Source organism: Haplochromis burtoni, unplaced genomic scaffold, assembly GCF_018398535.1.
Source record: "Haplochromis burtoni strain Fernald_Lab_line unplaced genomic scaffold, NCSU_Asbu1 Contig_15, whole genome shotgun sequence".
Lineage (NCBI taxonomy): Eukaryota > Metazoa > Chordata > Actinopteri > Cichliformes > Cichlidae > Haplochromis > Haplochromis burtoni.
This window is the reverse complement of record NW_024582376.1, coordinates 3,879,954-3,951,094: the sequence shown is the minus strand read 5'-3', so window position 1 is coordinate 3,951,094 and position 71,141 is coordinate 3,879,954. Positions and strand designations below refer to the sequence as shown.

At 38.5% G+C, this 71,141-nt stretch overlaps 4 protein-coding genes across 10 annotated transcripts in view; 3 read left to right on the top strand and 1 right to left on the bottom strand.

Annotated features, from left to right (window-relative positions):
- The window catches only part of LOC102312366 (probable E3 ubiquitin-protein ligase HERC6), an 8,901-nt gene extending 2,371 nt beyond the window's left edge, over positions 1 to 6,530 (top strand). The window contains exons 6-23 of one of the 2 annotated variants that reach the window (XM_005915949.2): positions 1 to 52; positions 284 to 438; positions 560 to 618; positions 700 to 791; positions 919 to 978; positions 1,084 to 1,180; positions 1,267 to 1,447; positions 2,494 to 2,645; positions 2,874 to 2,993; positions 3,125 to 3,223; positions 3,333 to 3,503; positions 3,743 to 3,883; positions 4,064 to 4,230; positions 4,392 to 4,458; positions 4,539 to 4,609; positions 4,776 to 4,959; positions 5,362 to 5,464; positions 5,619 to 6,530. The exon at positions 1 to 52 is cut by the window's left edge and continues 76 nt beyond it. In XM_005915949.2, coding sequence (XP_005916011.1) covers positions 1 to 52; positions 284 to 438; positions 560 to 618; positions 700 to 791; positions 919 to 978; positions 1,084 to 1,180; positions 1,267 to 1,447; positions 2,494 to 2,645; positions 2,874 to 2,993; positions 3,125 to 3,223; positions 3,333 to 3,503; positions 3,743 to 3,883; positions 4,064 to 4,230; positions 4,392 to 4,458; positions 4,539 to 4,609; positions 4,776 to 4,959; positions 5,362 to 5,464; positions 5,619 to 5,854 — 2,207 coding nt within the window. In that variant the 3' untranslated portion in view covers positions 5,855 to 6,530. The remainder of the gene's footprint in view (positions 53 to 283; positions 439 to 559; positions 619 to 699; positions 792 to 918; positions 979 to 1,083; positions 1,181 to 1,266; positions 1,448 to 2,493; positions 2,646 to 2,873; positions 2,994 to 3,124; positions 3,224 to 3,332; positions 3,504 to 3,742; positions 3,884 to 4,063; positions 4,231 to 4,391; positions 4,459 to 4,538; positions 4,610 to 4,775; positions 4,960 to 5,361; positions 5,465 to 5,618) is intronic. The other variant, XM_005915950.2, reaches the window with a different exon arrangement.
- A 3,052-nt stretch (positions 6,531 to 9,582) lies between these two features.
- On the bottom strand, positions 9,583 to 16,429 carry yif1b (Yip1 interacting factor homolog B (S. cerevisiae)). 3 transcript variants are annotated; one of them, XM_005915945.3, is made up of 8 exons: positions 16,248 to 16,429; positions 14,598 to 14,700; positions 14,231 to 14,360; positions 13,980 to 14,084; positions 13,618 to 13,754; positions 13,202 to 13,357; positions 13,013 to 13,106; positions 9,583 to 10,216 (listed from the first exon to the last, which is right to left on the bottom strand). In XM_005915945.3, exons 1-8 carry the CDS (start codon positions 16,291 to 16,293, stop codon positions 10,061 to 10,063), a joined length of 927 nt encoding a protein of 308 aa, XP_005916007.1. In that variant the 5' UTR covers positions 16,294 to 16,429; the 3' UTR covers positions 9,583 to 10,060. The 3 variants fall into 3 exon arrangements, with proteins under 3 accessions (XP_005916007.1, XP_005916008.1, XP_014186077.1); XM_005915946.3 differs by having other exon boundaries at positions 16,257 to 16,429; XM_014330591.2 differs by having other exon boundaries at positions 16,272 to 16,429.
- A 4,452-nt stretch (positions 16,430 to 20,881) lies between these two features.
- Positions 20,882 to 41,533, top strand: LOC106632446 (uncharacterized protein C14orf132). 3 transcript variants are annotated; one of them, XM_014329962.2, is made up of 2 exons: positions 20,882 to 21,062; positions 40,663 to 41,533. In XM_014329962.2, exons 1-2 carry the CDS (start codon positions 21,036 to 21,038, stop codon positions 40,879 to 40,881), a joined length of 246 nt encoding a protein of 81 aa, XP_014185448.1. In that variant the 5' UTR covers positions 20,882 to 21,035; the 3' UTR covers positions 40,882 to 41,533. The 3 variants fall into 3 exon arrangements, 1 of the variants encoding a protein (XP_014185448.1); XR_001335812.2 differs by lacking the exon at positions 20,882 to 21,062 and adding an exon at positions 35,298 to 36,332; XR_001335811.2 differs by lacking the exon at positions 20,882 to 21,062 and adding an exon at positions 35,298 to 36,336.
- A 15,190-nt stretch (positions 41,534 to 56,723) lies between these two features.
- The window catches only part of si:ch211-136a13.1 (HHIP-like protein 1), an 18,688-nt gene continuing 4,270 nt past the window's right edge, over positions 56,724 to 71,141 (top strand). The window contains exons 1-12 of one of the 2 annotated variants that reach the window (XM_042218139.1): positions 56,724 to 57,046; positions 57,238 to 58,108; positions 65,163 to 65,427; positions 65,934 to 66,213; positions 66,331 to 66,456; positions 66,535 to 66,678; positions 68,186 to 68,298; positions 68,549 to 68,689; positions 68,836 to 68,910; positions 69,229 to 69,355; positions 69,571 to 69,716; positions 70,778 to 70,859. In XM_042218139.1, coding sequence (XP_042074073.1) covers positions 57,803 to 58,108; positions 65,163 to 65,427; positions 65,934 to 66,213; positions 66,331 to 66,456; positions 66,535 to 66,678; positions 68,186 to 68,298; positions 68,549 to 68,689; positions 68,836 to 68,910; positions 69,229 to 69,355; positions 69,571 to 69,716; positions 70,778 to 70,859 — 1,805 coding nt within the window. In that variant the 5' untranslated portion in view covers positions 56,724 to 57,046; positions 57,238 to 57,802. Of the gene's footprint in view, positions 57,106 to 57,237; positions 58,109 to 65,162; positions 65,428 to 65,933; positions 66,214 to 66,330; positions 66,457 to 66,534; positions 66,679 to 68,185; positions 68,299 to 68,548; positions 68,690 to 68,835; positions 68,911 to 69,228; positions 69,356 to 69,570; positions 69,717 to 70,777; positions 70,860 to 71,141 lie in introns of both variants that reach the window. The other variant, XM_005915944.3, reaches the window with a different exon arrangement.

Below are 71,141 nucleotides of genomic sequence, written 5' to 3'. Positions count from 1 at the left end.
CCAAACTGGTTGCAGGTGTGGATGGTCCTGCTTCCCAGATTGCATGTGGCAGGTAAAAACCGGGATGTTTTGTTTTTAATATAAGCACCACCATGGCTACCATCATGATCATTTATAGCGTCTCACAGTCTGTGTGCTAAAGATCCCCGTTGTGTTGTATTGTCAATGTTAGCTAGGACGCACTTAAGCATAGAGAAAAGTGCCTGGGTGGATGAGGTGTGTTTGATGAAGCAGTTTGAGTGCTAATTAATACCCACTCCATGGACTGTTTTTGGTCTGCCAGGCATCACACTCTGGTTTTGGGCTCTTCTGGTCAGCTCTGGGCTTTTGGCAGTGGAGCTAAAGGTCAAACTGGAAATGGGCACAATGGTGGCAGTCTGACTCCCACTCTGGTTCAGTTTCCATGGACCACTGACGATGCAGCAGCCATGCCCAGTGGTATGTATGCGTGTTAGATGTTGCTAGTAGGATTAATAGTTCAGAATCTCGAATGTAAATTAAGTTTATGTGCTTTATAAATTTTGAATATTTAGATGAAATTGTTTGATTTTTGTTTAAGCAGACTTGAAAATAGCTGCTGGGTGGAACACAAACTTTGCTTACTCTTCACCTGCAGAGGTAATCAAACACCTACAGCTTTAACTGCTCACAGAAAACACGTCACTCTGCCTGCTCACTTCTTCTCTCTTTTATTTTAAGAACTCTGTTCACAAACAGATAACTGGACGTCTTGATGAGACAAAACTCCAAGAATGGCTGATGATGGAGCATAGTAATGTGGAGGCAAAAAGGTAATTCATCATCATTCTGGGATTTTTAGATTTATGTGACTGCAGTTTTAATATTAGTTATATTAAATATATGTTCAAGATCTTCACTGTCTCAGTCTCTGCTGATGTTTCTTTCTCTTTGCGACAGAGAAATCGGATCGATGTTTCTAACAAGTTCAAGTCTTGTTGCAAGTTTCACAAAAGCCAAGTAAGTCCTTCACTGATGGTTTTGTCTGGGTCGGGGTTAATCTAGAAATGTAAGATTTAAAGGATTGACTGGTTGGTGCTGCCGCTCACCTCTGTTTGATATCAGTGGGTTTCCACTGGAAGCAGGCGACTTAACCGTGGACCTGGAGGCCGCTAGCCGAGCTTTCGACCAGCTGTTCACAAGACAGTGGATCAAACAATCAGTTAAGAACATTCTTTAAACAATTTGAGATCTGACGACTTTTTTTTAAACTTGTGATCTCATACAGTAGGTCTCCTTTCCATGCAGGTAAACTTGGTCCCTCTGTGCGACTTGCTTTACCTGTCAAGAACTGCATTAAAATCTCCAGAGATCATCCTGATTCTTCTGACCTGCCCGCTTCTTCAAGAGGACTCTAATGTCATGAATACAGTTCTATCTGTGGCCATCACTATAGCAGAGATGTCGGACAAGACTCTGGAAACATTAAGTAAATGACTTTTGTCACAAGATTGGAGAACAAGCTTGTTAGTTAACCACTCGTTGTCAGGTTTATGCTGTAAATGCTTTAAATCAGTGGTCCCCAACCTTTTTTGTGCCACGGACCCGTTTAATGTCAGACAATATTTTCATGGACTGGCCTTTAAGGTGTTGCGGATAAATACAAAATAAAATGATACGGCTGGTACGAGATGGTCCCACCTGGGAGTAATGGGGGGTAATGACACCCGAAGTGTGTTGCTTATGCTCAGTCTGCTCCGCAATTTTGTTTTGGTAGCTGTAACTGCAGAAAACCCTCCTTCACACTGTTCAGTCAGATTAGAAAAAAACTAAAATAATGTAAGTTATTAATTTTTTTTTCTGTGTGGCCTGCTACCCCAAAAAATAAAATTTATTCATAACACATGGGAAAAGACCCAGGGAAACACAGTTAATGATAAAAATGATGAAAACCATAAATTTCACACCCGAGCCTCAACTCTCGCGGCCGGGTACCAAACGACTCACGGGCTGTTAACGGTCCATGGCACAGGGGTTGGGGACCGCCGCTTTAAATTAACACTAATTAACACTATTGATATTTACTCTTTAAACTCTTTAATTAAAACAATTTTTTTAATGTTAAAATGTAAGTATTGTTGTTATCCATGAATTTTCAAATTTAGCATTTAATGAAACAGCATTAGTTGTAGTTTTTTTTTTTTAAATGAGATGCCAAATATAGTTATTTACTTTCATTCCTAGACAGAAAAAATGTTTTAGTAGCTGAATGTTAAATTCGGTTTATATGCATAAAAAGTAACAACATATGACAGGCGGTCTAATAAATTGGTTTAGCCCAGTATAATGATCGAGTTTACTGTGATAACTTTAAAAGTATTTATTCAATGTAAGACACTGTTTTGTTTTAAAATCTCTTCAGTTTGTATAATAAGTTATTTTTTATTGCTAAATAATAGTTTTGGAGATGTTAGAAATCCAATTTATGCAGTGTAAACTTAATATTTCTTTGTATGTTTTTTGTGTGTTCTGCAGAAAAGTGGTGGAGTTCACTGTCCCCCTCGATACTGATGAAGCACATCATGGTCTTCAAAAAGGCTCTCGCCTTCATGCTAAAGAATGGCCTCTTACAAACACACAACCCAGGAGTCAAATTTATCCTGGAAGCCCTCAAGCTGCTATACAAAGTCAGTGCTGTGTGCTTTACTTCTGTTTTTTTTTTTTTTTTAATGACCGTTAGATTTTGGGTATAATTATGAAATATTGGTTTCAATTAACAGATCAACTGGAATCTCTTGTTAGTAAAATATGATCAGTTCTAATAATTGAAAGTCTTGAGGTAGAAAAACTGTTAAAAAAAGTTAACAAATGACAATATTGTTTCTGTTTTCTTGATAATTTTTTTTTTTTTCCAGGCAAACAAAGCTGGAAAGTCCTACAAAGTCCCACTGAGCACCTTTTATGTAGAAGAAATCACAAATGCTGTGCAGCTTGACACTGACATCATGCTTTGGTGGCAATTCTCCAAAGAGGAGGTAAAAACAAACAGTACAGTAAACTCAAGTGCTTCAAATAAACAATGTGTCCATTTGTCCAGTATGGATTTCACTTTCTGTCAGACTGCTTTTTACTGATATTCATTATTAAATGACCGATTGTCTTAAAGGATGACGTGAACACACCTGCCATCTTCTGTCGCTACCCATTCCTTTTGACCCTGCTTCACAAAGTGGCCGTATTTAACTTCTGTGCAGCCACAGTGAAGGTAGAACGTGGATTCAGATTTCACCCTTTTTAACCATCTGCAATTACACAGGAACTGATTTCTATCTTTTAGCAGATTTCCTTCTAATTGGGTTTTTTTGCACTTACAGAATGTGCATCAACTCGCTCATCAAGCAGCTTTGGTGCCCCATCAACCGCACGCCCCAGACTCTCCACCTGCCCCAGTCTTCCAGCTAACCCTGAGGCGATCTCACCTGGTCGAGGACACCTTCAGACAGCTCAGTGCAGCCGACCACTGTGCATTCCAAAGGGAGCTTTTAGTAAATATGAAACTTTACTTTTACTAGATTGCTAGAGCTAGGGTTAGCACTGTTGGCCAGCAGTGTTTCGTTAAAGTGTAAAAGAGGACCCAAGTGTTTAGATGAATGCCCATAAAATTACTTTTGTAATTCGATATCGATAAGCAGAAGAGAATGGACATGGGATTAAATAAACTGCTCTATAAAATCACGAGTTGCAGAAACTAACAGAAACATGATTTTTTTTTTTTCTGTCCTAGGTGCTGTTTGTGGAGGACAGGAAGACAACAAATGTCAACAAAAGGGACTTTTTCCTGCACGTGTTTGATGAGCTGATGGCTCCAGAATCTAAAATGTTCATATATAATGAGAGCCAGACTGTGGCCTGGTTCCCTCCCAAGGTAAGACCAATTATGGAAAAAACCTACATTAATAATCTATGTGCTGCTTAAAAAAATAAAGCAGCAGATTAAAAAAATAAATAAATAAATAAATATAGAGAGATATAGATATATGATCAATTTCAGATTTAAAATTGATTTTTCTGTATCATAATTTCTTTTTATTCACCGACCAAACAGCCAAAAGTAGAGGAGAAGACTTACTTCCTGTTTGGCGTTCTGTGTGGCCTGGCTCTCTACAACCACAACATTATCCACCTGCGCTTCCCACAAGCTCTGTTCAAGAAGCTGCTCAGGGTCAAACCTACGCTGGACGACATGAAGGAGTTTGACCCTGTGCTGGCAGAGTAAGACAGACTTAAAAACACACAAGTGAAACGCGTTCTTTCTCACATGACAAAAGAAGTTTATTGATACATAGATATTTCCCGTGCGTTTAACCTCAAATACACTGAAAATAGTGCTAACAACAGTATCAAAACATTCATCAGTGCTTTTGTGCCTTTAGGTCTTGGAGGATCATCTTAGAGGACTACACCCCTGATGTTGTTCAAACGCTGGACACTACTTTCACTGTAAGTTTACTAAATCATGTGTTTCGTGTCTGTTTTTCTTTCACACTTTCTTCACCTGACAGAGTGATTATCTGTGGTAGGTGTCCTGGGCTGGTGAGACAGTTGAGCTTGATCCAAATGAACCAGGAAAACTTGTCACCGGGTCAAACAGGTGTGTATAAACAGTCTACACAGCACTCCTTCTCTGCCATCTAACAGCTGCATGCACGCTGTGCTCCCTTCTTTATAGTTGCAACATGCCATTACACTGGCTGGGATGTTGCCAACACTATAAATCAGTACTTGTATACTTTTAAATGGTTTTTTTTCATCTATAGGAAAGAATACGTAGCTGCCTTTGTGAACTACGTCTTCAACAAATCAGTGGAGAGAGTGTTTGACGAGTTCAAGAGAGGGTTTTTCAAAGTGTGCAACATGGACGTGGTGGACTTCTTCCAGCCAGAGGAGCTGCAAGCAGTGATGGTGGGCCAAGAAAACTACGACTGGGAGGTGTTCAAGAAGGTAAAGAGATATAAATTTGAAGAGATCCAATATTGATGCTAAGATTTTTATTCATAATCTGATTTTTTTTTTATTTTTTAATTTTTTTATTCACCATTATCTGAATGAGTAATTTTCCTGGCCAATGCAGGATAGTTTAGCACGCTATGCTATGAATTCCCTAAAACACCTGAACCATATGTGTCACTATAGTTCAGTTTGACCAAAAGAATACAAAAGAATAGCTGCTTGTGTGCACACTTGCAACGTAACATAAATCAGGAATTAAATTTAAAGCTTGCACTCTGCTTATGAAATTAGCAGAATGACACCACTGACACCTAGTCTGGTGCCAGTGGGATTAAAAAAATGTAAATGATACACATATTTCATATATGTCCTTATTTTTATGTTCCCAAACAGAACACATTTTATGAAGGCGAATACCATGATGAGCATCCAAACATACTGGTGTTCTGGGAGGTGTTTGAGAGCCTGACAGCAGAGGAAAAGAAAAAGTTCCTTTGTAAGTATTTCATCATTAGGCTTGCTGTCATTTCCATTTACGTCTATCAGTTTTGGCTTACTTGACATGTGTTTCTTGATGTCCTGCCAAAAATTTGTGTAGCATTTCAGATTCCGTTTTTCACTTATCCTCTGTTATTTTCTTTCGTCCTCAGTGTTTCTCACAGGCAGTGATCGCGTACCCTTCCTGGGAATGGAGAGCATCAAGATGAGAGTGGCTGTGCTGCCCGATGCTTCTGAACGCCATTTGCCTGAATCGCTTACCTGCCACTTCCTGTTGTTACTGCCCATCTACAGGAGATACCCAGTCGAGAGGACGATGCGCACAAGGCTTCTCCAGGCTATCAATCACAACAGAGGCTTCCGGAAGAAGCGACACACCACAGAGTGAAGCAGCAGGGGTTTCGTTGTAAAGAGCCCATCTTAGCATCGGTTATTTTTCGGCTCTTCTTGCTTTACAATCTGTGCTATTAATTTTGAGTGATATTTTTTTATTGTTATTACATTTTTTTTTTTTTGTGCTTTTAAAATGAACACAAGCTTAAATCTTCAATAAATACAGTGCTTAGCAAATTTCTTACACCGCCCAGTTTATGGATTAAACCACAGTATTGGTAATTAATAAAATAAAGTTTTAATGGTTCTGTAGTGGTTAATCCACCACTGTGCACAAGCTCTCAAAATTCTGATTTGTAATGCTACAAAATAACCATTGTTATCTGTGAATTTTCAGATTCAGTTTTGCAAATAAGCGTGTCAGATTTGTTATTTTATTTATTTTATTTAGTTTCAGGGGTTGAATTGTATCCTCAGAGAAGTCCTGTGTGCCCGCTCAAATGTGGGTAAAAAACATGAGCCCACTTTGTTGTCTGCCTAAGAAATAACAGTATAACGTTTAGTTGTAAACAAGTTTTTGACAGATTTCTATAATATTTGTGTAAGAAATTTGTTAAACACTTCATGTCATACCTACTTAGAACATACTTAGATTAGGAAATCACCTTTTCTTGCATTTGTACCTAGTAAATCATCTTAATAAATTCTCTGCTATGCTGCCTAGTATTTTATTATTTTTGTATTATTACCACTTCTCTGGAGATGAGCTACACTCTGACACAACTCAGGACACTACCTCTGCTCAATAATGAGACACAATAACAGTACCTTCATTACAGTCAATATATATGGTTACAATAATAAAACTGAAAATGATAAATTACTTGACTCCTTGGAGGAAAGAATTATCTTCTGGCTCTCCAAATACACAAACTCAATCCTCTTCATTGGTGGAGACTTTAACATCGCTTTAGGTAATATGGTTGATAGATGGCCTCCAGGGCAGCAGTCTTCATACAGTACAAACTTTACAAATTTCATGGCAAAATGTAATGTTGTGGATATTTGGAGAGAAAAATTTCCAGATGATAGACTCTTTACTTGGAGCAATGAGACAGGATCCAGGCAATCACGTATTGACTTCTGGCTTGTTTCTAATTGTATTGATAAAGATAATATTACTGTTAATATACTTGCCACCCCTCTCACTGATCATAGAGCAATTCACATTAACATCCAAATGCTTACTCTGGATAATATACCTTACAAATTCTCCTATTTGAAGTTAAATAATTCCTTACTAAAGGATTCTTGAGAAGATATGGGAGTCAAATGACTAAATTCAGGAAGAAGTGATCAGCAAACTGGCCTCTCATTACCAGAAGTCCTCAGAAAAAACCTCGGAGGAAGATTTTACTAGACCTTCAAAATAGATTGGACGGTTTATACCGACGCAAGGCTGAGGGTGCTTTTGTAAGATCCAGGAAGAGGTGGCTGGAGGAGGGAAAACAAAATTCTGCTTCCTTTTTCAGGCTTGAAAAATACAGATCAAAAACAAACTCTATTCATCAACTAAATATTAATGGCATTGTCTCCTAGGCAAATTTTTGTGCCAAATTCTATGCTAAACTGTACAACTCAAAATATAATGAGGACGTTTCAACACTATTTCTCAATAATATTAAAAACCTAAAAACTATTGATGTGGACGATAGGAGTCATTGTGACAGCCCTCTGATGGTGGAGGAAGTTTCTAATTCCATTTCTGCACTTAAGGCCAATAAATCTCCCGGCACAGAGGGTTTAACTGCAGAGTTTTACAAATCATTTTCTAATCTCCTGGCTCCGTTCTTACTACAGGTTTTCAAAGAAAGTATAGAGAATAACACCCTCCCTCCTACTCTTACTCAAGGTCTCATAACACTTATTCCAAAAGACTCACTTTTTATTGATAATTGGACCCATCTGTCTGCTCAATAATGACAATATGGCTTTAGTACTTGTTAACAGAATTTAAAGAGTTCTTGAGACACAGTCAGGCTTTATGAGAAATAAGCATATTTCTAATAACATTAGACTAGTTTTGGATTTACTTGATTACTCTGATTTGGTACCAAATCAGATTTCCATGTATGTCAACTGCAGGTGTCCAGAGTGAGGACAGACTGAGGGACCCACTGCTGCACATTATCTGTGAGGCTTTGCACCCCTGATGATCCACCAGGACAAACTCAGCAGTGTGTGAGGAGGAGGAAGAGCCAGCAGCATCTGACAGATGGAGAGAATAGACAGACTTTAATGTTCAGAAACCTAAAGTATGTATCAGCAGCAGAATGGAGCTAAAAATAAATGTCCATGTTTTTTTTTTCAGTTCTATGAAGCTTGGAGTATTTTGGATTAGTAGCACTGCTGTGTTTGTTGCATCATATTGCTGTAATTGTTTGTATGCTTTATATATTTTGAGGTAAGTTGATCTATAGTGTTACATCATATTCTATAAGGATGTTATGTGTTTGGATACTTTCTGCCCAGTTTGACCCATTTAGCAGAAGTCAGCCTGTTTAAGGCTCTGATATCTATTCTGTAGGTATGACTTTCTCACCCAATAAAGGAATATGCAATATATCAGCCAACTCTTCATTTTATCACAAACAGTTATCACATTTTAATTATTAAATAATGGTACAGAAATAAGGCCTCATTCTGTATAAGAAAAATTACCAGTACCGGGACTGTACGAGGGAAATTTCTTTTGCAGTTCATCTGATACGATAAAATTACTTATTATATTTTCCAGTGTTATTGTTTGTTTTTTGCTAGGGAGAAGAGTATTTATTTTTGTTATGAGAATCAAACTGGTTAACATTCATAGGTGTTCTCAATAAGCTGAATACATCTAATTTCTGAAAAATGCAGATAGCTATCATTTCAATGCGATTCTGAAGTGTAATACATGTTTTGCTAGGGAAAAGTGTGCATTCAGTGACTGGTTGGTGAGTGGTTTCGGGAGGCTAGTGGCACTCTCAAGGTGAAATTAATCGCAAAGACCGAAAACCTTTGGGTGCTTGACTCCAAGCAGATTGCCATTGTTGCCCACAGTTTGTATGACACCTAATGGCTGCAAACAGTAACAAAGTACTTGTGGAGTATTAGCGAAAATGTGAAAAGTAGAAAGCAAACCGGAAACACTTTCTTAGGTTTACTTTGTAAGCAAACATTATCCGCTTGTTTGTGTTGCACACTTTCAAGTTTTATTGCCTCTCCACTAGTAGGTGGCAAGTGTTCGCAGGTAAGTCACCATCTTTCATGCAAACTACAGGTAACCATGGAAATCTGGTAGCAACAGCATAGATGTCAAGTTAGACACTGAAATAAAAAGGGCTTTAGGTGAATGCACTACACAACAACCCCTAATCTTTAAACTTAACCACATTTGTCGCCTCTGACGTTCAATCTTTCACTCTTCTCCTGTAGAGACGTCCTGCAGGGGGGCAGAGGGAGGGAACAGCGCAGACGTCACCGACTCGGCATTCGTTAAGAGTTTCACGACCGCTATCAATAGCAGTGTGAATTATGCAACATATATATTTTCAGAATCAATACAGAGTGTGTGAACAATGGGGGTTAGGCATTATATGACATTTCTAGACGAGTTGGGTAACCCTGGTTTCCAGATAGATGTTTTTACTCATGTTGCTGGACAATTACAGCCATTAAAAAAAAAAAAGAAACATTAGAAGGGGAAAAGCTTTCATCGTCCAAACGTTCAAGCAGAGCCAGTTGATCATTTTCAAACCCAGATTTGAGTTCTTTTTATTAAGTGGACGGTCTGTCTGAGGTTACCGCTTTTTCTTGGCTCAGAGATATCACTCATGAAACATTTGCAATAATACTCTTGCTGTACACAAACAAACATACATACATAAATACTCCTAAAACCCCCCCCCAAAAAACATAATTAAGCAGTAATTACACAGTAGAAAAAAAGAAACTTAAAGCCAATTGCTCTTGCTACAAAATTGCGAAGACTTAAAAAAGGCAATGCTAATGAAATGGCTGTGCTGTGAAACGGCGGTAACGCCTCGCATCTTCTCTAAGTCGTCTTGTAGCGTGTTGTTCAGCTCCACATGTACGTGGAGTCTTCATGTCGCTGTGTGTTTCATCCAAGTCCAGCTTCTTTGATATGTATGTTGTGTTTATTTTCTTTTTTCAAATTTTAGTCAGGTGAGATGACGAGTTCTATGTGCAAGTGCTGGAGTTTTTATCTGACGAGGTGGAAAGTGAGCCAGTACATGAAAATGGGCTGTGCTGCTGCTATAGCCATGGTGAGGTACATCCTCAGTTGGTTTCTGGCTCCTCTCACTAGCTTCCCTTCTGCTGCTGCTTCTGACAACAGCTTCAGACGCAGAGTGCGTATCTGAGGAGAGACAAGCAAAAGATATTTGAAAACGTTTTATTTGCAGCTCTAGATTTTTTAACCTGAGCATCCACCAAAGTAGCTTTGCAAAAAGACAAATTTATATTATACTGTCTTAAACTGGTGGGTTATACAGTACAACCCCCTCAGTTCAACTGTCGGACACAAACTCTTTTAATGCCGCTTTCTTTAACACCCATCTCCCTAAATTGTCTTTTTCTTCTGACTGGCTGCTCCTTGACTCATCAATGCAAACAGCACAACACATTAGGAAATTTGTGCTAAACAGATGTCGGGGTGGAACAAGAGTACAGGAAAAACAAATGATACAAAAAAACTTGAAGGCTAAACGTCCGGCTCAAAAGGATTATTGCAGTCTCTGAAACTTCGGCCATGTTTAACAACAGCACCCCCAAGTGGAAAAAACGTAAGTCTGCAAATTACCTGACCTGTCTAACTTTTTATCTTTAAATATGACTACCCCAAGTTTCAGGAAGTTATGATAAAAAAAAAAATCACAAGGAATTTATTGTGTGGATGCCCTCAAAGGCATCCACACTATTGAGTTCCTGTTTCTCTTTATTCTTTATTCTACTTTATTCTAGTTGCTTCCGTACGTTTTTTGCCGCTTAACTACTCCCTCAGTTTTTGTGCTATTTGCACCGTTCAAGTCTTAAAAAATTCTGCTCTTTCTGGCTATATCTTTTGGTGCTCATAACTTCTATACTTTTTGAGATATTGAATTTTTTTTTGCAATATTTTTTGCCTATTTCTGCATATTATCAGTGGCCTCACAGATTTTCCTTGCCGGCTTGACCTGTTGATGCTAAGATTTTTATTCATAATCTGATTTTTTTTTGATTTTTTGATTTTTTTATTCACCATTATCTGAATGAGTAATTTTCCTGGCCAATGCAGGATAGTTTAGCACGCTATGCTATGAATTCCCTAAAACACCTGAACCATATGTGTCACCATAGTTCAGTTTGACCAAAAGAATACAAAAGAATAGCTGCTTGTGTGCACACTTGCAACGTAACATAAATCAGGAATTAAATTTAAAGCTTGCACTCTGCTTATGAAATTAGCAGAATGACACCACTGACACCTAGTCTGGTGCCAGTGGGATTAAAAAAATGTAAATGATACACATATTTCATATATGTCCTTATTTTTATGTTCCCAAACAGAACACATTTTATGAAGGCGAATACCATGATGAGCATCCAAACATACTGGTGTTCTGGGAGGTGTTTGAGAGCCTGACAGCAGAGGAAAAGAAAAAGTTCCTTTGTAAGTATTTCATCATTAGGCTTGCTGTCATTTCCATTTACGTCTATCAGTTTTGGCTTACTTGACATGTGTTTCTTGATGTCCTGCCAAAAATTTGTGTAGCATTTCAGATTCCGTTTTTCACTTATCCTCTGTTATTTTCTTTCGTCCTCAGTGTTTCTCACAGGCAGTGATCGCGTACCCTTCCTGGGAATGGAGAGCATCAAGATGAGAGTGGCTGTGCTGCCCGATGCTTCTGAACGCCATTTGCCTGAATCGCTTACCTGCCACTTCCTGTTGTTACTGCCCATCTACAGGAGATACCCAGTCGAGAGGACGATGCGCACAAGGCTTCTCCAGGCTATTTTTTGCCTATTTCTGCATATTATCAGTGGCCTCACAGATTTTCCTTGCCGGCTTGACCTGTGTTTTAGCTCAGTGAGATGAGCGTCCGTTCTCAGACTGGGAGGCTGGGGTTCAAATCCCGCTTATGGCAACATTTCTTTCAGTCAACAGTTAAACTTTTTTAACTCTTTTCAACACAAATTTAAGCTTTTTCACCCCTTTCAGCACATTTTTCAGTTTTTTCACCACTTTTCAGCACAAATACCAGCTTTTTCAGCTGTTTTCAGCAAAAACCTCTTTCAGCAAAATTCTGCTGATTGAACTCTTTTCAGAAGAAATTCTGCTGATTGAACTCTTTTCAGCAAAATATTCAGAGTTTTCACCTCTTTTCTGCCCAAATTCTGCTTATTCACCTCTTCTGTAAAATTTTCAACCTTTCCACCTCTTATCAGCACAATTCTCAGCAGCTTCTATGTCATCTCTTGTGTTGGAGTGCCCTCTAGTGGCGCCTTTGGGGTAGTGCCTTATCAGCACAATACTCAGCCTCTTCTGCTCATTTCAGCACAATTGTCAGTCTCTCCACCTCTTCGTTGTGAGAAAGAGTGTGGCGCAGTGCGTTATTTACCTGCCTTGAGTACCGGAAGGGCCAGGTTCGAATCCTGCTCAGGGCAACATTTTTTTTTTCCAACTTTTTCAGCTTTTTTCAGCAGACATCTTCAGCGTGAAGGCATCCACACAGCATTTTCGCAGGAAATGCAAATTTTTCTAGTTATTATTATTATTGTTGCGATTATGTACTAAAAAATACAGAAGGATGCATTTGCACAGTTTGACGTTAGATCTATGAACCTTTAAGGCTTTCTGACATGTGTTCAAGCCTATAACCATCTTCAATAATTTTTCAAAAATAAAATCTGTACATCCATCCATCCGCTTATCCTTTTCAGGGTCGCAGGGGGCGCTGGAGCCTATCCCAGCTGTCATAGGGCGAGAGGCGGGGTACAGCCTGGACAGGTCGCCAGTCTGTCGCAGGGCCAACAAACTCCACACAGAAAGACCTGATGGTGGAATTGAACTCAGGACCTTCTTGCTGTGCAGCAACAGTGCTAACCACCGTGCCACCCTAAAATCTGTACACTAAAACAAAATTACTAAACGTAAGTAAATAATTTTACTCACCATGAAGACAAAGATGGCAGCACAGCACCACAGCAGAGACAGATAATATGCCGGCTTCCCAAACAAAAGGCCCGCCACTAAGCCTACAATCATCCTACAGAAACAAAAGGAGAGATATACACATTTAAGGCATGACACTGACAGATTCAGAGTAATAAAAGGCAAACAATGACACCAATCGGTACATACCCAACATATTTATAGCCAGCAAAGGCCAGCAGGTCTATAGTGGTGAGGTCTGTGTTTACAGTGACAAGGTAGAGCGACAGGAGGACCACCAGGACTTCCATGATTAACCACACCAAAGCTGAGCTTGCCTGAACTCCCAGCAGCTCTGGTGAAAACCTGAGGAAGTCCATAGAAATAACAGAGTCCATAGAAATATAACAGAGAATACTCTAAATCCTTTATTATGAACCTGTGGTGATGTTCTCCATTTTTGGCTTTAAGGTTTGAAAAGAACAGCCTTTAAGAAAATGAAATGGCTTAAACCAGAAACACATAAAACTACAAGTCTCCAAAAAGTGTTTAAGATGGTCATAACCGGAGCTTAGGGTCATACTCAAATGTGCATCACTCTGATAAAAACATGGATGCAGATGTACCTGCTCTGTGTGCCGAGGGCCAGTCCGGCCACCAGGATGTATGTGATGAAGCCCATGGTAGGAATATAAAGATCGGGAGCGTTCACATCAAAGCGCGGAGCCACAGGAGTGTCCTGCTGGTAGCTCACCTCCCAGTTCTGCAACATACATGATCACACACTTACTTTCAAACATGTAAGACCCAAAATAAACATGTTTTTAAATATTTGCGTCTATGTGAAGATATTTGAGACACATTACTTTTCAAGACAGACCTAGAAGCAGGTTTCTTCTTTTATCTTAAATATTTATGGAAAACCACAAGCAATCTCTACACATATCCACCAGAATGATTGACATTTAGCAGGTGTAAAGAGACTCACTTCGTGCATATATGGGAAAACTAGAAGGCCCAGCTTCTTCCCGACGTACACTGTGTCCACAGCAAAGTAGTACTTTAGCTTGGAAATTGGGATGAATCTATCCAGCTGAAACAAGCAAGCATGCGGACATGAATACGAGGCTCTGACTAACAAGGGCAATCACTGGATTTATTCTACCATTATTATGAGATTAAACATGAGCAGGATTTTACTGGACTCATTCCTGTTAAAAATTGGTGAGCTGCTCTTACGTTCTTGTCAACCATTTCTCTCCCCTGGGATGCCAGCGAGCTGCCATATGCCATGGCCAGATTGGACATGGGCTCTGACAGGAGGGTCTGACCAGGAAATCCTGCAGTTTGAGGGCCGGCCTGCTGGTTTCTGCCAATGTGACACAAGACAGGGGATCAGCTCAGTAAACATGATGATCTAATCAGCAAAAGCAATATTTACAACACATGCAAGCAGAAGACAAAAGACATGAGCTCGATAAAGTAAAACATGAGGTGTGGAATGTTGTCGCCCCCTTCTGGCACTGAGAGTATTTGTAAAAACACAGTCAAAGGCTTCTTCTTGAGAAGGAAAAAACAGCTTCATCCTCATTGGCAGGAGTCCCACCTGTATCCTGCCTGTGGTCCAGGCCCAGCTCTGCTTGTATCCTCAAACAGCTGACTGCCATCTGGACTGTCCCCTGGACTATTCCTTAGACGCATACTGGGCTCTGTGTAAAAAGACAGAGTTTGGAGAAGGAGAAAACACTCATGATGGATATCCGGGTAATCAATCTGTCCAGTTAGGAAACATGAACTATTGTGAACCCATTTCACCTGTTTTGGTGAATACAGGTGCAGTGGAGAGACATCGATAAGAGAGCCCCTAAAAAAGGTGTTTTAAAGAAAATTCTGCATTTAACTGGGGCCAGTGAAGTGACTTCAGTGCAGGGGTAATATGCTCAAATTTCAATATTAGTGTAAAGACACTGGTTGCTGTAATTGGGCCAAAATGAATCCGTCTTTCTGATGATTTGGATAATCTTGTAAATAAAGCGTTACAGATGCATGGACTAATTTCTCAGAGCCAGTTTGAGATCTGGATTTTCTAACTTTTACTATTCGTTAAGTGGTAGAAAAATTATTTAACTGTTCTCAGAAGGGGATTTTAATTATGAGAAAAAAAATCTGTCTCTAAGTTTTTGGACTCACAAACAAATATTTCCATCCCGTTTCAGTTCAGTTCTTAAAAGTTTCGAGACATCCAGCAATTATGAAGAGGTGTTAGATCAGAGGAAAAAGACAGGTATAACTTTGTATCATCTGCATAACAACAGTAAAGTACATTATTATTATTATTATTATTATTATTATTATTATTATTATGTATGATAGCAACAACTGGGATCGTGTAAAAGTTAACAAGTAATTGACTAAGAACACCCAAAGTTTTTAGACCACAGTGTGCTGTTGAAGATGCTGGTCTGAATTAGCTATGAAGAGAACTGTTAAGGAAAGTACACGTCTATTTACACAAAATAAATTCATAGTATGAAATCTCAGTACAGAAGACAGTCTTTTAAGTCATTTCCCTGAAGTATTATTCATATAATCAGACACTTGTCACAAGACCTGATTACTGCATCCTCAGGCGCCTACTGCTTGTTTAGACCTTGTTTTCCTCTCCCGTGTAAAGAGCAGCACACGGAAAAGAGAAGTCTTAAGAATGAAATAAAGAAGCTAAAAAAGTGAAATAAATATGTAAATATTACAAAACTGTTCTACTTTAAGCAAGAAAGCAAGCTTCTTCAAGAGGGCCCCCTCTGCAGTGGCTTGACACATTTTTTAAAAGCACAAAAATAACACTGTACATTCATTACTAATCATTAAACTGATCAGAGTTCAAATAAGCACTGTTTACTGCAAGCTCTGGCTCCTAAACAAACAAAGCTCAGCATAGAGGGAGCAAAAAAAGACTCCGAATAAGTAACGTCATCAGAGGGGACCGTTAGCCAGCCCAGCCCGTGCAACGGGAGACGAATTAGCTAGTTAGCATTGTCAACACATATTGTCGGCGCCTATTATATAATTAAAGCTCTTTAATTAAAGTTGAAAGTTAAGCTTAAATTCACCGTTTAACTGTCCGTGTTTACACAAGTTGTTTAACGTCAGCAGGTAGTCTCAACCGGCTGATAAGAGCGAGCTAACAGTAGCCAGCATCAAATGTGTGCATGCACCCGGCAAACGTATGAACTGAGCTAATGAGAAAATTACGTACGTAACTTACGCTGTCTGAACCCACTTTGAGTTGCAGTATAATCCATTTTAGAACAAGCAGGCGGTAGCGGCAGCTGTCAAACAAGCGACACTACTCGAAGTTGGTACTAGTTAGCGAGCTACACTGGGGAAGCTGTGGTCATTCATGAAATTTTACACGGAAGTGAATACGCTCTTCTTCTTCTTCTCTTGTAAATGTAGCGATGAACGGACGTGAGAGGTGAACACCGCCGTCTGCTGTGTCGAGGTTTCTTCACGTCTATGCCCACGATAACGTTTCTATTGGTTTTTGCTTTGCTGCATTAATCATGGGCGACTGTGACTGTGTTAATAACCTTCTACACATAATAGCAGATATTTATCCAGTATGTTTATTTTAACAGTTTTAACAGTGAGAAACAGGTAATTATTTTGACCATAGTCTTATGAAGTAATTATTTTATACATTTTTATTGTGTAGTTTTCAACAAAAACAAAACAAAACACAATGTTCCTGTAAGCTATGGAAGATGTATTAGTAATCTGTACAGAAACAGACACCCCCTATTACACGCGCACCTCATGGTTATTTTTATGGGTTGATAAAATTCGGTTCATATAACAGGGCTGATCTTTAATAGTAACTGGTGATTGTTTTATGATCTAGTATGGATAATAAGGATATGACATAAAATATAATATCAGTAGGAGTAATGTTATGAACACTGACACATTCAGATTTCTTCCTGTCTGGAATTACCTCAAGGCGTGCAATTAGATTAAACACTTAGGCTATTACATAACCAGTTATTGGACAATGGGGGCATTTATAGACAGAGCTGGAAGTTATATTAAGCTAATAAGTTGGCTCATTAATTTAGTATGTGTAGTGAATGTGACGACCTCTCTCTTCTGAGCCGTTTGAACTTCCCTGCATACTGCCCATCTGTAATGTTGCTATAGAAAAGACCGAATGCAGAGACTCACAGTGGTATATAATAACAGTATGATTCTCCTCTGAAAGCACCAGGAGGCTACAGAGTTACCAAGATGTTTGTGTATTTTGGTGCCTGAACATTTACACACATCTAGTTTGCAAACCAACTAAAGTTCACTCCATTAACTAACAACAACAAAACATCAGTGATTTTTTTAAACTCTGTGACTCTGGACATTATAGTGCTTATCAGACTGTCAGTCAGCTTCATTGAACTGGAAAAACTTACTGTACGTTACCGTAGCAATCACTGCTTACATCAAAATTGTCTGTAGAAAACCTTAGACACATATCTGACTATAATCAGTCATTTGTCATGTTGTAATTGGTCACACTGATCTAAAAATACCTATCCACGTTGGGATCTTGGAGATTAAAGGTGATGATATGTATTTAAGTGAAAGTGAGACTGAAATAAATTTAATAAGACTCTAAAACTGTACTAAATGTATCTTAAAGTGACTTTTTAAAAATGGACTAGTACTTAAAAAAACATTTTCTACTCAATTATTCACACAAGTACACTCTGAACCAACATTTACTTTTTTTGTTGCTTTTCTGTGTTCTGACTTACTGTAAAATAGACAAGACTTGGAATGTGATCACACTTGACTGCTTGGCTGCCCATGAACCATCACCCGTAATGCCTTGTTTTTGAGCGGCCCGACAGGAAAGTGTGACAGAGTATTAAGGCCACATTAAAAAAAATAAATATATTATTGATCATTTTGAGAATAAACACGAAATTTTGATATAAAAGTTGCTGTTTCAAGACAAACTGCTACATTTGCAACATCATCTGAGTTAGTGAAAGCAAGCGAAGAAGCATGCATGAAGTCATTTAAATCCACACCATTTAGTAACTCGTTGTTTTGACTGAAGACTAGATGGTTAAAAATAATGAGAATCTGGGGCTGTGAGCCTAGTCAGAGATGTGCCACTGACTTCCAAATATTAAGCAAGAAAATCAAACAAGATGTATAAAAGTGTGAATTTCGTGTTACTATTGCTGGCTTTATAAATAACTCATGAAGTTACGTTGAAACCAAGCACACCATTGTTTTTCTTGTGACATTACCAATAAGTTTGATGTGTCACATGGCCCTCTTCTTATTGAAAAAACAAAGTTGTATCCAAGATGGCCGACTTCTAAATGGCCACCATGGTCACCACCCATCTTGAGGAGTTTTCCCCCTCACATATACTAATGTGCCCCAAACAGGACTTTAATATCACCAACCATTCCCATTTTATTACGGTGTATCCATATAAATGGCCCACCCTGTATACATGGTACACATACACACACGCCTACATATAGCTATATGCTTGACTTTTCCGGCATGGCTCGGATTTGTTATATAACTAATGAATACCACAATAACTTTCAAGTTTTGCGATTGTTTTTCGCAGATTTCTGAAATATTTGTGCAACCTGAGTCTGTGAACAAGTTTATTTTAGCTAGTTTCAGATTTTAGTTTTGGTTTTATGACCTGTTACTAAATATTTTAGCTTTAGTGTGTGTAGCTTGTTCTCATATATACATAATATCCTATCTGCCCAACACCGTATGAGATTTCATCAGCTGTATCAGTAATTTTATGGGTGTTTTTTGTACACACCTCTTCTCGCTTGATCGACACTTGATGGACATGTCACTATGCATTATCACAAAAGATGACTTTCCTTTTTTTCCTTTCCTAGAACACCCAGCTATGTCTGACTGGAATAATACTTTTTCGTGGGCTAATCAGTGCTTTTTTTTACGTTACATACATCATTCAGCAAATGTGTTCTTCAGAATGTTTGACGACAAAAGAAAAATCTGTCTTTTATTCACTTTTATTCAGATAAATACGATTAGTTTAAAAGCATTTGGGGAGTTTCCAGACACAGCATTGGAGATGATTTACATAAAATAGCTTGGCCTTTACAGGAATCAAGAACAGCCAACACCCAGCCCCCAGAATGCGTTCCGTGGCTGCTTACACGACAGTGAACAAAAGATGCGGGGGTCACACCATCAGAGACTGTGCAGCGACTCTACTGCCCCCAAGTGGCAAAGAAAATAAATAAATAAATAAATCAAGTGACGCACATTTAATGCATCACCCTTAAAGCGCTAATTTCGCTCACTTTGTGCAGTCTATGAAAAACGATTATGCACGTATTAAAAAGATTAAAAGAAATGTAAATAACTTACTCTCTATATTAGGGGTTTCACAGGGTTTATTATATATATAGCACTTTTAATTCATTCATTCATCCATTCACACAACAGCCTTATTAAAAAAAACAATATGTGAAAAAATTTGTGGCTATGATGTCTTTTTTATTGTATTTGTTAAAGTTGTGTTTTACAGTGATTGGACGTGGAAGTGTGATAAAGAAATGCACCCAGTAAAACCACATTTCTTCCTGTGGGTTTTAACTGATAAACATGATGTGAGCACACAAACTAATTTTGGCAGCGAACTGATTCAATCTGTGGATCTGCTTCCTCTCTCTCTAATCGTACACATTTCACTTGTCACTCTTTTGTTTAAGTTGACTTTGTGTCTCACTCTCTCCACTGACAGCTGGAGTCACCAGCCCTCAGGCACCGTGACAAACTCTGTACTGCACAACGAAGCTCTGAAACAGCCCGGCCTACACATGGACATGCAGGGCACATAGATGTGGAGTAATTTTCTCACGCTAAATTATGACACACACACACACACACACACACACACACACACACACACACACACACACACACACACACACACACGGGTTAGAGCAGGGACTATTTTGTCATGCATTTGAAAATCACTGCAAAGGGCACAAAGTACTATAGAGGTCTACAGTCATTAGAGGCAATTTGTATCATCATCAAAAAGTATCTCTTTGTACGGCATACAGAGTCCCAGGTAGTGTAATTATTGTTGTTGCACTCTGGTACATTTGGATGTGAAAACATTATTGCTGAAATAATCATGGGGTATATAAAGCAGGAAACAATTAGCTGTTTCTGGATGGTCATCAGTACTTAGTGTTTGAAAATAAGAACTGAATAACAGGAAAGTTATTGCATTTTGTTTTTCAGAAATTTTTAATGATAGATTTAAATTAATCTTTAAGATATTGTTACCCTACCTAAATCAATATAAAACATAAAGAGGAAATCCTCCAAGAGACTATTTTAAACTTTGTTTTAGGACCTTTCTAAAGATGTAAATGCATATTTAAATGTGTGCTGCATTTCAAAAGATACTAAACACAAACCAGAAATGGAAACTTTTGTTTATAGTCAAAGGTTTCCCTCACCCAAAGAGCCAAAGAGCCAAAAATACATTTTTAAGAGACACTATAACAAAATAATAACCTATAACACATAGGGGAAATATTTATTATCTACATGATTTAATCACAGCCTGTGACTCCTTTATAATGGGGTTAAAAAAAACATGCACGCAATACATTCATAATTCAAGGATCCACCTTTGGGATTATGGGGTTCAATCCAAAGTAAGTTGTAAGAGGAAGACGTGGAGTTTAGTGCCAAAGCCATATCAGCATGCTTTATGTGCAACATGCACATCCACAAAGGCAGAGAGGGGGAGAGAGAGACATGTATTGAGAGAAGAAACTCTTCTGTGAAGCATGAAAAGCATTCACAAGTACACTGAGTGAAGCACAGCAGTGCCGTTTTGAAGCCCTCATACTCGTTTTTCTTCTCCTTTTATTTTCTTTGCTGTCAGCTGTCTGACTTCTACTTTAAAGACCGCCTTCTTTAGACGCTCTAGCTGGCAACCTTTGACCCCGGGACAATGGAATTATCACTGATGTCTGCACAGGTAAGGAAACAGAAATATGGTTATCCATATAAGCTCTCACTTTATGACTTTTAGAAGGATATTTAAAAAGTTTTTTTTTTTTACTAAAGAGGAGATAACGAGATACTGGATCATGGTAGAAACTGATTGAGACAATGTGATTTTAGAAGAGAGCACTCCCATCAGGATAAAAATGTGTCATCATAAGACAAAGAGGTAACACTGTTATAATACTTACTTCCCCTGTAATAAAATGGAATTTCACTGTATTTTGTTTGAAATTAATATGTATTTATATTTACCTAGAAGTACTTAAAGGATGATTTGCTACCCTAGAATAGGGTACACAAATTATACTGTAAGAAATTTGAAGTACTGTATAAATTCTGGGCAATTTTGCTTAAAACAAACAATATTTCCCAGTCTTTCGTCATAAGTACACTGTACGATATGGAGTGGCTTAACCTTGGCTTCCATGTGTTTTACAAGCATGAAGAAACCTCTGTCTGAAAGTTAAATTTAAACCACAACAGTGGAAGAAAAGAAAAAAACGAGTTAGAATCAGCTCCATCATTATAAAGTCACGTAGACCAAATTTTTACAGGTATTTCTTTTCTTGTAAGCTGAAAAACAAGAATAGTCCTTATCACATTTTAATTAGTAAAATAAAAGTACAGAGACGAATAGAAAAACCCATCATACACAACAACCTAATGAATCTAAAGGTGTAAAAAGGCAAAGTGAATCCACTCCATAGTACAGTGTACTTTTGATGTCAGATGGGGAAATATTACCATTAAACTGCACACTATTACTGTAATAAATTTTTAAATATTTAAATTTCCTTATAGTATTGATTCGTTTAAAGTAAAAACCTGATATGTGACCCCCTTACTCTTACCTTTAAGAATTTGTAGGTAAATATAATGAAATTGTAATTTAAAATTAACAGTGGAATTCCATTTAATTACAGGGGACTTATGCCTTGCGATGACCTTTATTAAAAACTGGTTATCATTTAGAACAACTTTGCACTCATTTACAGTGACCATGCCACCAACTTCTGCTACATCCACTGGATTCCCTGGCTGTAGTGGTCAAATGTTCATATGTTGTCCAGTATCAACGCTTTAAAAGCCCACAGCCTGATCTCATAGTAATCAAGGTTTTCCAGACATAGTGTGTTGTAGTGAAATTATTATAAAAGTAGACAAAGTACAGATCCCACACTGTCTACTTTTATCAGCCTTTATTATTACTTGGGAATTGTAGCTACAGTGTGTAGACTGAGTCACTGAATCATTAGAAAACTTTTTGTACACTGAAGAGTACAAAATTGCACATTATTTGTACAATTTTAGACAGAGCACATATACAGATATGAGTCAGAAGCAGTCTGTGCAGTAGCTTCTCCCAAAGTAGACACGCGAGCAAGGACTCACGCTTGATTTAAACAACTGAGTCACATCAGCGCTGCTTTTTTCTCGTCTTTCTGCCAATTCTTAACAAAGTGGAGTGAAGTATCCATGAGGCATACACTCACATGGACTGAAATACAGTTGAGAACAATTTGGGGTACAGCTTTGTTCACAAAGACATCGTTGTCCATGAGGGTACTGCTCACATGACTCAAACTGAATGCATATTCCTTTGCTGTATGTTGATTTGCCTTCAAGTGTTATAATTTAAAAAATCACATCACTGTCAGATAGAGGGCTTTCCATTTTCAGGATGCATGAATGAAGCAGTTTTTGCACATCAGCAACTCAACATTTTACTTTTTATCCAGTGAAGCTTTCCAGTCCACTAAGTTCATTTAAAAGTCTTTCATTAAAATAGCATCCAAAGAACAACATGCTTACAAAAATAAGAACTTGGACTTTTTTCTTTAAAGGTTAACACAGCAGCCTCTATCCTGTTACTCTGAATCATGAAAGAATATTCTTCTCTCATTTTTTCCCAGCCTCTGAATTATGATCTTGAGCTTTAGCTATAACCTGAGGGCAATGTTTTATGTTGCAGTAGTGACCCGTTTGGGTATTGGAGGGCTATAAAGCCTACAGATGTGTTTTGCAATATGTCCACAGGCTTTTAAGTGCAAGCACATTAAAACTCCTATTATCACTGAATGTGCTCTTTGAGGAACTGAGTCACTTTTACTGTAGTGCTTTATTTGCAATAGGAAGCATCTATAGTGCATCTCCAAAGATGATTTTTTACTTTTTCTCATAAGAAAATATTTGAGTAACTAGGCTGTCTATTAGCTTGTCTTTTTTTTTTTTTAAATCATAATTATTTAATGGCAAGTATAAAATAGATACATCTTTCTTTATGTGGAAAGGATAAATGAACTTACAGATATGACGGATCATTTTTAAAGGATTTTTTTAAGGACTAAATAGTGTTATTGACAGTTAGAAACCATTTTTTTTACATGTCTTTGGACAAAATGTAAAAAAAGATAGTGGTTGTGACAGCATTCATTCATAACAGACACAGTTTAATAGACTCCCGATGAAATATGCCACAGAAGTATTTATTTATCACATCTGAAAACCTGCTGTTTGGGGAAATAAATAATTTTTCCAATTTGGCAAAAAGAGCTTTCATATATCAAACAGTATGATGCAAAGGCACAAAGAGAAGATGTCACTGTATCACACACAGTAGTTTTGGAGATTGGGTACCTATTTCCTGATGGGTACCCTGTTGTGCAAAGTCTCCTGTTACCATCTGCTTATGGGCACTAAATCAACACACCCTCAGTGCAAAGACATGCTCAAGTAATGGCAACAGAAGCTCAAAGCTTTTCCACACAGCTGGTTAGACTTTCTGCATGTGTGCTGTAGGTTAAAATATAAACTCTTTCAACCAATAATAAACAGTTTTATATCCCTCAATTGAGTGGTAGTTCCCTTTAATCCTCTACTCATTGAGCTTCTCTGCTCCAGACGTGAACTCTGTCTGGCTGAAGGAGTTTGATGGAAAGCCTCATCTGATAGCCATCTGTTCTTAGATAGTTCATCAGATGTGCTCAATGTGTGGTCTTTAATCACCCCACACTAACTGTCAGTGTCGCATCATCGTCGCTACCTTAAAACCACGCATCTCCAAAACTTTGTTAAGAAAAGAACGTATTTTCAGGTGAAAGGCTCAAAGGTCACAACTGAGCTGATGAAGGATGTAAATATAATGTTTCCACTACATTAAATATGGCACAAAATATAGTGGCAAAGAAATCAGTTTCATAATCCGCCTAATTCAAGGTTGACCTTTCAGAAGAGTTAAAAGAAAAAGGAAACAAGTGAAATGTTTTTTTCAATATGTATTTGTCAAATCCTGTAGATGCTGCGTGTCCTTGAGCAACAAACCTCCAAGACTGCTCCTCTGTTGACCCTTTTCCTCTCTTTCAATCCCAACCCCCTTTTTTTCTTTCTGGGAGTGACTGTTAGACTGGTCTTAATTAAGCAATGCCAATCAAAGTGTGTGCGATGTAAATATAGGTCAGATTACCATCTGCTAAAGAGTTTATCAGATGCTTCGGAGCGACATCTGCGTATCACACACAGCAAATTGGATCCATCACGAGCAGCTCGTTCTTCCAGTTCATCCAAAACAAAGAAACATGGATCAGATTTTCGTATTGCTTTGTTTAACAAATAAGTTACCCACATCCATACAGTGATCTATACAGAACTACAGGTCTGTAAAGTAAAGCATGTATGTAATACTGAGAACTAAAACTACTAATACGTTTGCTGTTCTGCCTGAATACACATTTATGACCAAAATATGTGATCATACTTTTTTTTTTGTATTTTGTTTTCAGCATTAAGAAGTTCCCTGTTACTGATGTCCAGTTGTCCAGTACTGAGGACAAGTAAAACTACATTAATCTAAGTAGTTTAACTGCAATCATATTTGATATTTTTTAAAATAATGATCAATATAGGACCACAATAGGAAGGGAATTAGTTTTTTTTTTAAGTATCACATCTTCTCTCCTGGAATTGAACCCCACTTTCTTTTCAGGCATGATAATGACTGACTGAATGCATGCCCAGGCAGCACATTAGTCAAACAGCTGCCACCCGTTACTTGACCTCCGTGTAAAGCATATGTCATCAGTATTCAGGGCTCACATCATCCCAAACAACATGGCAAAGAATCACAACGGCCTTAACAAATACGTGACATTGGCAGCATCATCGACTGCACATGTGACTGATGGACACAAACTACAAGCTGAGCTTGCACAAGACATTTTTGTGTTATAGTGAATTTATATATTTACACACACACACACACACACACACACACACACACACACACACACACACACACACACACACACACACACAATATCTATCTATCTATCTATCTATCTATCTATCTATCTATCTATCTATCTATCTATCTATCTATCTATCTATCTATCTATCTATCTATCTATCTATATGTGTGTATATAAACTAAGTAAAGCTTTTTTTTATACATAGCTTAGGTTTACCAAACTACATTTAGCTCCAAGCCATGTTTGGTGTTGTTCATTTCATCCAGTGTGAATTATTTGGTAGTCTGTGCTTTTAAAGTGTTTTCTCAGCCGTGTTTTGTCAGCAAAAATGAGTGAGGAAGTTTGAAAGTGAAGCTGTATATAAACAGTTTCTGTAGCAGTTACACTAGCGAGTCATGCATTTCTTTAATACCCAGACTTATTTATCAGACGCTGAACTGCTGACATGAATCGTTCTGTAATATTTTGCTTTTCCACTAACTTTCTGACCAACTTCTACAACTTCTTGACCCCTACTGTGTAAAGGTTGCAAAGCAGTACTTCATATATTTTATGACAGAGCATGATCATGTACTACAGAGCAGGTTCTGTCTTGACATAAAGATGGAAAAAGCATTAAGCGTTAAAGTAGCATGCACTATAAATATGGAGCGAGCTTCCAGAGAAAACTTCTGTAGTGTCTTATTTTTTGCCTTGGTTCTTTATTTTTACATTTCCTTTAAACTGGGTTCCTTGATTTTAATATACTTTACAAGGTTTTTATGTTTTGCACTTTAAAGGTGTTTTGATTTTTTTATGCAATTATTATGTAATTATGTAAATCCAAACTAGCCATTGTGTATGAAATGTGCCTACAAAGTTTCTTTGTTTCTACTTTGTGTGCTTCACATTGTTTGGGAAGTCTTTTTGTTGATTTCAAAGAATGTCTGTATGTCGTTTAACATTGCATGAAGCACCTCACGTGTTTGTTCCTTCAGCACAGGGTTGAGATAGCCTTGAGAAATAACTGAAGTCATGACAAATAAAGGCACGGAGGGGAGGACACATAAATGCCCTGCGGCGTACTATAACCTCTGTGATGCTTTATTCATTCACAATGGTTGGCATGATAGATTAGTATCACACGTCAGACATGAGACAGGATGGACACAACTGCACATTGCTACATAAATAATTCAACTGTCAACTCACACTTCACCTTAGAAACTTGATAATTAACTTCTGATGAACAGTTCCTATTTCCTATCTTCTATTTAAGTTTAGACTTGATATATGCAATGAACATGTCATTGCCTAAATGTATGCTTTAATATATATATATTAGGGGTGCAACGATACACAAAATTCACGGTTCAGTTCGGTTCAATACTTTGGTGACACGGTTCGATATTTTTTGGATACAAAAAATGTTCATGCTTTTTTAATTTGTCATTTATTAAAATTATAAATATATATTTTAACTCAAAAGTACATTTTTTAAATTTAATGTTGCTGAAACAACAAAATAAAAAAAAATCTATCTGATTGAGGAATCACTCATCTTTGGAAAAGAGAGTTTATTACAGAGAAATGTCTCTTTCCAAAATAAAAGCTATACTATACGCTTCTTCTGGGCTATATTCTCAGCAGCATATTAAACATATCAGGTCCCCATAAGGAGAATCATGTGCTAACGGCTGTCTAAATGACTCGGGTAAAGTTTGTAGCATGCTGCTTGTTGTTTTTGTCTGCTTCCACTTGTCTTTGCACTAGGATGATGTCGGCGTAAATGTGCAGTCATATTCGTTGTGTTCCCACTAGTGCTGTCAGCGTTAATCTCGTTAAAATGACATTAACGCCATAACGCGGCAAATCTCCGTTAACAAGTTACCGCGGATCGCCCCGTGCGTGGGGCTGGACGGCGTCAACACGTTAACAAGCTAACTGCGCTAACGCACTAGTTCCCACAAATTGAGCATTGCGTGGCACATCCGACATACTGTTTTACTTTTGTCCATGACGCGCTTACCATCAGGGTCATGCTTCACATGAAAACCAAGATAGTTCCAAACGCCAGATCTGAATGAGGGTGGGGGAGGTTCAATTTCGGGTAGGTTGAGGGCCAGAAGAAAATTTAAGCCAGATCTGATGTGGGGGTTCAAGCCTGTTGAACGGCTTAGCTTCTGTCTTGCTAGCTTGCGCTGCGCTCAGTGGATCTGCCTCGACAGTGCAGCCTAGGCGGAGTAGTCGAACGCAGATCCACTGAGCTCTCAACACAGACAGCATCGTCAGAAGAAAGTTGATAAAATAAATAAAAAATTTGTATTGTTCGATACATATGCGTACCGAACCGAAAGCACTGTATCGAACGGTTCAATATATGAGTATATATATATATATATATAATATTGATATACTTATTATCCCACGGAATTATATATATATATATATATATATATATATATATATATAGTATAACTGGGGTAATATGAGGGATTAAAGTGGATTTGACAGGTGGGCTGATCATAAAGTAGTGCAAGCTCCTGGAGATTTTTCTTTGTGTACAGGCAGTAATCAGCTGTGCTGTTACTTCATTATTCACTGCTCTTTATGGACTCACCTAACTGATTTTAACAAGATATAAGTAGATGTTTCACAAGATATATGGCTGATTTTCGACCCCTAGACACATGAAATTAATATAAAATTTTTCAAGTTATTTATTATTTATGTAACTCAATATTGACCATGAACACCACAGCCTGCTCTGCACCAATCCAGCACAGTGCATTACTGTAAGCTGTACAACAATACTGCAAACTAAATAGTTTAGCCTGCATTAAACTGTATCAGACTCCCTAAAACTTTCATGCAGCCTTTGAATAACACAAAATTTAGATACTTCAATTTGATATAAAAAAAAAATTAATAATCACAATGTAGAATCAAATATCTTATTTAAAAACTATAAATAAATGAGGGCATCAGATGTAAGATTTAAATTTCCTTACCTTTTTAAAATAAAAATTAATAATAATCTTTCTAACATATCCTCAATCTTCATCTCTCAGTGTTGCACCTCTTTGTCTCCCTGGGAAATTCCGGTTTTGGACATTTTGTGACAAATTGCAAAAATGATTTGGATGTTTGGTGATATTTTTTGAGCTGTCGAAAAGTTTCATTTGAAATTACAGCCCATAAAAATGTTACTCCTTTTATGCTCATTCCTCCTCTGTAGCACTTGCTATTTATTGATGCAGAGCAACCGAAGCTTCATTTACATCTTCACCTGGAACTTTGGATATGGAACAATTGATGTATTAAAGGTGTAAGTGGACCATGTTTTGTCATTATTTTCTTATTCCTGGGCAAGTATCAAGATGCTATCGTGCTGGAAACAACTCCTGGAGCACATGGAAAAAAGCAATCATTCGACAGTGTTGTGCATTAGACCGTCTAACAGTGTTCCGTATCATTCTGGTCTGCGTTTATTCACATTACTGAGGCTTTAAATGTTAATGCAGTGACGTGTTTCATTCATTTTCTATGATATCTTGGCAGTGTAGTATAATCTCCGGTGCAATATTTCAGTGTTTCCTTTTATGTATTACATTATAACTTGGCTTCATACAACCGTCAGAAGCATTCCTGATAAGGTCAGATGACCTATGAGGTAACACATTCAGTAATCCATGTACATGTGATTTTGTTACATGGCAGCGTGACTTGGTTGTTCAAGTGATAACAAGACCAGGATTCACGATGATGGTTGAGCGCAGAGGAGTTCACATGGCGTGCTCCCTGTGAACTCCTCTGCGCTCAAACATCATCATGAATAGGAAAAAGACTAAAATACGAACATAATCAGATTATATAATCAAAGGGAAATGACTGACTAAGGAACAACTGTTTACGGTATAAGGTATATTGCATGATACCTCATACATATATTTTTATGTATGAGGTTGAATTTCATAACTTATTAATAAGACAAAACGAAATGTCCATGTTCAAAAGTGATGAAAATGGTTATTTATAAATCATTGATTAAAGTCGGGGAAAATTGTTTTACAAGAGGCAGCACAAAAAATTTACTGGCATTTTGTTTTTCCTGCTAAAAAGCAAATGGAAGACATGACATAAAACGCAAGTCCCAAGGATTTTATCCTTCTGTAGTACAGAAAATAAATACAAACCAGCCATTTAAAAAGATTTGTATCTACTGTATGACTGAATTTATTTTGGCTTTTTTATTCATTTTTTATTGCCTTTGATGACTGTATGTTGTCCTGACTTTTTCCAACCAGTTAGCAGAGGGATATTGTCATTCACTGTATGGTTAGTTCAAGGCACCAAAATACTTGGTTAGGTTATGGTTTGGATTAAACCACTTTGGTAATTACCAGTGATGAGTACATGCATGTGAGGGAAAACAAAACAATCAGTGCATGGGTGTTACACAGAAGCTGAAAACTAGCAGCTGCCTGTTAAGGTTTACTTGCTGCGTTTGTTGTTGGTTTGTTGACCCATCTGTCAACCCCAACCTCCTCCATACATGGACTTACAGTTGTGGTCAGAAACTTACAGCCATGTTTCACAGGGATGAATATCATAGTAACTTTGGAGTTTTAAGGATTTCTTTGCAATATTGTTTTTCCAGGGTGGAATGATTTTACAGCATATGTCTGTAAAGGTTCTCAGTCATCCAGGTCATCGTACACTGTAAAAAAAAATCCTAAAAAACATTAATATTCCGGCAGCTGGGGTGCCAAAATAATACCATAAAATAACAGAAAATAACTTTCTCATGAAAATACGGTTATTTTCAGTAATGACAATACAGTTTGTTGCCCTAATTTTACATGGGATTTTGCCTTTTTCAAGTGCTTTTAAACATTAAATTAGGAACATTTTAATGTGATTAAACAATGAAATTACCTATAAACAAGGTCAATGAATGCGGCAATATGAATAATAATACTTAAATGTACAGAAATATACAGTTAACAGTTGGTTTAAATAATAATGGATTGCATTCATATAGCGCTTTTTGAGACCCTCAAAGCGCTTTACAATTCCACTTTATAATTCCCCTCTGGCCATCACCAGTAGGTGGTAGGTGAAGTGTCTTGCCCAAGGACACAACGACCGAGAGTGTCCGAGCCGGGGCTCGAACCGGCAACCTTCTGATTACAAGGCGAACTGCCAACTCTTGAGCCACGATCGCCCTAAATAACAATAATAATAATAATTATTTGATGTAAAAAAGTTTATAAGAATCATTCTATATATTTTTCCATAGCATTACATTTGAATTTAACAGTTCAATCTTTCAAATAACGGACAAATATTTGTGAAATTATGATACATTTGTGACTGTATTTTAACAATCTAAATATGCATATGTACAGACAGATACATTTAAAAAACAAGAAAATTATGTTTTATTACATTTACAGTGATTTTACGTTAATTTACATTTGAAATGTAAAATCACAGTCTATTTATGTGAATTTAATTTGTATTTGTATTGTATTTATTTATTTATTGTCATTGTCAGAGAACAATGAAATTGCATTTGGGGCTTCCGTACAACCCGTAAATAAAATAATGAAGAAAATAATAAATACCCCTTAAAACCCAAGTGTAAATATTTAACCCAGTGTGACTCCAGTGCAATAAGACAATCCTTAGCAACAACATGAGAACATGACAAGTAAACATGAGAACCTGACAAGTAAGTTCAGTGCTATTAAGAAGTTGGATATGGTTATTGTCCGTGAGAGGGGGGCAGAGAGTTCAGGAGCCTCACAGCCTGTGGATACAGGCTGTTGGCCAGTCTGGATGTTCTGGCCTGTATAGACCTGTACCTTCTCCCTGAGGGCAGCAGGTGGAAAAGGTGGCGCGCAGGGTGATGTTGGTCCCGCAGAATACTGTGCACCCGTCTCAGACAGCGAGTGGGGAAGATATTACTAATCTCTGGCAGACTTATTCCAATAATTCTGCCAGCTTCTTTCACCACCCGCTGGAGTGCTTGCTGATCGGCCTTGGTGCAGCTGGGGAACCACACTAGAAATCCATACGTCAGAACGCTGCTGATGGCACAGTTGTAGAAGTTCAACATCAGAGATCTGGGAATGTGTGCGCTCCGCAGTCTCCTCAGGTAGTAGAGGCGCTGTTGGGCTTTCCGTGCAACTGAGGTGATATGGTTGCCCCAGGACAGGTCCTCGGTCACAGTTACCCCCAAGAATTTAAAACTGCTCACCCTCTCCACCGCCTCACTGCCGATGAAGAGAGGCAGATGGTTGTTATGACCCTTCCTCCGGAAATCTACAATGATCTCCTTGGTCTTTTTGGTGTTTAAGACCAAGTTATTGTCGTGGCACCATGACTCTAGTTGTTGCACCTCTGTCCTGTAGTTTGTCTCATCGTTGTTGGATATAAGTCCGAGCACTGTGGTGTCATCGGCAAACTTAACAATGAGATTGGACGCGCAGGAGGAAATACAGTCATGGGTGAAGAGAGTGTATAGCAGAGGGCTCAGGACACACCCCTGAGGGGCACCGGTGTTGACCACAAGGGTGGAAGAGGTGTTCTTACCCACTCTGACACTCTGTCTGTGATTAGTGAGGAAGTCCACAATCCAGTTGCACAGAGAGGAGTTCAGTCCCAGTTGGTGGAGTTTGGGACGGAGTTTGTATGGCCGGATGGTTATTATATTCTAGAAGAACAGTACAAAACTGTAAAATACACAGTAAAATACTTTTATATATTTTTTTTTACAGTGTAGTCTAAGGAGCTTAGAAAGAAAAGCTTCTGGACTTTTTTAAGTTGCTTGAAGACGTTTCACCTCTCATCCAAAAAGCTTCTTCATTTCTAGAGTCAAATGGTGGAGAGTCCCAGATTTAAGCCCTGTGGGAGTTTCCCCCCGAGAGAGACAAAAGGACCGCCTAAAGATCCTCTACCTAATCACATGAGCCAAGATGTGAAAACGGGAGTGGGTCACAATCAGCCAAGGTTTCGGGTAAACTCATTGTGAAACCTAACCCCACCCTATCATGTGATTTCCTGCGGTCAGATGTCCCAGGATGTGAGTGGGCATTAAGGCGTTATTCTCTCATGTCAAAATTATACATACAGACACAAATAATCATTGACGAGTGTTTGTAAACTTCTCATCACAACTGTATTTGCTCTAACATTATCATATTTAACTGATAAATTCAGTTAAATCCTTTAATCCTTTTTTAAAATTGAATGCGTAAGTGACATTAAGTTACACTACCTATACTGTATGTGTGTGTGTCTGAAGCACACAATAACTGAGTGAATGCTGCTCTTTGTTTGTCAGTCAGGATTTGAAGCCTCCAGCAAAACTAAGCAAAGATTCAACCAGCCATAAGAGCAGGCTCTTCTGCAGAGTACTCGCACTTGCTCATCACCGAGTGCGGTCATCTCTTTTTTTCTTTCGCTCGTCTTCTTGCTCATTTTGTTTCTTTTTCCCCCTCTCCTCGCACAATTGCTGCTTCAATTCTTATCATGAATTCATTCAGCTAAAGTTCGCCTTAGACATTTCTTCTCATCACATGGCTCATTAACTTATAAATTATGGAAATTATTTTCAGCTGCATACTACATTTTGATTTAGTTTGCTTGGTGTCATTTATTTCAGGGCAAACCATCATGTCTTGGGTGTGATTTAAAATGAACTCAGTTAAACTAGGTTTGTCTCAAAGGCTCTAAGGCGTGTTGCAAGCAGGAGACAATATCAGCAGGTCTGTAAAACTCTACAAATGTAATTTAATGATTTGCATATATTGTACCTTTTTGAGCTTTTATTCTTTTAATCACAGAATAATAACCCAGTACCGTGGCCTCAGAACCATAAGCCACTCAAGCTTGCTTTATTACTCCATTTGATTATTTATTTATTTAAATTATCTTGTGTAGTAAAACTGAGACTTGTGATCAGGTAAAGTTGGGTGTGCTCAGGGTGGTAGCTGGTAGTAGGTGTGAGTGTCAGCATGAGTTGTCAATGTTAGCCCTGATGACCTGTCCAGGTTATACCTCAGCTCTTGACCTGACAACTGGGATAGATTCCAGATTTCCCAAGACACCGAATTAGAACAACATGGATAGATGGCTGGAGAAAGACTGTATCAAAGAACTGGTTCATTTTGAATATTATTTTCTTTTCTATGCATCTCTGACATTTTTTAAAATAAGCATTTCCATCACTGAACAAATATCAGATTTATTATTAAAGAATAACATCATGTAGCCAATAAGTACATTTTTAGGTAGAAATGTTTGCTGGTTCATCAGATATAAATCCTCTATAGATTGCATGTTTAAAATGCTCTGGATCATGCTAACTAACCTGTGCTTATTAGCGAGAGCCTCTTCTGTTACAGAAGTGTTTTGGGGGGAGATTCTACAGATCTAATGTATCGATAACATTATAACATTCCTTATATAATAAAACCATGCAGAAAATGCCTAGTGAGGGTACAGAGCAGTCCAGAGCTAACTGTGCAAACTGTATGAATAAAGAAGTAGCTAAGCATCATTTTCATCTGTATTTTCTTCCTCTTCCTCTGCTTTCACTGCCTGTAATTTTGTGACAGATGTTTCACAAAGAAGATGAACAGCTGGATGCTGTGAGGCTGTTTTTTCAGCCTTTTACTTTTCTCTCTTCTGTCTCTCCTTCTCTCTTCCCCTTTTTCTTCCATCCATGTTTTTCTCTTAAATAAGTACCATATGGACCAAAGATCCCAGTCATGGCAATATCTAACCTGTCAAAGGTGAAATGAAAACATAATCTTCCCATTCTTTAAAGATATTGCATATAAAGCTGAAACACACTTTAAAATAAAGATACACTACGTCTCTGAAGACGAATATCTAATAAAACATCTGTGAGTATGGACCTCTTTATTCTCTCCATCTTTTTTCTCTTCACTTCAATCCCCTCTAATTTTAGATAACTGTGCACTTTCAGTGATTGATGAATGCGTGTTTCTGCAGCATATGTGTGTGCATTCATTTGTGTCTTGTGTGTACATGAGTGTGGGATTACAAAAGGCGCTTTCTCTATCTGCCCTCAGTGTAGAAGCACATTACATAACTTTATAAACCATGCCTGTCCTGGACACATATACATTTACACGTGTATGCAACCACACAGTCACACAGAATAAGCTTTATATCTACATAGGCATGCATTTCCTGCACCTGTTCATTTAGAACAGAGACAAGCAAATGAATGCCAACACATATGCTCATGCAGAAACATAAAGGCTACACATGTGCTTCCTCACTCTAAGCAACAACAGGATGCACATGCAGATGGGCACAGAGAGTAGACTCAAATGCTAACTTATTCTAAACAGATGAACAGAAGAAATCTCTAATTCTAATATATATAGATATATCTCGGCAGTACTACAAGTCCTGCAGCACTATACGCTACATCATCTAGGGAGGGATGATACTACCACGCTTTGAATCAAGAGAGTAAAGTGATGCACAGGGAAACAGGGAGAGATTCATGAAAGGATAGTGGAGGAAAAAATAGCAGGTTAGATGATGTGAGAAGGAAAGCAAAACAGCAATGTGTTAATTTTATGGGTGATATCACTACATTTGAAGAGCGAGAAAGATGTAGAGGAGGTCAAAAGCAGGGCATAAAGATTTGTAGAAGCAGAGGCAGCAGTCTCAGGCAAACATCAGGATGAAGTTAGGAGGATAAAAGTTTACATATTACGGCGTGACGGGTGGGAAGTGAAAAGTTAAGAGGCAGAAGACCTGCTCTGATTCTTGTTTCTTTATTTCTCTGCAAACATCTTCTCTTTCCATTCCTTTACTTGTATGTTTCTGTTTTGGGGCTTGTAACTAATAATATAGTAGTTATTTGTGAATTACTAATTAAGCATTAGTATTAGGGGTGCAGCGGTTAGCAGTTTTGCCTCACAGCAGAAGGTCTTGGGTTCAAATTCACTGACCTTTCTGTGTGGAGTGTGCATGTCCTGTCTGTGCCTGCATGCCTTCTCTGTGGTTACTCTGGTTTCCTCCCACAGTCCAAAGACATGCATGTTAAGTTAACTGGTGAATCTAAAGTGTAAATCGTTGTCTGTCTCTCTGTGTTGGCCCTGCGACAGACTGGTGACCTGACAGCTGTGACATGCTCCAGACCCATCTTAACCCTGAACTGGATGAGCAGGAGGCACTGTTGCTGTGTATGAGTGCAAACACTTGACCAACCCTTTGTTCATGTTTTAACAAAAAGTACGGCGGTCTTAAACAGTGACTGAGACAACTTACATGTTGAGACAGTTGTCTTCTGCATGGATTCACAGAGCATGACGCACACAAGCTGCGAGACATGCTATCTTACACACATGTTCTCTAATTTGTGCATATGGCTTCACTCGTACATGCAGATGAATGCTGTTAATATTTGTACACGAGCTCCCGAAATGCCAACATGCATTTGACTAAGCAAGCTGAGTCGAGTGCCGAGTGCTCACAGTGCCGCTGGTTCAAATCTGTAGGTGGATGCATCTCAAACCTCCGCCCTATTGTTCTTCTCATTTGCGGCTGAACAACATCATTTTTCACTTTTCTCGCCGTCCGTCAGGGCTCTCCTTCACTGATACATAAATAGTCTGTCAGAGTGAGGTTAGAAACCTCCAGCTCAGCTGTTTCGGAGATGAAACCACTCCCACCCTTACCCACGCACATTTTTACATCCATACTCTCACAGTGGGATCTCTATAGCTGTCGCACACACACATGCTCTCACAGTGTACACTCATCTCTCACTTTCACTGGAAAGGATAGCGCTCTCTCTCTGTCTCTCTCTCTCAGTGTATACTGTGTCTCTCTCAGATGCAGTTAGGTCTCTCATTCTCATGAAGCGCAGCTCCTCTCTGTTTCTGGATGCACTCTAAGTCAGAGCGTAGGACAAGACAGACCGCATCCTAAGAACTGGTTTCTTTCTTCGCATACAGCCGGCAGTAGGTACAACTCTCTGTTTTCATACTTTCTTTCTAGCTTGTTTGTCATTATATGGTGTGTTTTAGATACATCGATTTTTGTATAAGGATTCCTGGAATCACTTGGAAACTTTTAATCACTCGTATGATCTTAATGGAGATTGCTCTTGGTATCAAAAGCATGACAAAATGTCCCGTGCATCAGATGCAAGGCATGTTAAACTTGGACAAATTTACAGACACTTACAGAGGATCAAGCATGTGTAAGGTGCATTCTCAAATTCAGTATCCCAGCAGCTTTGCACTTGACTTGTTTTGTTACTTTAGAGCGTTTGAGAGTGAACAAGAAGGTGATCTGTATTTTCAGGACCAGCAACAGGCTGAATATGATTGTCTATTTCTTGAGAGTTAGATATGCATTAAGATTATGTTTATTTATGTATTTTAATTTAGGGTTCTATTTAGCTTTTTTCTTGACTGAAGGTGTGTTTCTATCACTGCTAAATCACTTTCTCACTCTGAGTGTGATTGGTGATTGGTATTTCTTCTAGATGTGTGTGGTCTGTAATTAAATCTCAGTTATCTAGTACTCAGTCTGTGCGGTATCCAGTAAGAAGAGGATTAATCTCACTTATTATATGACTTAATTTGCAACATTTCTATTGCAGTTATATCATACTGATCAAGATACAGTTATATATCAGCGTATTTGTGGAGATGAATTCTGCAGATGAATTTAAAGTTGTTTTTTATGCCATGCCTACTATAGTATAGTGGCTAAAAAATGAAAGCAAAACAATGAGTTAGATAAATCCAATATTTAACAGAAAATTAACTGAAACAATTCTGATATGGTTCACGATATACACTCAATGTCTTTCTTTAGATTTCTTTATTTACAGTTTGCAGTACAAGCTTAGATTTTTCTAGATCTTATAATGCACAATCCAGAAATAAACACAGTCGTTTTTAGCTGGAGACACATACAATTCTGAGATTGGGACACAGTGAAAATGTTGAGCTAAAGTGTGAAAAAACAGCACTTAAAGTAAAACTATGAAGATGCTGTAGCACTGAAAGACGTCACTTCCTTATATAACTTTAATGTGACTGAACAGATTGCTGCCTTTTCACACTGCTCAGTGCAGTGACTGTAAGCTTGTTGTGTGTGAGAGTAGATGTGTGGTTAAGTGTGTGTGGCTGGTTGTATGTAAAAACACTGCTGAAAAGTATTGTATTTGTAGTACAATACTGCAGTGGATGTCTTTGGTTCACATCTAAGAGCACAGCATTTGCTTATGCCGCGGTTCATTAATTCATTAATTTGTAACTCATTTGCCGAATCCTTTCTCGTGTCCCCACAGGCTTTTAATATCAGATTTTCCATCCAAAGACTGAGCTTTTTTTCTCAAATAAACAAATAAAGGTAAAATGAAAAAAAAAAAAGAACTAAAATCAGAAATTAGATCTTAATGTGTTAGCACCCATACAGTACGACCCGACTTCCACTTTCAGTTGACCACGCGGAGTCATAGCGTACAGTATAAGAAACTACTTGAATTCAGACTGTGTCATCCTAAAAACAAACTCATTATATCTTTGGATAATTTGTCCTCCAACCATGTGGTGTAATAACACTTGCTCATGCTCATGCTGCTTTTCTTGATGACCTTTTCCTTTTACTCGCAGAATGAGACACTGCCTCTGGGCACAGACTTTCTAATGAAAAAGTGAGCGATTTCACCACTCCCACTGTTACAGTATGCTTTGCCGCGGTTTGGTTTGATACTTTGGTGACATGGTTCAATATTTTTTCGATACAAAAGAAAAGTTCATGCCTTTTTAATTTGTCATTTATTAAAATTATAAATATATATTTTAACTCAAAAGTACAGTTTTTAAATTTAATGTTGCTGAAACAACAAAATAAAAAACAAAACAAATCTATCTAATCGAGAAATCACTCATCTTTGGAAAAGAGTCGAGCGCAGATCCACTGAGCTCTCAACACAGACAGCATCGTCAGAGGAAAAGTTGATAAAATAAATTAAAAATTTTGTATTGTTCGATACATATGCTACCGAACCGAAAGCACTGTATCGAACGGTTCAGTATCGATACGAGTATCGTTGCACCCCTATTATATATGTATATGGTTAGATTTTCTGTATGATTAGACTGCATGTTGCTTGCTTTATGATAAATTTCTCCAAACCTGCATTCACTTGTGAAAAATCCCAGGAGGCAGTTTTAATTAAATATAGATATTAGATGGCGTCTGTGGGCACTCGCAAAGTTTTCTCATAAATTATGCTGCCACATCTTAATGGTTGCAATGTTTTAAATTCTTCCTTTTTTTCAAGGACGGTATGAAAACATGCAGCTGCTTTTGGATAAGATGAGACAGCTGGGAATGAATGATCGTGTATATTGGAAAACATCATCATACTGTACATACGCTGGATTTAATATGTACACTACAAGCTCTGCGATCTGCTTGGCTGGGACATGTAGCCTAAGCTCTGCTTGATCCCCGTGTGATCAGTGGATTTTTATGCATTGAAATCAAGGATTAGCTGTTTTATACATCATTATGTTCAATATTTGTGCCTGAATCTGGATTTGTTTGGCAGTGTTTTGTCTTTGTGCCCAATAGCTGGTCAAAGAGTGATGAGATACAAAGATAGTTCATGCCAAAAACTAAAATAAAACCAAACACACATTAAATCTTGTGTACTTTATCTGGTGTGAAGACAGAAGAAGTCTTACTAGTTAAAACTAGCAGGCATTTTAACCATGTTCTCATGTCATGCTTCAAATGACTCTTTGCTCATTCCTCAAAATTAGCGTTTAAACTTGACAAAGGTAAAAATATCCGCTCCCTTGTACAGAAAGCATATTCACTAAACTCAGCTAGAGTTCTCTTGTAAATATTCAGTGATAACGAAGTGAGTTCTTAAAAACAAAAAAACAAAAACGTCTGTATGAGTGAAATTTGCCCTGAAGTCACATCTGGAGTTAGGTCGTAGAGAGGGTAGATGGGGACATAAACGCTGCCTGAGAAGCTCTTGGGGTCAAACTGAACCTGATGTTTGAAACATCCCAGAGCCATAGCTGTGTTCACAGTCACAAAGGTCTGACCTCAGCTGCAGTCACAATGACGCAGCGTCAGAAACATTTGTTCATCGGATGAACGTGACATTTGAAGAGCTACATTCAAATCATCCGTCCCCTATTGCAGTGGGGGTGATCGCAGTGATCAGAAATAAATAACAAACTAATGAGTATAGATAAGAAGGAATGTTTAGTTCTTAAAAATATACTATTGATCAAATAAATGAACATTTCCAGACACAGTCAGATCCGACTCACCTTTTTTGGACAGTCAAGTTTGAACATTATGTTGCTCAGCAATCACAGAACGGCTCCTTAACATGCCTAAATACCTACAAGTCCAAGGGTCAAACTCAGCTGAACTTTTCATCTGTCAGGGTGAAAACTAGAATTATTAATGGTCACTGGGCTGTCTGTTTGTATCGCAGACTGTGCAGTCTCTGCTTTAAGAGTATAAGACACCCTGTGTGGTTGTGTTTGGGTGTTCTGGTGAGTTTGTGAGAAACGTTACAGCGGATTATGCCGATGCATCCTGAGTTTCAACCTCGTGTGCGTGTGTGTCACACCTCCGGGATGAATAGTGACAGCAACATAACCTAAGCAAGTGGCTAAAACTTGAGGTGGCTTGGACCTCATGCGTGTAAATGTGTGCGTAGGGCTGGAAGAAGAGCGTAAACATACATGAGCGTGTGCTCGTATTTCTACGAATACTGGCTGCATCTCTTTCCTGTCTGATGGGATAATATGAAAGCCCACAGAGGACAAACACCTCCACCTGAGACTAAAAATGGGATTCATTTTGTGCCTTGTTTGCTTTCTGATTTTCTCTTTCATCCTCTTTGTGTTTGCCTCTGCAGCTTTTAGTAATGTGAAGCATGTGACGGACTGTTAATCCGTCTGAGAATTAATCCCTTTGAGATGCTGCGTTCTCGTCACTGTACGCTAGCTCTCCTGAGACCAGGAGCAGCTGTTTGTTTAACCTGAACAGAAAATATCATTTTCCAGTTGTGCCTTTCATCACTCTATTATTTATGTTGTACTGAAAACGGTGCTCACTTGCAATATTTTTCATTTCTATAGCACCAATTCATCACTACATTGTAGGTTAGAGACCTTAAAATATTGAGTACCAGATTAAAACCCTATTTAATCGCATATTTCAGCTTGTCATTCGTGTTGTTGCACCTGACTTTATTAATCACCCAGTTTTGTTTTTCTTTCTCTACTTACCTGGCAGCAATTCCCGGCTGTGAGTGGGGCCTTCATGGATTCTCCGTACAACGGCAACACGTCCTTGCAGACGTCCACGTCCAACCTCAACGCCGGCTATTCGCGGCCCTCGGAAGCCGAGGATGACGGCAAAGTGTCCAGTGACACCATTTGGCTGTGGATTGCTGTCCTGGCAACAATTGGCAACATAGTGGTGGTGGCTGTGGTTTGTGCCTGTGCCTTCTGACAAAGTAGAAGAGTGGAACAAAAAAATTCTGCTGCTGTCGGACATAGCAACTCTTGTATATTTTGAAAATATACTTTCTCTAGAAATGTTGTAAAATAGCCTTACTTTAAGACTGATCCCATGGATTATTTTTCTTTTAAATATAAGCATCAGTTTGAATTTTGCAGAGGAATTTGCATGGGAGTCTTTATTCCCACAGCCCCGTCACCCCACTCCTTTTTCAAAACGTAAAATCAGCGATCATATTGAAATAATTAGCTCACAGAATCTTTCTGTTCATTTGTACAGTTCAACAACCACAAAAGGAAAGCAACAATTAAGGTTGTGATATATGTTGGTACAGAAGTTCACTTTAACGTAAAATGTGATGAAATGGCTCATTGGCCAAACTCAGATGACGTGCATGTACATCATGTAGTTTGTTACACGATGCAGGAACTTTTCTCTTTTTTTAAAATTTCCAAAGTGAAAACTACATATTACAGTTAAAAACAGACCTTTGTTCCCTTATGCAATGCACAGATTTAAAGACATTTCTGCTGTTACCCTTGTTCTGCCTGTTTCTAGAATGCTTCATTTGAGAGCACTATCATAATTCATTGGTTTCCTTTGTGTGTAACCTGTTTAATATGCATTAAAACCATGGCTATGACTCAGTTTTAATCCTGTGCACTTCTTTGTAAACAATTCTGATTGTTAAAGGCCACAGAAACTTGTCCTCGGGCTCGCCCTTTAAAGCTGAAGGACTAAAAGTGTCACAGCGATGTTTATTTTAGCCTCCGTGAAAACAGTGTATTAGCATTTTCTACTAGGCACTGCTACCTGAGCAAAATAGGAAATTTATTATTTATGAGTTATTTATTTTGGACTCTGGACAGAATAAAAGCTATGGTCCTAAAATTGTAGTAATATGCTTGCACGGGTCAGTTATTACGTAAACGGATTTTGAGCTGGTTACTCTGCAGGCTCAGCAGAGGTCAGCGTCACAACCACAAAGGATTAGATAAGATCAAGAGCCTGATCTCTTACGGGGACCAGAAGCCAGAAGGAGGTCAACTGTTTGAAGCTTCACACTGATGAGTTAATGGTCAGAGGTTTGAGCAACCAGTGCACCGATGAGTTTTTATTTTTATTATCAGCAAACATACTACTGGAAACCTGCACAGTAATATGGTTACTGTGATATGACCCATTCCTCTGTGGATTCACATTTTGATGCCTCAGCTTTCCCTCTTTACATTTAGGTTTTCTCTTGGCTTTCTGGAGTCAAGAGTGTAAAGAGTGTTATTTTTATCTTTATGGATGCGCCTTAATGGGAGAAACTCCATTCATTCATACATTTCCCCCCATGGTGCTGGAGCCTATTCCAGCTGTGATAGGTTAAGAGGCGGGACACACCCTGGAGAGGTCACCAGTCTAATATCTACTAATACCTGCTAAAATAGTTCCAGATTGATAGAAATGAATTCATTCAGTGACTAAAACTGGAGCACAAATGTCTTACATCACTAAAAATGCTCCAAAAGGCACCAGCGAGTCAAGGCCAGTTTAGTGACTAAAATGAACTGAAATGACCCGTAGCAGGGAGCTAGTGGCAGTTTGGGTAACAGCCTATTGCTTAAGAGAGCCAGACTCCTACTGAATCATATTTAGGGACATTTTAGAACTTAAAGAGATCAGTTAATAAAAACAAAATTCTTCACTCTACTTCTTGGAAATTAGATGATATATTGTGCATATTAACATTATGTGTTTACAATGTATAAACATTTGTTTTAGGGTCGGAATATTAACATGTTCAAAATAAGTCTGGGACAACTGGCGTGCCAACTTTATGAGCTACTAATGTGTATATTTTTAGCTTTATAAATATATCTTTCAATCTCTCTCACTACAGCGCCGTGTTTACTGTTTGTCCACACTGAGAAATCCAAAGCATGCTTATACTTACAGCAGAGCTGTAATGAACAATCAATTATGTCAGTTTTAAGCTGCAAGAACAACTATGCCATGACTAAAGTGCTTTTTACATTAGTCAGTGCTCCAGCAAAATCTAGTTGTCCCAGTGTGTTTTCTTTCAAGAAGCTGTGGCACCCTTTAAAAGCCCAGAGGAAAGAAACTCTTTGTAGAAAGAAATGGGGCTCAATGGGATTGAGCAGTGATTTGTTCAAATTTAACAACCAGGAGAGGTCATGCGGAGGCATATCTTTCGGTCAGGGTTACATTTGCCCCATTATGATGAGGGTGGATACATCATTTAAAAAGTGTAGTGCCATTTGCTTTCAGCTTCCTTCCAATCACTGAGATTGTTAGAGGAGGAATTAGCTTTGATAAAGGCAACAGCAAAGAAAGAATGACACAAGAGCAGAGAGAGGACAAAGAGATAAGAAATCAGAGAGATGAGGAAAGATCACAAGAGGTCAGAAGTAATGGAAAGAAAGTTGAGAAAAATCTGAGGTTCGCCTGTTTCCAGGATCTGAGGGAAACTCCAGAGTCTGGTGATAAAATGTCACTTAAAGTGAGTCCATTTACATACAAGTGTTAATGCATTGCACAATTATATAAAAAGTAATTAAGGGCTGTTTTACCCAAAATATAATTGCAACCCACAATTTCTCTTAACCTTAATAATGACATAATTTCAGCTAAAAACAGGAAACCAAGGCTACAATATGCACAGTTTACCAGAATTGGACAACAGAAGATTGGAAAAACATTTCCTGGTCTAATACGTTTTTAGAAGGAAAACGGGATAAAGACATGCTGTGGAAGAGGGACAGAGGTTAATAACAGGTATGATTCAATGCAGAGAAGTGACTGGAAAGGAAAAACTCAATGCATCATGGGAATCCCCCGGCAGCCTATGTCTATTGCAGCATAACTAAGGGAGGATTCAGGGTCACCTGGTCCAGCCCTAACTATATGCTTTAGCAAAAAGGAAAGTTTTAAGCCTAATCTTAAAAGTAGAGATAGTGTCTGTCTCCCGAATCCAAACTGGAAGCTGGTTCCACAGAAGAGGGGCCTGAAAACTGAAGGCTCTCCCTCCCATTCTACTTTTAAATACTCTAGGAACAACAAGTAGGCCTGCAGAGCGAGAGTGAAGTGCTCTAATGGGGTGATATGGTACTACAAGGTCATTAAGATAAGATGGGGCCTGATTATTTAAGACCTTGTATGTGAGGAGCAGGATTTTGAATTCAATTCTGGATCTGGAGCCAATGAAGGGAAGCCAACAGGAGAAATATGCTCTCTCTTTCAGGTCCCTGTCAGGATTCTTGCTGCAGCATTTTGGATTAGCTGAAGGCTTTTCAGCGAGTTTTTTGGACATCCTGATAATAATGAATAACAGTCGTCCAGCCTGGAAGTAATAAACGCATGAACTAGTTTTTCAGCGTCACTCTGAGATATTTCTAATTTTAGAGATGCTGCGCAAATCAGCAGTCTTACATATTTGTTTAATATGTGCGTTGAAGAACATGTCCTGGTCAAAAATGACTCCAAGGTTCCTCACAGTGTTACTGGAGGCCAAGGTAATGCCATCCAGAGTAAGAATCTGGTTCGAAACCATATTTCTAAGATTTTCAGGGCCGAGTACAATAACCTCAATTTAATCTGAATTAAGAAGCAGAAAGTTAGCGGCCATCCAGGTCTTTATGTCTTTAAGACATTCCTGCAGTTTAACTAATTGGTGTGTGTTATCTGAGTACTTAGTTATCAACATGCTGTTGTGCACTATGTAGTTTTAACCCATCAGTTTTTTGTCTTTAATTGCATGTGTTTCTACATATGCATGTGTTTGCATGTGCATCTCAGCATCTCTCTGTTAAAGATTTAGTCTAGAGTGAATTGCGTCATTGTCCTGTCAGTCCTCAGCAGACTAATGAGCTGTAATGTGCCTCTTGAGCTTCCTACTCATTTAAAATAATAACTTTTTCACTTCCTTGCTTGATTATCCTAGAGGGAAGTGTTTCCCCACAGGCTTTAGATCGGCCACAGCAGATCAGCTCTCTGTGGCTAACTTTATTAGAAGATAATTTTGCAGAGAGAGCTGCCAGAGTCCAGAGAGAACAAAAAGAACAGAAATGAGAAAGACTTTGTCATGATAGTCATCAGAGGCAAAAAGGCGATGAGTGACACAAAAAGTAAAAGAGGAATATGTGGATGGGAAAGGGAAGATAATGAAGGTGGAAATGCATCGTGCTCATTTCTTGGCATTAATAAACTGACTTCAGACACCTGACAAGGAAAGAGACACTGGATAGGAGTGAGAGAGGAAATGAGAGGATAAGAGCGATGATGGATTAGAGGAGACAAAGGAAAAATGGGAAGAGGTAGTGTGAGGAGGATGATTTTTGAAAGAGTGGTAGTCATTATCAACTGCTCATGTCATGTCGGGTGGGAATGAGAATAAATTAGTAATAATTAAAACTTTAAGGTGAGATTATGGCAAGAAAAAAATCTAGTGGGGTAAAAAAATAAACGTTATGTTTGTAAAGGAAAGTACCCAATTATATAGCACATAAAGGCCGGCTGGCACATTCATGCTATTCTAATTTTCTTCTTTTGTGTATGACTGCTTTTCATTTTAAAGCTTGGACCTACAGTATTAGCCCAAAAGATATCAGTATGTTCTTACCCAGTGATAACAAGCTTAGCCTGACTCATCTGATTCCACAAAGACATATAAACTTATATATAACGGAAACCCACCAGATAGGAAGGCTCTTTGGCTGTCTTTGTCTACATCTTCATCCTGCTTTCTAATTCCCAGTGCTTAGTAACTCCAATCTCTTAACTACATGAAAATCCTTTAACTACACGTGTTTAATGTAAATGTCAAATATTCTGACGTCACACGTTTTCTCTTGCTGTTATTGTGCTGAGCGATCCCTATACTGTAGATTGCTATAGAAAAAGAGGTAGCATAAATAGGCTCCCTTGCATTGCTCATTTGCAGCAAGTAAAATTAAATACATCCTCCACACTAGACATGAACCCAAGATGGCAGCATAACAAGCTAAATGATCCATAAAACTGAAGCGCAAGAGGAACCGAGCAGCTGGGGTTCATCTCAGCTCCTTGCAGAGTCTGACCCTGAATATATCAGCTCGAGGGTTTTGCCCTGTCAGCAGGGTTAAGTCAGGTTAACTGGCAACCTTTTTCTTACTGTAAGCCTTATTCTTGCCTAGCTCGATTAGTATAGTTTACATATTTCTCTTATCTCCTTTTGAGAGGAGCCTAAAGTGTTATTAACTACTATGATGAGAATTTAAAAAGCTCAATTGGTGTTGCATAATATACACCGTGGTCTATTCCTCCTTTGTGTCACGCTGTACCCTCTGTTCTTCCCCTTTCATCCCTTTCTCTGTCATCTCTCACATCCCTCCTTTCATGCATGCGAGGCACCAGACCGTGAAATCCACATTGTGAAACCCCTCTTTTGTACAAACACACACTCTCACACACACACACACACACACACTGTCCTGACCAGACCCTTGACTCGTAACATTTTTTTCGTCTCGATTTTGTCGTAACTCAGATTTTACTAATTTTGTGACGAAGCTGGTCTCACCGCGATGTGAGGAAAACCTAAATCATACAAACCTTTTAACAAATAAACAATAAAAAACTATAGGGGTCAATTTCCCTTTAAACTTCAACTTTTAACCTTTGGCTGAATATCGTTGGCTCCTGCATGTTCTCTGTATACTAGAGAAGCGCTTAATGAAAGAGTTTGGACAGAAAACAAAAGTGCTGTTTTCATTTAAAAAATTGAAAAACTGGAAAACTACAGAGTAGCTTTGATTCCCTTTACTTTCCTGGATCACGTACCATTTCATGGAAATACATTCATGTCTTGATGACCGACTTCAACATGAAAAAAATGAACACTTTTGCATCATGAATGATTATTACAGTACTATTACTGTTGCAGAGAACACATATCATGCACAATGTGATGGTGTGGGATGCTTAGAGGACGAATGGACAAAAGAATGGTGAAGAATAACAACTGTCTGATTACAGATGTTCAACAAAGGTTATCTTTGCTGAAATGTAAACACTTCTATTCGCAGCTGTGACGAGGACCAAAAACTTGAAAATCCATTTCCTTTCTATTACAATACTGACTAAAATTTTGCTGTCTGGAAAAGACTGTTAAAACATCTGACTCAAATGATGAAGCCATTTATTTGTCACTTGCAATTGCCTGCAGCAAAATTGGACCTCTTCTGACCATACATACAATACACAAACATCACATCAGGTAGACAGGTCAGAACAGGTAGCATAAAGAAAAACAATCAAATGTACAAAACAATAGGGGGATGGAGGAGAGACAAAGAGAACTCTTGTTAGACTGACCTCCTAGTAGGAAATCAGTATGAGAACAGAAAAACCAAAAATGGCAGTAGATGTAGTGGTGTGTGTGTTTTATTTTTAATTAAACCTAGTAGTCCAGTAGTCATGCTACTAAGATTTAAGTTTGAAGACCACTTTGAAATGTGTAAAGTTGAACTGGTAAATTTTGATGTAACTTACAGATCCTTTTTCAAAATATGCCCCAAAACACAAAAATACCCAGCCAACACACACATGTGGGGCCCAAATGGGGAGAAGCAGTGCTAATATTTGGGGCCCACTTGGTAAACCCACCTGGGACCCAGCTAATTTTGTCCTCAGTCCTCAGTTTGTTGGGTCACACCTCTTAATCTTTCAAGCCAGGCGTTTTCAGTCCCAATGCCACAGGTGTATGAAATTAAGAGCCTAGCTCATGGAGTCTGTTAGACCAACTTTATTTCACTGAAACCTTTGTAAAAGAATGGGTTATTCTAAAGACTGAACTCGAGTATGGTAACAGGATGGCACTGAAGCTATAGGTCAGCTCTTGAAGTTTCTTCCATCATTAATAATCCACGATCAACCTTAATTGGAATTATGGCAAAGAGGAAGTGTTTCAGAACCACATCAACTCAGCTACAACTCAGTGTCAGACCAAATAAAGTTACAGAGAGTGGTCGTTGAGTACTGAGGTATATAGTAAGTTGCCAACGCTCTGCTGATTCAATAACTGCAGAACTCCAAACCTACTCTGGCATTAACATCAGCACAAAAACCGTGTGCTGGGGGCTTCATGGTATGGGCTTCAATGGCTGAGCAGCTCCTGTAGGTGTAATGTGTATGTGACCCAGTACTTTTGTCCATATATTATACAAAAATATAGTCCATTATGCAGTAATATAGAGCCTAATGTCCATTTTTACTGTGCTAACACTGTAGTAGTATATAGTAGTGTGAAAAAGGTTTGCCTCCTTCCTGATTTCATATATTTTGTATGTTTTCTCATACTGTTTCAGATCATCAAACAAATTTAAATATTAGGCAATGAAAACACGAGTAAACACAACATGCAGTTTCTAAATGAAGGTGTTTGTTATTAAGGGGTAAAAAATCTGAACCTACATGTCCCTGTGTGAAAAACTGATGTATATAGTTCACAAGATGAATTAACTTTGGTGTACATCTTTGGCAGTGTTGGGAAGGTTACTTCTAAAATGTATTCCACTACAGATTACAGAATACATGCCCCAGAATGTATTTTGTAACGTATTCCTTTACGTTACTCAATGAGAGTAACGTATTCTGAATACTTTGGATTACTTAATATATTATCAAGCTTTTTACAACATGAATGTACTATGGCTGTGTGATTTATTACTATTACTCAGGGTTACTCGCCATACCAATACCAACTACATTTTTAAATCTTAATACAAAATGAGTAACAGTGGGGTGGACATTAGGTAAGGCTGCACTTTTTGCAGCAAACTTGTATAGAAAACAGGTCCGCGGCTCTGAACCGTAGTAACCTCTGGCTAATATGTCAGGTTCGTGTTAGGCTCGTAACCGAAAACTAGCTTTACTTTGTTATCTGGGTCAACTTTGCTAGCGAGAGACAGAGAGAGGCGTTGAAAGGCTGCTCCAACGGAACTTATTGTTTGAGAGGCAAACACGAACACGGTGTACAGTCGAGTCTTAGCAGCTTACTTACAACTGGGCTCGTCAGGCACTCTTTTTGGCTGCAGTGGTTATTATTATATTTACATGCTTCCAGCTCCTGTTTCTGCTCGGTGACAGCTCGTACTTTTCCTTTTTCTCCCTCCCTCGTTCACAGACACATAACGTGTATGGCAGTCCATTCTCGCTGCAGCACGGACTACACTGCCCATGAAGCTACATTCTTTAGGGCTATGACTGTAACACTCTGCCTATTGCCTTCATATTAAATAATTTTTGTGAATAATTTTTTAAAAATATTTCTTCACGTCATTATACAGCCGCAAGTAGGGGTGACATGGGCCGCGAGATTGAGACACAGGCATTAGAGCTTCTTAATGCGTGTTTTGTTTGGGGCGTGGAAACCAAAAATACAGAGAGCATAGCCAAACATATGAAACAGGAAAATACCACCATGTAATACCTTAATTTCAGCAAAGTAACTGTATTCTGAATACCACCTTTTTAAATGGTAACTGTAATGGAATACAGTTACTCATATTTTGTATTTTAAATACGTAACGGCGGTACATGTATTACGTTACTCCCCAACACTGGTCATGTATTGTATGGCTCTTCTAGCACAATCTTTGGTGTGGTATGATCATTAAATAAAGAAGAATTTTAAACTGCCTGCTGTGCCTGAATTGTTTAAAAAAGGCTTCTCAGGTTCAACTTATAGTAAAATCATGTTTTTGCATTTCTTTAGAGAAGTCACTAAACTTTTACTTTAATTATCAAAACCAACAAATTCATATTATTGTTATGCTCCGCTATCTTTTACTATATGCATAGTGTAAATTCCCAATATTATCTCAAAAGATGAACTTAATCTTTCATAATATGCAATAAATTGATCCTAATGAGAAATGATGGTGTTCCAGCTGTGATGGCAACCAATGTAAATGCATGAATGCGCCACAACAATGCTGATTTCAAAGACACTTTCTCTCACTGCAAAGTAAATATTCACTTTACTGTTTGATGAAAATGAAATGATGAGAACTATTAAAGACAGTCCAACCCAAACTGTGGAATGGGTAACCATTAGTGCTAATAACCAGAGATTGGAGACTCTTACACAGATAATTAGTGCTTAGCTTTGGTTGAGTGAAACTTCAAAGTGACCGGTCTTAATATGTACTTATAAATGTGAAATGACAGGCACTTTATCTGCTAAACTGACTAAATGTCAGTTTAGTGCCTGTTCAGAATGGGCCAGCTGCAGCTTTCTCATGAACTGCTTATGCAACAACTTCAAACTTGACTATTTCTTTGGTCTGATATAGTTGCAGGATGTTGCATCCCGCAAGAATAAATACTTCTTTGAACATGTTGCAAATACCTCATGATGATGAAGCTCTTGGGTGCACCAAAACAACCACATAAAGACCCTTTGGAGGAGGTTGTGTCGGTACGGTTTCAAATGAACTCCAGAGCAGTTAGTTTATGGTGTGAACGTGATCCGCACCAACTACCTGGTGTAAGACACAAGTTTGAGCTAAAAAACGTCCCATAGCAACATATGCTTTTCATTTTCAGTGTGGGAAGGTGCTATAGCTGTGTAAAGGTATTTAGGGGCTGCCAACTAGCCGTGAAATCAACGTAAATTCTCTGTTTTCTCACACAGCACCTTCTTCCTGTATTTACTTTTGATTCTCCTATGAAGGACACATCATCTGATGAGTGGACCAGGCATTCTCGTGTGGTTTGTAGTAACGCATTTTGGTTCACCTTAGCTCACTTGGATTTTTTCTTTGTGAAAACAAACTAAAGCATGGGGAAAAACTACAAGTTTACAAGGTAATGAATTATGACCTAAGAGGTATACAGTGCTACACAAAAATCATATCATTGCGAATGGTTTAATAGCGAGTAGATTCCTGCAGTTGCCTGTAATTTGCAAGAAAGATGATGTCTTGTCTGCAAACACTTGGTAGCTGCTCGCTGAGCAGTAGAGAAAGTGTGAAAACTAAAATCAGACAGGAAACAGACATTGCTTTCTTTCAAAGTAAAGGTTGTCCATTTTGGGGGGTTTTAGCAGTAAGACACAACTTCTACTTTGATGGCAAACATTTTCTGTTTGCAGTTTGGACTTTTTAAACGTTCACTACTGCCGGGGTCGCAGTTGGTTAGTGTTTGCTCACAGGTTGGCATCTTCTATGCAAACGTTGGGCAACCACAGCAATTTGCTAGCAACCAAAGCATTTACAACAAGGTTTTTGTAGCAGCAATCCTTTTGTGACTGATTTTACCTAGCGACACCCAGCAACCATCACCAACTGGTCAGGGAATACACATCTTTCCCTAGCAACGGTTACCTACTGGTCTCAAGACTTGTGGAACTGAGACCTGCGAAAACCTTTGAACTTCTCACCATTTTACAATCTTTTGGGTCTCCAGAATTACAATTTCAGTATGAAGGACACCGGATGGACTGTTGTCAAACACCTAAAAATTTTCTTTCCTTATAGTCAAAACTGAAGCTCTATTATACAGGCATTAGAATTCATCATTCTCCTAAAGTAGCATGCATTATCTAAATCTAATATGAAAAAAATCTTCAAAACTTTGTAATAGTACTCATGTATTTTTTATAAGTTCACTTACTCTTAAACTAACATTAAATAAAATTGCACCGAATGCATGCGAAGAAGTTGGAATAATGTGGCCTTAGAAATGCTGATCATAAAATTTTCATTTTATTTTAATGGACTGTTGCATCTCTTTAACCTGTCTAAGGGTATTACTTTAATGTAGCCTTGACAGGCTTCTCTTCCTCCGATAAGTCATATAGAGAACTGAAGGGATGAATTATTTGTTCTCTGACTGAACGATGGCATAGAGTACTTAAGAGACAGAAGTTGTTGCAGAGGTCTTGCTTTTTATATTTCTAATGAATCACAAGAGGTATTGTTCTTCTTCTTCTTTTTTAAAATTAGCCTCCATGTTAAAACATTGTATAAATGTGTTACACTCAGTTTGTGTTTGTATGCATGTATGTGTGTGTGAGTTTGTGCACGTAAGCAATTAAAGCCCTCAAACACAGTCCATCTGTAGTCCTGCCAGGGATGACTGTCTTTGAGGTGTCGAGAGATCCTCAAATACACACCAATGAGTTAATTCATATACACACAAAGACAAAACCTTTCTACAAACAAAAGCCTTCCATATTATTTAACATTTAGTCTCTATTTTGACTTTCTAGTTTCTTCTATCTAATACTCAGTTTGACCTTTTGACCACAGAATTACCTTGAATCTCAAGAAAAACTTCTATAAACAAAAGATGCTGTTTTTGCCGTTGTTTTATTTTGAGGCGAGGATACCTAAGGGAGGACATCTCTTGCCGATAAAATGAAAAACATAACAGTTTGTAGGCTTCATAAGACACAAGGATCGCAAGGAACAAATCTATAAGAAAATTCAAAGCATTTAGTTTCCTGGAAAGAAAACAGAAAGTCACCACAAGACAGGAAATTCTCATATTACTGTTTTTCCTGCCAAAAACAATGATCACTAGATTTTTGGCGGTACATTTAGTTTACAAGGGGGGATGGGCAGGGAAAGGAGAGGAGAACGGATTAATGACTGATAAACACAGATTTAAAGAGCTAGACAGTCGACAGTGTCATGATGACTGTTTGCACTTAGAGATCAGGGCTGCCTAACCTATTCCTAACAGAGAGCTATGCAAGATGTAGATTACAGTATTACTGTTTACATTATGTTATCATTCATGTGTCATTTGACTTTTAAACAATGAAGTTTTCATTTAATACTAGTAGATTCATGACAAGGATTGTTTTAAGTGGATCTGAACTGATTTAAATGAGAAGACACTGTGTCTGTGAAAAAAAAAACAAGTTTCCCAAGCAGATGTACTGGCAACAATGTCTATATTTGGTGTTAGAAGGGCAGAGGAAAACAATGAGGTGAACTTGGTCACAGTTTTCATTGGCAGATTAAAACTAAGACCCTTCAGGCATAAATACAGGCCCCTGCACGAGGACACAACCGGATGTAATGATGCAATGATGTAATGATGTAATGAGGGCAATGCATTACAAGCAGTACAGCAGCGACTTGTCATTTAAATCCTAAGCCATACCAGTCTTTATTCTCCTCTTGAACTTTCATGGGAAAGTATGATTTACAAAATGTATATCAAGTTCACTTCAGTACGACCAGTGACCAGGACCACAAACTCACCATTAAACTATTTACTGAGGTTGCTGTCCAAAGGAGCTGAAGGACTGAGTTTCCACAGATCAGCAGTTCTAAACAATCTTTTTTTTTTTTTTTTAGCAAAAAGAGTCACCCCCTTCTGTCCATTAGGAAGAAGACACCCAGAAGCTGTGACCAGGGGGTAGAGTGATTGTCTACTAATTGTAAGGTTTGATACCCGGCTTCTCCAGTCCACATGTGGGAAACCCAGCCCGGGAGCGAGGCTGGCTCTGGCGGTCAGAAAAAGCTGCAGTCATTGAACAATCTGTAGATTGCAGCAGACAACTCGGGCTCCATTGGTTGTGGGGCGCTCCTGGGGGAAAAAACAGAATCCATCAGCCCGGTTGCAGGTGGGCGGCTGCGGCGAGGGGCCTGGGCCGGGACCACCTGATCATCTTTGTGGTGCGATGTGTTCAGTTAATATTGGAGAGGAATAAAGGAGTGAGAACTGAGAGCTCTGTGTCATCCATGCTTACCTCCACATTGGGTGTGAGTGGAGCCCTCTAGTGGTCCACCACAAGGGCAACATTATGTAAGTTCCTGTTTGAGCGCTATAAAATACCTAGTTTTCTAAAAGGTTTGATATTTACCAAATTCGTGGAGTTTTTGTTTTTGTTTTGTATTATGTGTTGTGTTTCGCATCAGCTATTCAAAATGTGGTGCTTTTCTTACTTTTTATTTATTTAAGTATTTAATCACTACCAGCTGGAGAAAAGGCCACACTTGGTGGTTTGTTTAGTCACCAAACAATTTAGCAGGGTTTTGAAAATGATCATGGTTTGGGTTAAAATAGACCTTTTCACAAGCCTAACTACATTTTAAAACATTAAACTTAACTTTTGCTAGGTTGCCAGGGTAACGTGTTCCAATCCCCAAGAACACGCCCCCAGAAAACCACCGGTACTTCACAATTCCACAGACTTGATTTTAAAACTGGTACCAACTCTGGACCAGCTCCAGATGTTTCTGCGAGACTAGTCTCCTGCAAGATTTGAAATATTTATTGTGTATGTCTGTGTGTGAGAGAACAAAACAAGATAGCAATAATCAGGCCAGCCTGCTAGGCTGCTTAGATATGTATGTCTGAGTGTCTGTTGTTACTTTTCCAGTAAATTATGACTCACTCGCTTTGTCATTCAAGTCATTTTAAAGATTGAAGCATTTTACAAGCTGAGCTGAGCATAAACAGTTTACAGAAAATACGTTAATCTTTCACAGCACAGATCACGTCACGTCTCTGAAGATATGATCTAAGAGTCAGCATTGTGTAGACTTTCATTTCGTCGTGAAAACAGCCTGTACTGATTTCACTTAGTATGAAATCTCCAACATCAGGACATTCTACAGGTATCTGTACTGCAAACTGATTCTGTTTCACTTCCCTTCAGTAGAAAAAGCTTTACTTAGTAGTAGACCTGATTTGCTATTATACAGAGCTCTTTTTACTACGTTGATCTATTAGCTATAATGGATTATGCAATTTCATAACATTACATCATGCAAAGTGCCCATTTACTTAATCCAAGGAAGGTCTGGCTGTAGATTGTTTTTGCCTATGAGTGCAGAGTGATAAAGTGTCTGACAGTCAGCCTGCCAGATGGGAGTCACTCTAATCTAAAAGGTGGCTCAGCAATAATGAGACACAGATGGTTGTGGTATGTTTATATAAAAACACATACAAATCACAACCAACCATGCAAGTGTGAACTCCTTTTTTAAGAGTTTCTTTTTTAAAACTGGAGAATAAACTTTCACTTATATCTGTTACAATATTTGTAAATGACTATTTGCGTCGGAAATTACTGGTTATTTGGAGATTTCGATTGAATTATCCTATTATTTGAAGTTATCATTTTAACTTAAATACAGTGTTATCCATTATCCTACCCAATCCAATTTTAACTGAAGAACACTCATTTTAAAAACGCAAGTTTGAAACACCACACAACATATCCATTAGCATTCTTTGTTAAAATTTTGTCCACACATCTGGACATCTAATATTCACCTTTTTTTCCCCTTTATGTTAGATTTGCATTGTTTATTGTCATTTATGCTTAGAAATATCTACTTATATATGCTTAGAGTTTTATAATTAGTTGTAGATTGATAGAGGTTTGATCCTTAGTAGTCTGCAGAGACGTTGTGTGCATTCCAGAGTGCTCTGGCATTCACACCCACATTCTGGGAGCATGGGAGAGGTCGTACCTTGTCTTATTGTTTTATGGTAGGATAAACGTATCTATATCTGTTTTAGGCTAAGTGCCTTCTGTTTAGATGAACTGCTGGACTTCCAGACCAGCAGGTTTAGGGAAGTCATTTATGGGGTCACACTCTGACCCCACACACCACACACACACATACACACACACACACACACACACACACACACACACACACACACACCCAACAACACACACACACACACACTTACACAACGCACAGGCAAGGTACTCTTTGTGTGTATGTAGACGTCATATGTTAATGAACCTATGCATATTCATGTAACCTCAATAAAAGAGCAGTGTTACGGGGGAGCGGACGAGAGCAACTGGGGTCAAGCGAAGGAACGGCGTTTGTCCAGTTCTCTCCCGTGCACGAGAAACATAAAGAACTTTGCCTACTCGTGTCTTGCTTTGCTGTGTAATTTAAGCTACAAACCTATCACTTTATTTCAGGTCTAGAGACAAGTCATTAACCACCTGGACACGAAAAGTGGCAACCGAAAAGAGTGGTTGCTGTGGATTGCAGGCCGGTACTGTGAAATCAGTTGCTAAAATCATCGATGAAACTGGCTGCAAAGAGGATATCAAATTTACATGGAAGACTTCACTTATCTGTAAACCAGCTACTCAAACACATTGGCTACCTACTTGCCAAGTTTTGCTACTACTTGGCAAGTAGTTAGCAAATGTCCACAGACAAACGGGCATCTTCCATGTAAAACTACCTTGGTGGGGCACCTTATACGTCTTTGCAACCAGTTTCACCTGGTGACTGCTAGCAACCACTCGCCAACCAGTAGGAGAATAACAATTTTTTCTTAGCAATCATGAGTTTGCCCGGGGGGTCATTGAACAATCTGTAGCACTGTGTTGTTTGGATCCCGGTAAAGACGGTAAAGTGTTTGATCTCAAACTAAAAGAATGAGCTGCAAAAACCTGAAGAGTCATGTTCTCTGAAGCAAGTCAAAGTAGAGAAACATTGTATATAAGAAGTTTAAAGGTTTTTAACTGTCCCCCCCCCCCTTTTTTTTAAATTTTCTGACTTAGGAAGAAGCTATAATTCAACTAAAAGTATTCAAACAAATTAGTTGCAAATGGTTGCCAGTTGTGCTCTTAAACATAAGATTCAGGCTTGGAATAGTGCCTGGAGAATCCATTGGTCTCTGCTTCCAGCACACGTCTCAGTTCATCTGACCACACACACACACACACACACACACACACACACACACACACACACACACACACACACACACACACACACACACACACACGACCTCACCAGTGTGAGTAAGTCTGTCTGGAACTGTTAGACACGGAGAGGAGGTCTGGGAATGCTGAAGGTGGGGGAGTTCAGAGGGAGAAGAGGTAGAAAGTTGCAACTTCAGGGCAATATGGACCGCATGCTATGGGAAGGAATGCATGTGTCTTTGTAGGAGAGTGAAAAAGCAAATGAAAAGAAGAGAGGAGGGGGAGGAGGAAAGAAGCAATGAGGGAGGGATCTCAGCTAAAGCTGCAGCGTGGCTGTGTCTGAATGAAAGGACCTCTCACTCTCACTTTCTTCTGCTGTCTGTCTGTACCTATGGCTTCTGCAAACGAGCACGTCCAGACCAAACACAGAGCAGAGACTCTCCGAGTGACTTCAAGCTAGAAGTAAATATTTTTCAGAAACTGTGGCTGAGGGTGCAGCATTTTCGATTGCTTTTCGTAAGGTTAGTCCCTCTTTCTAAGAAGATTAGTACTTTTGTTTATTTGCTTTTAGTGCAACAACAAACTTATTTTTGAGAATAAGTTGCAATGTGATTGATGGTCAGTTTCAGTGACGGGAACCTTATCTCTTTCAGGAGCTTCTGCTGTGACGTGCAGGTGTTTATGCAGATATGACTGAGTAAACTCTTCTCATCACAGAAATTTGGGACATTTCTTGGACAGACCTTCAGGACTGCTCTGCAGTTCTCCTGAATAAAATAATTCACTGGATCTTGGATCAGATTTACTATATTTGACCTCATTTTTGTCTCACACATCTTGAGGTTAGCCTACCATGTGAGTGTGTTGTGTGAGTTAGATTTAACTGGAGTTATCCTGAGTATTTTGTAGGTTTCTGGCCAGCTGGCAGGCAGCTGTGATGGAGGGTCACTTCATACACACATTCACACCTCTAGACATAAGCTCACTGATGGCTGCCTGAATCTGCAGAGACAAGCACACCAAATGAAAACATCAAACATTCCACTTTAACTTTCAGTTTCATATTTGCGCTTTATAGACGTGATGTAACCTGTACACTCATTTCCTTTTCTTACCTTTTCTAAACTCAAATACCACATTCACACTGACTTCATTTTCTACAATATTGGGTCAAGAGACAAACTATCCAGAACTGAGAGAGCGTATACTTACAGCACGATGATACAGACCTGCAATTTGGTCCCCAGATGCATCTTGCAGCACACATCCCCTCACCACCTTCTCCCCATCCTGCTGTTGCTCCTCCGTACCTGGTGGGGGAGCTGTCACCCTCAGTGTTTGGATTACAAGCCTCCATTTGAGCCCAGGCAGCCATTGGCCTTCTGCAAGGAGTATTCCAAGTTTGGGTGCTGTGATGTGGAAAAAGATGAGGAGATATCAGGCAGGTTTTACAACATTATGGAAAACTTTGACCATTCAGGTTATGCAGCCTGTGGCAAATACGTACGCAGCATCCTCTGCCAGGTAAGAGAAACATTTATTCTAATTTGATTTGATCTCTTTGATTTGATGAGTATTAGGTACAAATATTCAAATCAGACTGTGTTACACATGTTCAGTTTAGAATTCAGAATGTTTTCCACTGTGTGTATAATAACTAGATTTTATTATGCTATTTTATTTTATTTATTATTTCATTTTAATATGCTGTCCTCTAATCTAGCATCACAATTGTGACTTTTTACATTTAAATTAAAGCAGATTCCCCTCTGGTTTGTTTTAGCAGGTAATAAATTCTACTACATATTTCCAACAGGAAGATATAAGTGTGTTTAGTCATGTGTAAGAAGCTCATCATAAAGGAGAACCAACAAAATATTTTAACAGTTTAATGAATACATGATGCTTTTAGACAGCAGTTACTCATACCAAAAGCCAAACCGATGTGTAAATTGAACATGGCGAATATAAAGCCCAAAGGCCTGGATCATCCAGTGGAAATAAACCCTCCAAAATCAAGAACAGGCTGCCTTTTGCTAAGAGAGTTGAAGATGAATGATTGCGATGTGTTTTCTTTCCCTCTGTCACCAGAGCACCTGCTCATGGGGGTCATAAGATTGGTGAGGTTTTCTCTGTTTAATTTGTATTATTGTAGGGTCTGATGCAACCCACGGAGTGGTGTGTATCAGACATCTGGCCTGATTTAAATGTTCATATAACACTACGGTGGATTTTTCAAAAAATATGTTAGTAATTCCTTTACTGTACCGCATAACCGTTCAGTTTATTGTTGCTAACTTTTCTTCTTGATGAAATGACAGTACACATGGGTGTTGAATAAAAACATAGATATCCAAAAATTTCTGCCACAACTTCACCAACTAAGGTGCATGGAGTGGGACACCTGTTGAATAAAAACAAAAAACGCGCCATTGGTTGGACTTCTTACCTGATACATGATGTTCAGGCTTGTAAAAATTGTGGATTCTTCCAGTGAATCCTGCTATTTGATGTAGACATAAAATGTCTGGGTCCATGGAGGTGATGTTGCATGGTCATCTGTTCACAAACATGTACTAAACAAATCACAGATTAGTTGTCATCATTTTTTTTTAAAGCCAAGAAAGTTGAAATGGACTGATTGACTGGAAATCTGATAATTTGCAGTCTTCTTGGTCCTGACTGGTGACCTGTTGGCTAGCCTCACGTGCATTCAAATGTGAGCTGGTCCTTTTCATGCAGCCACCTGCTAGCATTTGGCTGTGGCCATTTGCGAGTTCTACTGTGAGTAGGGAAAACACAAAACTGGCAAAGTAAATTGGGACAGAATCGGCAAATGTTCTTAGCAAGAGACCTAATCAGACACTTAAATCACCCTCACCAGCTGAACATGAACATTTTAAAGAAGCCAATAAAGGTGACGGCGCTACGGCTAAAGTTAACGTGTTTAGATCCAGCCAGGTATACCTTGGTATGAAAAAAAGGTCAAAGAAAAACAGTCTGTGTCATCTTATCTGGTAAAGTTACAAATGTACTGAAAATTTGTATTGTTATATTAACCTGTTTCATCTGCTTCTCTTTAGCAAGATAAAAAATATCATGTAAATTCTCAGTTTATTCTCAGTTGCTTCAATGAGAGAAGAACCTGCAGCTAGCTGTCAATATACTGTCAGTTATAGCTATAAGTATAGTTAGAAAATCGGAATTGGTGCATCTTTACTTTGATATCTTAGTTATAATGAACAAAACAACAAAAATCAGTTTTCAGAAGCTCCTCTCTCAACAAAATGTGTTTGCTCTCTTTTTAAGTCTGGTGGTCCATGGTGATATTCACAGAAAGATGTGAAGTTTTTCATACTGGGACTTCCTGGGAAATATCTAAAACTAGTAAAAAATGCAGAAAGAAATCCAGAGGTGCACGAAATCTTGACCTTGAAGGGAAAGATCGCCCAAATTCAAATTGGATAAGGTTTTGGTTTTATGGACAAAGACTCTGAACTTTGTCATCTCACGCAGTAAGCGTGAACTATGTGCCAGAAAACATTAGTTTCTCAGATGAGGCACAGACATAAGCATAAAACAGCCAGTCTCCAGAGTTTGAACCAGAACAACTGTATGAAATTGCAGAACAATTTAACAGCACATTCACTTTTCCAGTAATCTCACAAAAATATGCATTAAGGTTTTAACTACGCCATCAGAAGACTTGGCAATATTTGAATGAAGTGCCTGTGCCAACATTAGGTGTGGAGGGGAACAACTGAATTTCACTTAATGACAGCAGAGAGACCATAAGGCAGAGGTAGAAAAATGAACCAGCAATCCCTAGGTGAACATAATATTTTTTTTCTTTAACTTATATTGTTTTAAAAAGCATTGACTCATACAATTTTGGCATGAAAAAAAAACCTTTCCAAATGCATTATTGTGTTATTCTTGCAGTTTAATAAAAAATAAGATAAAAATAAGATATGAAATACTTTCCTTATCCCATATTTAGGAAATTCATTTTTTTAATAATAGTTAATGATGATGATGATGATACTACTAATAATAAAGTGAACATGGCAAAACAGAACATAAAATAAAATAAATACTCAACTTTTAGTCTCTGTTAATAGTTTTGGATATTTTTTATTCTAACGAGTTTTTCTATTTTAGTGTGAATGTGTTTTAGTTTCCTTTTTCAGCTCTTTAATCTTAAACAGATCCCAGTGCTGAAATCCAGCCCCTCCCTTCCTGGAATAACCCTTGAAGCCACTCCCACTCACTGATGACATAATTAGGCCCTGACTTTGCTGCTCAGACGCTTACTACGTGCAGATCCAGAGCACAAATTAAATGATAGGTGCAGCACAAATTTGGTCATGGCCATATAACTGAGATAAAAGCTTCACTATGCAGAAGCCAAAATAATCGGGTGGGTAGCTTTACCATAAATAACACTTTAATTTTTGATGTCAACAAGGAAACAATGAAAACTAACAAACTTGGCGGCTTCCCGGCAGTTTCATACATCATACATTATGTAAAGATGGTGACGAATCGTCCAAAAATATAGACTTATGTTATTGTGGTAATTATAGCCTGATGTGGTTCTTACCAAGCAGTGCAGGCTGGATCTCGAGTAAAATTGCAGAGCTGCGACTCACGCACCATTTACAACTGCTGGATATAGGTGGAGCTCAGACGAAATATACATTCAAAAAGTTTAGCATGATACACATGTGCTGTGTAGACTGCAACAAAAAGCCTTTAAAGAAACTCTCATTTACATGAGCGCTTTATATGAAAAGTTATGTTAAAAATAAAGAATGCATTTTTGGTTCCATTTGAGGTATGTTGATGCTTTTGTGTACTTTTTAAACCTTTTTCAATGATGATGGTCCGCTCTGTGGTTTTTCGGCTCCCAAGTTCATAATGTGAGGTGAAAGAGGCCCGGGAGGCGGTCAGGTTACCCCGCTGCCAGGGTACTTAACCAGGACAAAAGCCATACACTGAAGCCGTCTGTTCCAGCTGCAGAACGGAAGCTTCCTGGCACTGATTTCAATCACAGCGTGAAGAGAGGGACAGGCAGACACATATTAAAGAGAGAGACAGAGTGGGAAATGAGTGTGTGTGTGTGAGTCAGGGAGACGGGAGGAAGACTGTCATTGTTCTTTGCTTACTTGACCAAACAAACAACCATTTCCTCCTCAGGCCAGGGGTCCAGGATATATCAGGTTGCTGCAAAAGAGGAGCAGAGAGAAAAAGGATGAAGAAAAGCACAGGAATAAGAAGAGATGAATAAAATCAGTGAAGATAATGTCAGCCATAAAGAAAAGAGAAAAACAAATGAATTAACGATAATAAAAACAGACATAGAGATAATTTCAAGGGCATTCTGTTGCCCTTGAAAAGAGTGTGCATTTGCGTGTTATAGTTGTGCTCTGCTTTCACGTGGCTTTCTCGATGGGTTTTCATGTCATCAAATAAACCATTAGCAGCACCCTCAGTTCAACAAGACCCATAAAGGGGCTGTTTGAGGATAAAAAACATTTAGTGAGCACTGCACCAAGCAGCAGAAGTCCAGATTAGTTGTTTCCCTCTTGCATTTTTAATAAGCAAGCTTTTAGTACGGTAGCAATGTGTCTGGCTGTTTCACACTGCTCTCTCAGTTTAAAAACTCAGCCTGTGTCATTTCCTCTGACAGGGTCACACATTTACCTCTCATCTGTTTACCATGACTCTTTTTTTGTCTCTCAGCTACAATAAAACACCAGCGTGTGGAGCAGTCGGTGGAGAATCTGGAGCATGTGAGATGACAGGAATAAAATCTGAGTCTATTCTGAATTTGACGGCGTAAACACCAAATTATAGCAGCTTGAAGTGGTCGCGTTGTTAGAAACAGCTGCTTGTAGCTGCATGCCTTATTTCTACCCTATCATAGTGGAACCAAAATAGGACAATGGCTGGGATTTCAGCATGACTCGGTCAAACAAAAGATCATGTGCAGTATTTGCAGTTTGCTCTGCCTTTTTGCCAACACGTCTCTCATTTTCAAGCAAAGAAAATGTCTTCCTAACCTTATGCCTTCATAACCTTATTGAACTTATACATTTTTCCTTGAACGTAGCATCTGCCCCACATGCCTGTTTACTGCTTTCATCAGCAGTTCCAGCATCTCAGACTGAACACAGCTTTTGTTTGGCCCAGTAGAGAGAAATCTCTTTCAGAGAACACTCTGATCTTTTCCACAGTAGTACTATCAAGATGTTCAACAAGAGTCTGCGTTGACTGTTTTTGCCAAACTCCCCACCTCCCCGTTCTCTGTGATTTATAAAAGTCAGTGTTTCAGTTAACACTTGGCTGGAACAGCAGTTTAAGCCATCTGTGCCCTAAAAGACAAAGACAGACACAGAAATGTAAAGTTTAATGGACTACTGTATGATCAGCAACTGTGATGAAACATTTTATGTGATACAGTAAAAAAACAGACAAAACAGTGTCCAAAAAGTATTGATAGTAATCGATTTGTCACACCTTTATATTTAAACATATCCATTTTAGTGTGGGCTACAGCTTGAGTCATGTTACCTACTGACACTGTGAGTTTGTCCATATGTGTGTAATTGTGGTCTAAATACTTTAAAAAAATCTGCTCACAGGAATATACACCAAACACAAAAGACGGCCTTGTAGTCTTACAGGTGGTAATTAGGATAAAAATCAAGGTCAAGTTTTAAGTTCTGGTCACAGCTGGTCAAGGTCTGGCTGACTATGCTTGTAATAAAGCAGTAATAAATATCTACATACCCAAATGCTTATTTTTGCCCGATTGCCAAATTGTAAATATGACGAAACAGTTATTACCCACAATACACTGTTCAAACTCTGGCGTCATCTTCCTGGTCAAAACTGTTTTTTGTACCACTGGAAAAATTGAACTAGAGACAGTTGGTTGTTGGTACTGTTTCTACATAGAACAGAGATTAGATAGAGGTTTGCATATAGAAACAAAAATGAAACAATTATATTAAAATAAATAAATTTAAAATCTTTACATTTTGCCCCAGACTGCACTGAGTTACAGGATCTTTTCTTTCTTTTAACAACTCTGGAGTAAAGTGCTCTGCTGGTACAAATAATTAAATACGTTACTGCTCATCCATTTTTACCTGATGTACTTTGTCTTACCAAATAAAGGCAAGCGCAACAGATTTATATAACAAAAAAACAAAAAAACAAATGGCAGGTGTTTATATTATTTTCCAGTATGTAGAGTCACTAGTTAACAGGACATCACCCATTTATTTCCCTTGTTACTGCTTTGATCTTTTTCTCATAATGAGGCTTTTCCTACATGTACCCAGACTGTTAAAAAATCTGGATGCTGAAGGTAAGAGTTTTACAGCTGTTGCATCACTGCGTTCAGTGTCAGCATCAAATGCAATTGTTTGAGTGCAAAGTTAAAGAAAGGAGCCAGAAAGCCTGTGATTGTGAGGTCAAGAAACCACTGAAAGCTTTTTTTTGTGAATATCTGCTTTTGCTTCATTCTAATCAAGGAAGAGATTGCAAAAAGAAATCCTTCAACACAAACGTTTCTCTCACTAGAAAGTCAAGCAAAGACGTCCAGGCAACTTCTGTGACATTGGTCCATCGTTTGGGGACTATTTTTCAACCAGGGCTCAATGAAGACAACAAAAACTTAAAAAATCTTTTAGATAAAAACACATAAGTACATGTTTTCATTTACCAATGTCCTTACAAAAATGTTACAGCAAATAATTACCAGAAGAGGCATTGTGATGAGAGGATTAAAAACAACACGTTTTGTCCACGTTGACGTTATTCAGTGACATAATTTTTAAAGTGCTTTTGAAACTAAATCCACCACTTACATAATCACTGTAATAATCTCCATATATAAAAACAGCTGAGATTAAGCGTCAGACTGTGAAACAACACAAAAATATCCCATATCTGCTGTTCTGATCTGTGCTAAATGAGCTAAATCTTTTGCAACGTTATTTATGTTTATTTATTTAAATATTTACTTTTGTTTAAATACCAAAACAGTTATTTGGAAAACTTTACTGATGTCAGAAATAATTCACTGCAAAGTGAAAATAGGTTTATGAGCCCTTACAAGAAACAACACCAAATTTAATCTAAACACTCTTGATCTACCAAACCAATCTTATGCCGGTTTGTTGTTTGGGATTTGTTTACTGGATCAGTTTGGTTTTTCTGGCAAATGAAAGCGCACCAGTTTGCATGATGATGGTTTGGGTGCCATGGCTCTTTGTGCCTAAGGCACACCATTCTGGGTGTGGACAGTGTGGTTGTGACTTAATAACTGAGTGGACCTTCCTGGGATCCATTTATACCAGGCCGCACTCAGACAGGCTGCATATATCTCAGGCTTGCCCAGTCAAAATGAGGCCCAGAGGCTGTGGAAGAACAAATACACAAATCCATTTAAGTGATTCATTACTGAATCTCATACATTTCTGTAACTCTACCTTTGATATTAGCTCAAAAAAGTTTTACATTTTTAAATCATATGTAATGAAACGGTATCTGTTGTCCTTTGAAGGAGTGTTCTCCATATGCTGCCCACCTGTATGATGCCGAGGACGCTAACACACCCATGAGGGCGCTACCTGGACTCTGTGGGGATTACTGCTCTGACTACTGGCAGCAGTGCCGGTACACACTCAGCCTCCTGCTTGAGGACCTAGGGAACTCACAGCAGTTTGCAAACCTGACTGCCACAATTGAAGAAGATCACAGAAGGTTTTGTGAATTTCTGGTGTTGAAGGACAAAGAGTATTGCTATCCTAGTGTCTTGACAAATGCAGGTATGAGTTACATGTTGTATGAAGAGGTTAAAAAAATGCATCTCGGTGTAACTAGCCCAGAAAAAGGTCTAGAGTATACAGCCTTGATAGCTCTGAAGCTGTTATTAAACACATCAATCTGTGAGCTAAATGTCAGCGTCAGTATCAAAATGATGCTCCACATCAGCAAACCAGCTAGCATGCTTAAAGTGAAATGTTTAAAATCATTAGTCCGAATGTTAATGATGGATGCAAACAGTCTGAACTGCATGCATGAATTTGAAAATATCCGTGTCTGCACTGTCTCACCAAGAAAATCACTGCAATGAAAGAAAGTGTGGGTGGAAGAGCTCTTCATATTGATTTGTAACTGCCTGAACAGAAGCTGAAAGTACAGTGCATTGCTGTAAAATAATTACAGTTTTAATTTGGTGCAAGCCTCTGCAAGTTTGATTGCAACTCAGTTTGCACATGTGATTAGACACATGCCAATCTACTCTCCCGTGTCTTTTTTCCCCCACCCTAAGAGTTAAATGCTAACCTGGGATTGCTAAATGAAGATCCCGAAGGATGTTTGGAGCTGTGCTTACAGGAAGTTGCCAATGGACTCCGTAACCCTGTGGCCATGATCCATGCAGATGATGGAACTCATCGCTTTTTTGTTGCGGAGCAGCTGGGTTATGTGTGGGTGTACTTGGCGAACGGCTCTAGGATCGATCGACCTTTCCTCAACCTGACTAAAGCTGTCCTCACATCCCCGTGGGCTGGAGACGAGAGGGGATTCCTCTGCATAGCCTTACACCCTAGGTCTTTTTTTCAATCAAAATACACATTTAAATAGCAACATTTAGTTTTCAAAGGAAAAATTCATTGTGCCAAAATGTGAAATGCAGCATTTCCATTGAGCTTCTGTTTCGTTCACAGGTTCACCACTGTCAGAAAAGCCTACGTGTACTACTCTGTGTCTGTTAAGAAGGAGGAACGAATACGAATCAGCGAGTTCACAGTATCAGCACATGATGATAATCAACTAGACCATTCTTCTGAGAGGTGCTGTATTTAGTAGGTCCTTGCATGGTCTTAAATGACACAAATACATTCATCATCTTCTCATCTCTCCTGCTGTAGAACCATCCTGGAGGTGGTGGAGCCAGCATCCAATCATAATGGAGGACAGCTTCTTTTCGGTCACGATGGGTATCTGTACATCTTCATAGGCGACGGTGGCCGTGCTGGAGATCCCTTTGGAAAGTTTGGCAATTCCCAAAACAAGTCAGTACTGTTTAACTAATGTGTTTGCATGTTTGGATGCATGCATAGACTCACAATGTTGATTTCACATTTTGTGTTAAAGAAGATGTGAAATCTCAAATAACACGCAAATATAATAGACATAGTTGTGATTGTGAAGACTGCTCATCTTTATAATCTTCACGAGGCCTCATGACGTTGTCAAGATGTTGACTTGATAAACAAAATACCAAAGTCGAGTCGGAGCAGGTAAAGCGTCAGAGAGTCCTGCCAAAAATGGGTTCCAGATAGTTAAATTCCTCTCAAATCAAATCTAATTAAAAGGATCAAATTTATGAGGAACGTTTCTGCATTGAACAGAGGGCATTATAAATGATAGTTTTGCAAAGACTATAATTCAAAACAATTTCTTCAAAGTGACGAGTGAAAACTTTGTTTGCACGTGTCATAAACAATCATTCATGATAACTGCCAGGTTCTGTGCTGTGCCAGTTTATGGAGATTTCAGTCTTTAATTTACAAAACACTTCAAATAGGCATTGCTCCTCTATGGTTTATCATTATACCGAGAGCTGCATTGATTGAAGTTTATTATTTTTGAATTTTTAGCACAGAAAATTAAAGATAAACCCAAAAAACCTTTGGTTGCAAGTCACAAAGTTCAGCCAATAGAAAAAGAGCATCAGGGAGTTCAAATATTGCTCCTCATGTTTTGTAATCAATACTTCATCCTGTGAAATGCACCAATAATGTCACATTTAATAGGTAGGTTTGCATTTTAGGGCTGACAAAAATAGCGATCTATCTTTAATGTTTGTATCAAGAAAGCAAGTAAACTTCCTCCAAAACTGGGACTTCATTTAGAGCTGTTAGCACCTTTTCTCCAGAGATGGACAATTTAGCCGTTTGTCTCTTCCTGAGGCTGTTTTTGACAAGCCGTAGTAGCTCTTCTGGGAATGCAGCCTGCCAAGTCTAATATTGACATGACACACTACACACATCATGGACCACCACACACTGGAATGTGGAGGGGAGAGAGAAAGTGAGCGAGAGTGAGTGCAGGGTGGTAAACACTGGAAAAAGTGGACACTGGAAAAAGGCCATAAAGGCCATTAATATTTGTTTTAAATTATTCTTTATACAGAAATTACACCCATTTGTGAAGGTAGTTCCTCTTTTCCTTACATTTCTAAGCAGATGAAACAACAAGGGAGAGAAAGGTAGGGAGAAGGAAAGAAACAGCTCATGCTAAACTATCCCACATTGATGGTCAGTGTTATGACAGCCAGTGGATTCAGATCACTACTGTCCATTGTTCATGTGACTGCTGATAGACGTAGCAGGATGGATTTTGAAGTGTCCAGAGCTATACTCTCTACTCAGATTCATTCAAACAGAACTGCAAAACAGATCTGACCGTGCTTTTCTGGCGTTAAATAAACACTTACAGTTGAACCATTCAGTCACCACAGTCTTTATGATACTCTGAGTCATTCTTCCTTTTTTGTCTGGTCGTTACGTTTAATAGGTCAACACTTCTCGGCAAGGTGCTGCGTGTTGACGTTGACTTCAACGATAACAGTGCCCCGTACAGCATTCCCTCAGACAACCCATTTCTGGGCGAGAAGGAGGCACGGCCGGGTAAATGAATTTCCTGTTTGTGTGGAAGACTGTGATCATGTCTGGTGACTTTGAAGATGCTGAATGGCACACTTATTAATGCTAATCAAGCTTAGCTTTTCTCTCATAATATTGGACTGCGGTGGGACTGTGTTTTTCTTTCTGTGCAAAGCTGGAAAATGACTGTTCGTGTCAGAAGTGCGTCCTCACAGAGGATGTCATTTTTGTTTGTGTTTTCCATCCACGTATTTCTTTCTTTGTTTCCCTGCAGAGGTTTATGCCTATGGAGTTCGCAACATGTGGCGTTGCTCCATTGACCGCGGTGACCCCGTTACCACTGAAGGCAGAGGCAGGATGCTTTGTGGTGACGTGGGCCAGAACAAATACGAAGAGGTAGACCTCATTGTTAAAGGTATGATAATTGTAGTTTGAAGGATGATTTTCTTTTTCTAATATGTTGATTTCCAATTTTTCCAGCATCAAACCGTTTGAATACATATAAATTGTAGAACTTCTTTTTTGCTGAGTAATTTTATTGTGTCAACTCTTATTTTTAAGGAGGAAATTACGGCTGGAGAGCCAAAGAAGGATTCAGCTGCTACGATCGTAGACTCTGTCAAAACTCATCCCTCGGTGAGTCTACAGTCTGGGTTACTGAAAGTCCATAAATACAAGTATATTTTAACCAAATTATTTAATATTTATACAGATATTTAATTTGTAAATTAAATTGTTACAGCACACTCTTTGTTCTCTGTAAAAGCCTCCTTAGAATAGAATAAAAAAACTGTTGTCAACTCAAAAGAGATTTTAAATAACGGAACTTCATTGTCATTTAATTTCACGAGCTCAGGTTTCTTACAGGGTACAGTATATTTCCTGTTTGTTACAATGATGTAGCAGTGACACTGAATAATAAACGAGGTCTGATCTTTGTTTATGTGTTTGCAGACGATGTCTTGCCAATCTTTGCCTATCCACACAAGCTGGGCAAATCTGTGACAGGAGGATACATCTACAGAGGCTGTCAGATGCCCAACCTTAACGGACTCTACATCTTTGGGGATTTCATGAGCGGGTGTGTGTTTGTAAAATGAAAATTTCAAATGAAAACACTCGTAACCTTTTTTGTTTTTGTGGATTTCTACCTAATCAGTGTCCAGTCAGTGTGCTGTTGAACTGCTCTGCACAGGGTTGATTTAATAATTTACAGTAAAAAGGCATTGATGTGAAGCTTTTGGACTACAGCTCTTGCTATGCGTAAACATTATATGTATCTCTGTTTGTGTTTAGGCGTCTGATGTCTCTTAGGGAGAACGTTACCACAGGTGAATGGCAGTACAATGAAATCTGCATGGGAAGAGACCAGACCTGCAGATTCCCCAAACTTATCAACAGTTACTATAAATACATCATCTCTTTTGCTGAAGATGAAGCAGGTAATAACTGTGTGGGTCGGTGTGTTGATGTATTGCTACCAGACACTGCATCACTTATTTAATTAGGTACATTTATAATGGAACGATAAACTTGAGCCCCAATCACACACACCTAGAAACAGTCCATGAATCCCCTGGCAGCTGCCAGCTGCTTGTGGAAAATGTGTATTCTCAGACTGGTTGGGGTTGCTAGAGGTTGCTGACAGCTGGTGAAATAGGTTGCAAAGAGATGTAGGGTACTGCACTGAAACCCTCCTTGTGACACCTGCAGCCAGCACTATTAAAAAGGTGTAAATTTTTTTCTGTTTCCAGTTTGTGTTGCACATTTCACAGTTTTACTACTGCTCAGTGAGTAATTGGCGGATGTTTGCAGACAAGTAAGTTTCTTGCATGAGAACTACAGGCAGTTTTGTCTCTTAGTAACCAAAACAATCAAAGATGTTTTTGGTGTAGCGCCCTCTTTAGGACTGATTTCACATAGCAAGAGCAAACACTCACCATCTAGTCCGGAAATACAATTTATTTTTCTACATGTCTTTGGTTTCCAGAGGATTTCCTACTGGTCTCCTGGTCTGTGTGGCTTAATGTGAAAAGAAATAATTATTTCTAACTAGTACACATGTAGTGTGAAGTACCAAAGTGGATATTTTTACTGGTGTTATTGTTAATGAAATTAGATTACTACTAAACTGCATGATTTCTAAGTTAGGAAATGTTTAGGTTTGTGTTGGTCTTAAAAAATTGTATTTCTCTTCTTTCCTGATAATTTCAGGAAGCAAATTGGAGACGAATGATTAAAGCAAAGTTTAAAATATTTTTATTTTTTGGTCTCTCTCTTTCTCCTCCATTTTGCTATTTTTGTACCTCTTTTATTTCTGTCTCCCATCTGTTGTCATCATAAATATTTCCCTCTGTTCCTGTTGTTTAAATTTTTTTCTTTTTTTATCTCCTTCTTTTCTTGCTCACTGCTTCCTATTTTTTAATCTCCCCGTTTGTCTTTTTATGTTCTGCCATCTCTGCCTGCTGCTCTCTTTCTCCATTTCGTCTGTGAATTTTTCCAGGTGAGCTGTATTTCTTAGCCACAGGAGTCGCGAGTGCGACAGCAAGAGGTGGCGTTATCTACAAGATAGTGGACCCTTCCAGGTAATTTGCCAACGCATCACTTTACTTCATCAGCAGTTAAGTGCTCATTAAACTACATCGATGTGTGATGTTAAGGTGTGAGAGTGTGAACCCAATAATTATATATGATGGAGGTTTTAAGAGTCGGAATTCTGCTAATAAAATACAGTGCAGCAACATGTTAAAATGTTAAAAGAAGTGCTCAGAGCACAATCATCTTCCATCCCTCTCTAGCCAATCCAGGCAAAAAGAAAGAAATAAGAAAAACAGATTTTTTAAATCTTATTTATTTAATCTATCTTC

Coding starts and splice junctions, on each gene's coding strand:
- yif1b (XM_005915945.3), bottom strand. CDS start 16,293: ATGGATTATACTGCAACTCAAAGTGGGTTCAGACAGCGTAAGTTAC. Junction 14,361..14,597: donor GGACCACAGGCAGGATACAG/GTGGGACTCCTG, acceptor TCACATTGGCAG/AAACCAGCAGGCCGGCCCTC. Junction 13,358..13,617: donor GCCCTCGGCACACAGAGCAG/GTACATCTGCAT, acceptor GGACTTCCTCAG/GTTTTCACCAGAGCTGCTGG.
- LOC106632446 (XM_014329962.2), top strand. CDS start 21,036: ATGGAATTATCACTGATGTCTGCACAG. Junction 21,063..40,662: donor TATCACTGATGTCTGCACAG/GTAAGGAAACAG, acceptor CTTACCTGGCAG/CAATTCCCGGCTGTGAGTGG.